The sequence below is a fragment of the Gossypium raimondii genome, chromosome 2 (genome assembly GCF_025698545.1).
Source record: "Gossypium raimondii isolate GPD5lz chromosome 2, ASM2569854v1, whole genome shotgun sequence".
NCBI classification, from domain to species: Eukaryota; Viridiplantae; Streptophyta; class Magnoliopsida; order Malvales; family Malvaceae; genus Gossypium; species Gossypium raimondii.
This window is the reverse complement of record NC_068566.1, coordinates 30,458,773-30,530,861: the sequence shown is the minus strand read 5'-3', so window position 1 is coordinate 30,530,861 and position 72,089 is coordinate 30,458,773. Positions and strand designations below refer to the sequence as shown.

At 33.4% G+C, this 72,089-nt stretch overlaps 3 protein-coding genes and 3 long non-coding RNA genes across 10 annotated transcripts in view; 4 read left to right on the top strand and 2 right to left on the bottom strand.

The window, feature by feature from the left end:
• LOC105788162 (uncharacterized) overlaps positions 1 to 945 on the bottom strand; it is a 1,244-nt gene extending 299 nt beyond the window's left edge. Inside the window, exons 1-2 of the long non-coding RNA XR_008190833.1 lie at positions 453 to 945; positions 134 to 209 (exon numbers count right to left, since the gene is read on the bottom strand). This is a non-coding gene — a long non-coding RNA (uncharacterized LOC105788162). The remainder of the gene's footprint in view (positions 1 to 133; positions 210 to 452) is intronic.
• A 15,117-nt stretch (positions 946 to 16,062) lies between these two features.
• LOC105788164 (uncharacterized) lies at positions 16,063 to 16,978 on the top strand. The gene is made up of 2 exons (XR_001131900.2): positions 16,063 to 16,505; positions 16,604 to 16,978. It is a non-coding gene; the product is annotated as an uncharacterized LOC105788164 (long non-coding RNA).
• Positions 16,979 to 20,524: 3,546 nt separating this feature from the next.
• On the top strand, positions 20,525 to 22,487 carry LOC128034689 (uncharacterized). Its single transcript, XR_008190830.1, has 2 exons — positions 20,525 to 21,426; positions 22,147 to 22,487. It is a non-coding gene; the product is annotated as an uncharacterized LOC128034689 (long non-coding RNA).
• A 5,990-nt stretch (positions 22,488 to 28,477) lies between these two features.
• On the top strand, positions 28,478 to 31,945 carry LOC105788165 (luminal-binding protein). Its single transcript, XM_012614917.2, has 8 exons — positions 28,478 to 28,680; positions 29,210 to 29,477; positions 29,571 to 29,785; positions 29,887 to 30,129; positions 30,213 to 30,692; positions 30,799 to 30,953; positions 31,072 to 31,154; positions 31,242 to 31,945. Exons 1-8 carry the CDS (start codon positions 28,623 to 28,625, stop codon positions 31,738 to 31,740), a joined length of 2,001 nt encoding a protein of 666 aa, XP_012470371.1. The 5' UTR covers positions 28,478 to 28,622; the 3' UTR covers positions 31,741 to 31,945.
• Positions 31,946 to 32,312: 367 nt separating this feature from the next.
• LOC105788166 (probable nucleoredoxin 3) lies at positions 32,313 to 34,051 on the top strand. 2 transcript variants are annotated; one of them, XM_012614919.2, is made up of 3 exons: positions 32,313 to 32,656; positions 32,801 to 33,286; positions 33,368 to 34,051. In XM_012614919.2, the coding sequence occupies exons 1-3, from the start codon at positions 32,552 to 32,554 to the stop codon at positions 33,947 to 33,949; spliced, it is 1,173 nt and encodes a 390-aa protein (XP_012470373.1). In that variant the 5' UTR covers positions 32,313 to 32,551; the 3' UTR covers positions 33,950 to 34,051. The 2 variants fall into 2 exon arrangements, with proteins under 2 accessions (XP_012470373.1, XP_012470374.1); XM_012614920.2 differs by having other exon boundaries at positions 32,779 to 33,286.
• Positions 34,052 to 34,104: 53 nt separating this feature from the next.
• LOC105788167 (hypothetical protein) lies at positions 34,105 to 37,643 on the bottom strand. Of its 4 annotated transcripts, none has more exons than XM_012614923.2 (11): positions 37,357 to 37,643; positions 37,112 to 37,264; positions 36,783 to 36,836; positions 36,585 to 36,611; positions 36,038 to 36,149; positions 35,905 to 35,961; positions 35,603 to 35,713; positions 34,962 to 35,042; positions 34,663 to 34,773; positions 34,460 to 34,511; positions 34,105 to 34,315 (listed from the first exon to the last, which is right to left on the bottom strand). In XM_012614923.2, exons 1-10 carry the CDS (start codon positions 37,489 to 37,491, stop codon positions 34,465 to 34,467), a joined length of 888 nt encoding a protein of 295 aa, XP_012470377.1. In that variant the 5' UTR covers positions 37,492 to 37,643; the 3' UTR covers positions 34,105 to 34,315; positions 34,460 to 34,464. The 4 variants fall into 4 exon arrangements, with proteins under 4 accessions (XP_012470377.1, XP_012470375.1, XP_012470378.1 ...); XM_012614921.2 differs by having other exon boundaries at positions 34,648 to 34,773; positions 37,357 to 37,641; XM_012614924.2 differs by having other exon boundaries at positions 34,971 to 35,042; positions 37,357 to 37,640.
• Between the last annotated feature and the right edge of the window lie 34,446 nt (positions 37,644 to 72,089).

The window sequence follows — 72,089 nt, the reverse complement described above, 5'->3', positions numbered from 1 at the left end:
ACAAACGAGACTCTATCACATACAGACAATTTTCTACTTTTCACACAATAGAACATAATAGAATAGAACATCTTTCTGCAAAACAATGACTCTCTAGCTGTAGACGCAGTTCTTTAACAGAATAGAAGAATACCTGTTCTCTTTCCTAAAGTCCGTAATGCTTGGGTTAACAGATGAATTTGGGAGGGGAATCATCTCACTTTTCGAAACTGCATATACATTGTGTTTGAAAAGTATTATTACAAATTTAATAAACCCTAAAACATTACCCAAGAAAAATTATTGGATAAGAATTTACATAACATTAACAGTCCCTAAAGTCATATTACAAATTTGCAAACAAACATAATTTATGGCAATACGCGTATTTACACAACAAAAAAGAAGAAGAAGAAGAAAAAAGATTTTTTTAAGCAAAGATAGAAAAAGAAACTGAAACAGAGATTCTTCACCTTCTTCAACCTTTTTTTTATCTCTTTATTTCAGCGAACAACCTTACTCCCCCTCTTCGTTTCCTTTATCTTTCAACTCCTCTTCCTCCGATTTCCTTTATCTCTTTATTTTTCTTAAGAAAATCTAAATCATAAAGAAAAGAAAGCAAAATTGGAAGCAAAACAGAGAGGAAGAATGAGAGAAGAATATGAAAAGCTTACAGTGACAGAACAACCCAAAAAACAGATGAAGGCAGCCAAGTCGAACACAAAGAATACAATAATAATGGAAGAAGGAGACGCAAATATATCTTCTGCTTCAAAACATGGAAAGGTTTTGTTCAAATCTCTTTTCATGCTTCTTCTTGGTGGGTTTAGACTTTAGAATTGATGTGCATCTCCATGACTTAAACTGCAGGTTGATGATGAGTGCGTAGAAAGTTTTATGGAGCAACTTAAAGCCAAAGTGAAGAGTAAAGTAGATTATTCAGACTTCCAAATCTTAGAAGAGGATTTAGGGAAGGATTTGAGAATGGTTGGGAGATTTAGTGTTCCGCTACGCCTGGCTCTTATTGTAAACAGAATCAAATATGGGTTTGGCTTCACTTGGGAAGAAACACAGAGTTGAATAACCTTCTGGGTTTCTTTCTTGGATGTGGGAAATTAGGGATTTTAGGGGGGAAAGTTGGGGATTTCGGGGGGAGGGGGTAGGGAATTAAAAAAAATGGCGCTATTTTTTTAAAAGTAAATTTTATTTTGTGGCGTTTTTTATAAAAACGCCGCTATTGCTTATCTATTGCGGCGTTTTAAAAATTATTTTATTTGGAATAAAACGACACTGTTTTGCTATATAAAATCTAAATTTTTAAAATAAAATTATTTTTGTGGCGTTTTTTACAAAAACGCCGCAAAAAATTATTTCATTTGGAATAAAACAACACTATTTTGCTATGCTAAAAATCTTTTATTTTGTCTCATTAAAATTATTAATTAAGTGATTTTATAAAACATTTATTATTTTTTATAAATTAAATTTTTATAAAAAAATCAAGTACTCTCAAAATAAATATCGTATATTTTAATAAGAAAAAATGATTAAATGGTGTAATTAATTATTAAGTTAGAATTATTCAATGTAAGCAATTAATCTCTCACATATCAAGTTTCTATTAAAGATTGAGACATTAATCATGATTTTATATTGTTCATTTCGATCTAATCTCCATTTTATTAGAGATATTTCTTCCTAACTAAAATATAATTATTTTACTAGATGTTCGATGTGGAATGATTTTAGTTTTTGTATTTTATTTTTATTTGCTATAATTTGGTCCTATATATCCAAAATAGATAGTTACATATCTGTATCAATTTGTTACATATTTTTATTAATTTTTTAAATCTAATATTTAAATATATCAAATGGTTTAGATTAAATATTTTTAGTCATAAACACCGCTAATGTTACCTTTTCCGCGTCTCGGAAGAAACGCCACTAATAAATTAAATTCTTGTAATGAAACGACACCGTTTTGAAAAATTCTAATACATATTAGCGTTTTTTTGCTATAACGCCGCTAAAGCTCAGATATTTTATAATTTTTAATATTCAAATTATTGTATATTGCATATCAATTTTAAACTAATAATCTTTACAATTTATTATTTCTCTTTTACAATTATATAAGAACTTATTTAATATATAAATTAAAAAATACTAATTAATCTAAACCTTAAACCCTAGCTCGACCCCAGATCTCTAAACCCTAAATCACTAACTCTTAACCCTAAATCCCAAACCACTAACCTCTAAACCTTATTTAATATAGAAATTAAAAAACACTAATTAATCTAAATCATAAACCCTAACATGACCCCAAATCCCTAACCCCTAAACATTATTTAATATATAAATTAAAACACGCTAATTAATCTAAACCCTAAACCCTAACCTAACACTAAATCTATAAACCCTAAATCCCTAACTCTTAATCTCTAACCCTTAACCCCTATCCCCTAACCCATAAACCTTAAATCACAACCCTTAAATCGAATCCCTAATCCATAATCCCTAATTCCATAATTTATAAACCTTAAAATTGCAACTCTTAAACCAAATTTCCTAAATCCTAAATTAACCATATATATACCTAAACCATATATATTAAACCCTAAATTATAATGATAATTAAATTAAATATTTTAAAATTAATACTATCGTATCTTTTACAATTATATTTGAAATTATTTAATATATAAATTAAAATCAATCAATGATGTACACAAAAAATTTAAAATTATTTTAAATAATAGTATTTTAATTTCTTCATTTTTAACAAATATTATTCTATGTTTTTTTATTTCAACTTATTTTTACGTGTCATTATTTCAAATTTATACATTTTTAACAAATATTCAATTAAAAATAAATTAAATAGTAAATAGCAGATAAAATGTTTTTGCGGCGCTTTTTCAAAAACGCCGCTAAAGCTCTGAGCATTAGCGGCGCTTTTTCAAAAACGCCGCTAAAGATCTGAGCATTAGCGGCGCTTTCTCAAAAACGCCGCTAAAGATCTGAGCATTAGCGACGCTTTTTTTAAAAACGCCGCTAAAGATCTGAAAGGTACAAGACGATGTCGTTGAGCTTAGACTTTTTGTGGCGTTTTTCCAAAAAAACGCCACTAATGCTAATTTTTAGCGGCGCTTTCCTAAAAACGCCTCTAATGCTCGATCTTTAGCGGCGTTTTACGTAAAGCGCCGCTAATGCTCGATTTTTAGTGGCGTTTTTTATCCAAACGCCGCTAAAAACGCCGCTAAAAGCCTGTTTTGGTGTAGTGCCTATTTTTCACTATTTTTATTACATAGAATTAAAGCAAAAAATTTAAAATTTTATTATATATTTTTTGGCTTATATACTTATTGATATAAGGAATCAATAAGGAAGAGGCAATGAGGAGTAGGTGATGATTGTATGGATACCGATTCACTTGTGATAAGCAAAGAATAAAAATCGAAAGCAAAGAAAAATAAAAGTTGAAGGAAGGAAAAAAGGATCAGAGAATATTAAGTTATCAGAATCAATGCTTAAAAGGAAATGAAAAGAAGATCTTTTGTTCCTCGTACATTGAAGTATATATAAGACACATCCCCAAGAGATTAGAATTATCTTTTGATTTTTTTTAAATAGTTTGGTTCCACTTAATGTATTGAAACTTTTAAATATGTCTTAATTGTTGAATCCTTTTTTTATTCCATTCAAATTTACTTTGGAGCATTATAAGGTCATCTATTCTAAATAATGCTTAGAAGAAATTGTTCTCTAAAGGATGGCTTACCCCCTTGTATCTCTCGCATCAGTTGTTCTTTCCTCTGTAGAGACCTATCTAAGGTATGGCCTTTGCTTCAAGAAATTATTTTTTGATCAATTGGAAATGGTAATAACATTAGATGCTAGAGGGATAGTTGGATTTTGAAGGTTGGTCTCCTGGTCAATCTAATCCCAGCTAGTGCAAACATTGTTGCTAATTGTCTTCTTAAGGAGATGGTTACAAAAGAAGGATCGTATAATTAAGAGTGTCTATCGTATAATTAAGAAGAGTTCATGGAATCCTAGAGAGGAAGCTTGGAATGTGCCATGGAAGGTTCATGGTCCTCAAAGGGTTCAGATTTTCCTTTGGTTGGTTCTCAAACAGTGACTGCTTACTCATGAGGAGCGGCTAAGGCATGGATTTGGTAGCGATGCAAGATGTTTGATTTGTGGACACGATGTGAAGGATGTAATTCATGTTAGAGATTGTGTTGTAGCGAAAGAGGTATGGTCTTAGATCATCCCATCTCAAAAGCAGGTTTGTTTCTTTTTAGGTAATTTGCAACATTGGCTTCTATCTAAATTGCAAAATCACCATAATTATGCTATGATGAATGTTGATTGGTCGTGTTTCTTTGGCATTGTTGATTGGCGTATTTGTAAGAATAGTAACCTATGTATCTTTTCAGGTACATTGTGGAGTGTAGAGGAAATTGTTAAAAATGCTTATAGTTGGGCTACGCATTACCTTGCTGGTTGTAATGGCGGTTCTATGAGGCAAACCTCGAGGGTGGACATAATTGAAGTAGGAAGACGGATTCAATTAAGGTCAGATGGAATTGTTAAGATTAACATAGGAAGCGCTGCTACATGAGGAGTTTTGAGAGACCATAATGGGAAATGGGTCATTGGCTTTAATCATCACTTGGGGAACTGTTCTGTATTTGAAGCTGAATTGTGGGGAATTCTTGACGACGTGATGTTGGTGCAAGAAAGACATTATGACAAAGTTTTAGTGCAGACAGATAACATGGAAGTTATTGGGGCTATCAAAGAATCCTTGTCGAAGTCCTCAAATTCTGCATTGATTAGACATATATCTCAACTCTTGCAGAATTGCAACGTTGGTCCCTAGAATATATTCCTAGAGAATAAAATACTGAAGTTAATCGCATTACCAAATTGGCATTTGATAGAGGGAAGGGCTTATAATTATTCGAAGATTCTCCTTTTGAATACTTTTAGTTTTGTATAAAGTTCCTTTTTTTCATTCACAAAAAAAATAATGAATAAATATTAAGCATTGTATAAAAAATAATAATAATCATGATACTATACTTATACGAAAGGAAATAAAAAAATGAACAAAGATAATGAAGCCAAAACAAATAAACCTTAATTAATCAACAATATAAAATCAAATATTAAAAATAAAATACAACAAATTCTCACTACAAATTATAATCATTCAATTTGAAGGTTTATGTTTGAGAAAAAATTATTGAATAAAATAATAGATTAAAAGAAGAAAAGGAAAATGTAAGTAATTTAAAGATAATATAGTCTTAAAAGAATGAAAATAAGATAAAAAATATCTCAATTAAATAATAAATAGATATCCATTTACTTATAAATTTTCACACTTTCTAATGGACAAAATTCTTTTCTTAGTGAATTATCAAACACATTTAAAGAAACTTTTGATGATATTAATTTTCAAAGAATTTTTCAACAGTTTATTAAATATGGACTTAGTTTTTTAACGTTTGATTTTTAATTTATCAAAAATGCTTAAAGATCAATTTGGACATAATAGAGTAATTGAATAAAAGTGTAATTACTCTTGTAATTAGAAGAAATTGTAATTCCCTAGGTATGTTTAGTTGACGATGTGTAATTACATTGTAATTTTCTATGTTTGGTAGTACAAATTGTAATTATACAGTTACATAATATATATTTTAAAAAGATTAATTATTATAAAAATTATTAATCTGATAAAAATTATTTCTAAACAAGTAACAATACTTAAAATCAAATCATCATATGTATTATGTTAGTTCTAGAAAGTAGTTAATAATACGATTACTAATAAAATAACAAGAAAAATAAACATCATATTCAATTTTATCTAATTGTTCTAGTGCATATTTTTAAGTTATTCCTTTCTAATATTTAACATATGCTTATTATCATCATCTGTTGGTCCTTAATCGAGTTTATGATCATCTGGATTTTAATCTACAACATTAATATTATCAAGATCTTATTCTTCAATGTACTCTTCAAAGTACGGATCATCTCAATTTCATCTATAATTAAAGTTATGATTTATGCAACATACTAGACAACCCAACATTGTTTTTTTACACTATATTAAAGTGGTGTTGTTTATATGAGATTTTTTTTAACAGAATATGTTTCTTAATCACATTTTGAAGCCTCAAATTAAATAGCTTGCAAGTTGTCTATGGTGTTTCTGTCTAGCACCATTCTCTCAAATGGTACCAAACCCCATGATATGGTGCATGAATTTTTTTTTTATTTGCATAATTAGCACCAACCTTATAATATTTGGGTAAGTTTAAATATTCGGTTGCTTTAATTATAAAAACTTATATAAACTTAATTTGAAAAAAGACTATGTTAGGTTATATATATTTTATAATATGTAAATTAAGTAAAAAAATATAAAATTTATAATATATAACCTTTATAAAGAACATTTTATAAATTATTTAGACATTTCAAAACACTTATTATAAATAATATAATTTTTTATAACTTTATAAAGTTATTTTTTACAAATAAGTTATGATAAAACGACTATAATATTTTTTATGAATAAGTATATTATTTTATAATATATAACACGGACACACAAATAAATTATGTCTATACTTCTTGGTCATATTTTTATAAATAAATATATTATAAAACTTTTATAACATGTAAACTATTTTTATAATAATTTTTGGCTAAAATTTATTTTTTAAGGATTTAAATAATATTTTTGTTATAACTTTATAAAATTACATAAATTGTTTTTATAATATATATTTTAGAATTTATAATATAAGAAATTTTTTCAGTAACTATCTCGAACATTCATATGTGTTTATATTTATAGTATAATTTTTATAACTTGCATAAAAATAAATTTTTTAAATGAGATTTGGGTTTAATTACTCTAATTATCACCCTCCCTTAAAAATTGAAAAGGATTGGGGCACTCTAATTACATATAATTCAGTAGGACCTACCAATTATAATGGTTACCAAACATGCCGCCCTTGTGTAAGTACAAGTAATTACATCCAAATTCAATTACTAGGTGACTTTCCAAACACTACTAAGTTTTTCAAAGTTTACTTTATTAATTTTTAAGGGCATAAATGAAAGTTCATATTCAAAACTTTAACCAAACAAAGTAAAATACATGTATTACATTGTGAAATATTGTACTAATTATTTATTGTGATTTTATAATCCATTTAACATTGGTCTAATCTATAGGTTTTTTTATTCCACAAGTAACTAAATGAGGTATAAGTAGGCAAAAGTACCATAGAGGCTTCTATAGTAGTAGAGGTGCTCATGGGCCGGGCCGGGCCGGGTTCATAAAAAAATTTGGCCCAGGTCCTAGGCAGGCCAGGCCCACCAAAATATGGGCCTAAGATTTTGCCCAGTCTGCCCGGAAAAAAGTCATAAGCCTGGCCCGACTGCCTACCCATTTTATTTTAAAAATTTTAAAAATTAAAAAGTATTTTTAAAATATTTTTAAAATATTTTAAAATTAAAAAAATTTTAAAAAATATTTTAAAAATATTTTAAAATTTAAAAAAAATTTAAAAAGTATGTAAAAAATATTTTAAAATTAAAAAAAATAAATATATTTATTAAATAGGGCCGGGCCGGGCCGGTCCCGGGCCGAAAAAGTGGTGCCCGAGGCCCGGCCCATTTTCTAAACGGGCCTCGTTTTTTGCCCAAGCCCATATTTCGGGCCTATATTTTTACCCAAACCCTCCCATATTTCGGGTGGGCCGCGCCCGGCCCATGAGCACCTCTATATAGTAGGAGTTAAATTGTACTTTGTCCCCTCTGCTTGGAAAATGGGCAAATAATCCCCTGTAAGTTAGATCAAATAGCAAATTGGTCTTTTCTATTAAAAATTCCATCCATTTGCACTATTAAAATTTGGCTTAGCTGACGAAATACCGAACAGTGGCACATGACATGTCATGTATATTTCATGCTTACATAGAAAGACCAATTATTAACGACAGAAATGAATGAAATTTTTAATAGAAGACTAATTTTTTCTTTAATCCAATGTGCAAGGACTAATTTGTTTAATCCAATGTGCAAGGACTAATTTGTCTAACTTTTTAGTAGAAGAGACAAAATGCAATTCAACTCCTCATCGAGAGGTTTCTATACTACTTTTACATGTATAAATTATTTTTTTCAAAATTTATTATAATTAGAATCTTAACATTATGTAACATCTTATATCCTGTCAAAAGAAAATATTGTACTTACTTCTCTTAATATTAAGAGGGCGTTTGGTTCAGTGTATTACCTAATACAATACAGGCCGAATACGCGCGTATTACATGACGCCTCTAATCCGGCGTTTGGTTCGCTGTAATAGGCATTACGGCGTAAACCAATCCCGACCTAATCCCTTTTTTGCTTTTGTAATCCCTTCCCAAATCCTGTAATACCTATTACGTCCGCCTTCCGTCCCCTCTCTGTTTTACCCTCCTCCTATCCGACCTCTCCTATTCATCCTCAAAATTTCTCCTTCCATCTCCCACCGTTTTGTTTATTATTCATCCTCATCGTTTCTTGATCTCTGTCTCCTCCCATTTCCTCCCAACCCTATCGCAACTCTCTCTTGTTCTTCAATATTTTCACAAAATTGGAAATACGATAATGAATCCATTGAAAAAAGAGTGAAGCGTTTTTGGTCATCACCTCTAATCCAAGATCGGGTGAGTTTTAATTCGACCCAAATTAATCGCCAATTCTTTTGTTCGACAATCTTTTATCAAATATTTTGCATGGTTATGAATCTTTAGTCTTGATGAGTTTCGTTGAAATTGCTATTTTATTTTATGAAATTGTTGCTGATTTCATTGGAATTATTGTATAATTGCACTTGTGGCTTTTTATTCTTCAGTAGTTTAATGCTGATTTCATGGTTATGAATCTTTTACTCTTCTGCAGTTTTAGTTAACGAAAGTTTTTCTGGGTTTAATATCCCTTGCTTTCTGATGGTGATTTCATATAAATTATGTGCGGTGTAATTTATAAATCCTGATTTATTCAAAGAGCAACATCAAAAAGTTTAAAGCATATACTTCTTTCAGTAAATCATATTTCCATTTTCGTATGACAAATTTTGCATTCATGAGTTGAGTTTCTATTTTCCTCATTGCGACCAAAGATGGCACATTATTCGTGCAATATTTTTATGTTTTGTTAAAGTTCCATAATTCAAGAATATGATTTAGAGAGTAGATATCTTGTTTATATTTGTCAAATTCACAAACACTCTGCAAGCGTATATGTGAAAACCGTGAAGTCCATGAAAATCAAAGAGAAGCTTTTGTTGTATTAGTGAAAATTCGTATGGTTTTCTTTGTTGTTTAATTGTTTATGGTGCGTTGTTTTTTTAATTTCTTGTATATCGTTTAATATTATGGTTAATAGTTTCGGTTGTGGTAAGGTTGTAAAACGTTATTAATTTACTCTGTAAGTGATTATACATTTTAGTGTCGCCCTTTGTCATTTACTTGGTTTTGAACCGCTCTTTTGATTTTGTTCTTAAATTTTTGGAAGCTTACTTTGTTCGATGCTAAGCTTTGTCTTAACTATGAACCTCTAGAATCTAGATAATTGCATGCTATTGCTCATGCTATGAACTAGAAATTTTTGGTCATGTTTGATGATTGCATATCTAAAGCAAATGATGTTTCTCCTACATTCTTCACCAAATCATTGGCTAAATTAGCTTATCAATTGTTGTTGTCTCCTTTTGAAATTAGGTTTGATGGATAAATTATGAGCATCAAATCACTTTTGAAGTTAGTTTGAATCTTTTGCTCGGTTGATGATACATATGCCTGCATTGTGTTGTTTGCTAATGGGGATGAATGTGGGGAATTAGAGGCCGATGGTTTGTTATGTATTAACCGAGTGCAACTTACTACATGTAGGATGTTAGGCACTGAATTTACTTAATATGGTTGGTTTTATGGTTGTGCCATGACTGCTTCCAACATTCTTGAAAAACAAAAGAAAAATTATTATCTAGTCTTCTCATATTGTAATGAAAAGAGGACACTTGTTGGTTCGGCCTTTTATTAGGAAGAAAAGGAGGTGAGAACTAATTACAAATAATGAGGGAAATGAGGAGGCGATTCAGTGTAGGTTATTGAACTTGGAATTGGGTTTAATGGTTTGTCGCTTTGGTATCATCTGAACAAAGAAAATCCAGTGAATCCTTTGAAAGCTATGCAATTGGATTTAATAGTTTCATAGTTCCTCTTTTGTGTTCACCTTATCAATTATCTGCTATAAGCCTATAACTAGTGGCTAAATGTTTTATTTTTCTTATGTTTTTGCAGAAGAGAGAGGTTAATAAGAAAGTTCTCAAAGTTCCGGAATAGAGCGGAAGGTAAGACTACTCTAGAAAGTTAACGGTCCATTTAAGTACTTAAAAGGTGATTGTTGCATAATTGTAAGTATTGATGATTGGTAGGCAAGGGATTTAATAAACTATCTAGATCTTGTTTTGATCGATATCATATTTAAAATATGGCTCATGGATGATGATTGGTGTATGGTTGTTCTGCTTTGATATACTATATTTAGCTATAGCATAAATATTTTCCCCAAAAAAAAGGTTGATCCGAGCACTTTTCTCATTACAGTAACATTTTTCCAACACTTCCACATCGCAATCGTCCTGATTTGAGCATTATAGGTTAGTATTGATGTAGCAGTTCATTGTTTCCCAAATGAATATGGTTTTGTTTGTATGTTTGTAATGCTCATTAAAGCTTTTGTTTGTATGGTTATGGTTATTGTTGCATGACCATTGTTCTTTTGAATTTATCACCAAGTTATATGTTTTACTATTAGGTAACATTTTTTTAAAGAGCATTATGCCTACAAATAATGGGCTTCAAATCACAATTATTTGTACATGTAAATACAATCTGTTAATAATAAATTTGTACATGTAAATGAGATAAAAGTTATATATTTTTATGAAATTATATTACCATTTAAAATGTTATTATCTAGTTTTAAAACTTCAATTTCATTATTAAACTAAATCTTCATTCTTCATTTTATTTATTTTGAAATTAGAAAACCTTAACTAAACTAATCATCAATAAAAAAATTTTCAATGATCAAACTTTGAACATGCTTTAAGTAACTAATCAATATATTTATACGATATCATTTTAGGTCAATTAATTTGGGTGATTTTAATTAACTAATCAATATATTTAAATGTCCAAATTATAATGAGTTTAGTTATAATCTAACAAATACCAACCTTCAAATTTTACCTCAATTAATTTTACCTCAATTATACATAATATATTAAAATTTAATATAAGTTTTTGAAGAAATTAAATGCTCATGGATTATAATTAACCTTTTATGCACGCAATACATGTTATTTAAAACAAATGTTAATTGATTCAAACATTATTTTTCCCTATAATGGAAATAATGTTATCTTAATTATAAAATGGATAAATGGACTGAAATTTATTATTGTCTAATTCTATCTTAGATTTTAAGTCAATTACATTATACATAAAATATTCCTCATTCATAATATGATTTCCTATAATACATAAATTATAATTGTGAAAGTGTAAGGAAGTTTTTAAAATTAACGTATATATAATATGATAAATAAAATTATACAAATTTTACTTAAAAGTCAAATTTGGTCATTAAATTAATAAATTCTATAGAATTCGAAATTTTAATAATAATAATTTTTGATGAAAAATGCTAAACATGTATTTTAAACTTGATACTAGATGATAAGTAACAATTCTTGTAAAAATAAGTCCTCTTCAAAGTTATATATATTTTACAAAATGAAATTACCATTTAAAATGTTATAAAAGTTATAAAACTTCAATTTCATTATTAAACCAAATCCTCATTCTTCATTTTACTTATTTTGAAATAAGAAAACCTTAATTAAACTAATCATCAAGAATTAAATATACTCTTTCATTATTATTTGGGTGATTGATAAAGAAATGAAATTAAAGTTGCAACGATATCATTTAGTAGATAATTTTTTGCTTCGTGTGTTCTAAATTTGTCTTTGTTTATTTTATTTGATAATGTGTAATTGCAACTTCAATTCTTTGATAGTGCGTTCTAATTTTAAAATGTTGCAGTAATGGCTCGTCTGCCTTTAATTGCACAAAGTGTGAGGCGTAAAAGAATTAGTATTGCTGTGACAATATGGTTGGAAATCTGTAGAATCGCGATTTGGTTCTTATTTAGAATGGGTGCCAGCCTTAGCCTACATAGACCAAGGATTAGGTCCTATACCGTAGATTTTTATGCAAAACGGGATTATGTGAATAGGCTTGTATATGCTAGTGACGAGACCATATTGAACAAGTTAGGATGAATAGAGTGCCTTTTTAAATTATGTGAGATGTTAGAATCGATAGGGGGATTGAAGTCGACAAGGTTCATGCTTGTTGACGAGCAAGTAGCAATGTTTTTACATATCATCTCCCATCACCTGAAAAATCGAGTTATCAAGCATCACTTTAGAAGGTCCGGAAAGCTGTTAGCGAGCATTTCATAGTGTTTTAAATCTCATCATCGCTTGCAAGATGTGTTATTTAAAACCCGGAGCCAATTACATGATTCTTCCGACACAAGGTGGAAATGGTTTAAGGTATAGGACTAAGTTTTATATATAGCTTCAACAACATTTACTTGATTTAGATTTAAATTAGTATTCTAACTCAAGGTTTTATATCATGTGATATAGAATTGCTTAGGTGCTCTTGATGGAACCCACATCAAGATTAGGGTTCCAACAGTTGATAAACCTAGATATCGGACGCGAAAAGGTGACATAGCAACAAATATGCTAGGTGTTTGTACACCGAGATGCAATTTGTTTATGTTCTTCCGGTTGGGAAGGTTCGATTCTTGATGGACGGGTTCTTGAGATGCCATTAGTAGAAGACATGGATTAAAAGTTCCTCATGGTAAAGTGTATAGTTAGAGGACTTTGATTTATTCATTAAGATCACACTTTGTGTCTGAATTAATCATTTTTAATATGAAACTTATTTTATAGGTTGTTATTATCTAGTTGATGCTGGATACACAAATTGTGAGGGATTTCTTGCACCATTTAGAGGACAACGATATCATTTGAACGAGTGGCGTCAGGGTTATCAGCCAAGTTCTCCGCAAGAGTTTTTTAATATGAAACATGCCTCAGCACGTAATGTCATTGAAAGATGCTTTGGCTTATTAAAACTTAGATGGGGAATACTTAGGAGTCCATCGTTCTATCCTGTAAGGGTGCATAATAGAATTATTATTGCATGTTGTTTGCTCTATAATTTTATTCGAACCCATATGAGTAGTGATCCCATTGAAGCGGAGGTGGGAGAAGGATTACCTACAATTAATGTGGTGGATGACGATGAACCGAATATCACAAATATTCATCCATCGGATGCTTGGGCTACTTGGAGGATGGAACTAGCCAACCAAATGTTCGATGAATGGCAAGCATCTAGAAATTAGTTTGTGAAACTTTTGTGAAACTTTTGTATTGATTTTTGTATTGTACTAAACTACGAAATTATAATATAATTTCTTCTAATTCACATGTGTTATAATTTTAAATTTTTGTGCTATGGAACTTTTGATTCATGATATTCAACTTAATTACTTAGATTTTATAAAGTGTTGACCTTTTGAATCATGATATTAAAATAGTAATTAATATAATTTGTTTTTTTTGTTCTTAAGATCATTATGTCGGTGTTCCGAATCAAATGCTCAAGCTTCTCGAGGAAGCAAAAGAAAATGGGTTCGAGGAAGATGCAGATTAGTTTCAAAGATGGTGGATCGCACAATGTTGGAACATTTAATCTTGATACGGGTTCAAAGCGGTTATTTGAACGAGTTGGAAAGAATGCTACAAACGGTTTTACCAAATGCAATGTTGAAGGCGAAACCTAATATTGAATCAAGGATTAGGTTACTTAAAAGGAGTGGTCAATCGTCTCGACATGCTTAATGGCCAAAACAATAGCGGTTTTGGTTGGGACGAGCATAAATGACTCGTTGTTCTTTGAAGATGCGGTTTGGGAGTCCTATTTAAAGGTAAGATTATTTCAAGTCTTTATTATATTATTTTTACCAAACTTACGACTAATATGATTTCCTCATTTTTTTAGAGTCACAAAGAAGCCGCCCAATTCAGATTTCGTACTTTCCCTTACTATGACCAGCTTACTACCATATACGCAAGAGATCGAGCAACTGGGAGAGATGCTCAAACAGCTGCTGATGTTCTTGAAGAAATACATGCTGATGATGAACGTACTACAGATATGAATGAAGAGAGAAACACATTCTATGACTGCGAAGCTGACGTCTCTTTAGATGACATGGATGTTTCTGGTACGGATCCGCGAGGAGATCGAGACCAAGGGGGTTCCTCATCTTCAAACAAGAGAAAGAAGAAATCTGATGCTCGTGATAATGTGTTTTCTTCATTTAATGAGGCTGCCACTTTGTTCGGGGAGAAAATCCAGCCGTTGGCGATCAAATCGATGGAGTTTTGCCTCCAGGTGGTAGTTCAGCATAGAAGTCAGAACAACATATGGAAGAGAGAGCTTCAAATTTATATTCAGCCTTATGGTCAATTGAAGGTTTAACCGACGATCAGCGGTATGATGCATTGAGTAAAATTCCCGACCATCCAACTCAAATGATCGTTTTCTTTAGTTTACCTTCAGTTGCCCGATTGGAATGGGTTAGGAGATTTCTTTCTTACCATTAAATATCAATGTTCAAACTTTTTGATGTTGTAAAACTATATAACATATGGATTTTAATGTACAATTTCATTTTCATCTAACCTTTTCTTAATATAAGTTAATTATGTTTATGCATAATATAATTCTCAAGTTATATATTGATTTTAGTAAATTCATATAAGAACATTTTATTATTAAGAATTTTATGAAATTATATATCACTATATAATTATATTTAATATTAATTATTTTAAATTGTATAAATTCATATAAGAAAATTTTTATTATCAAGAATTTTATGAAATTATATATTATTATTAAATTATATGTAATAATTATTATTTTAAATTATACAAATTCATAAACTATAATCATATTAGTTATAATAATTTTAAATTTTATTAAATCATATATTTAATTAAATCATATTTAATATTAATTATTTAAAATTTTCTTTTATAGTATCATATATTATGATTTGAGTAAATTCATAGAAGAATTTTATTTATTAAGAATTTTATTAAATTATATATTTTAATTATAATATATTTAATAATAATTATGTTAATTTATATTTTACAAGATCATATATTATGATTTGAGTAAATTCATATTAAATTATATATTTTAATTATAATATATTTAATAATAATTATGTTTAAATATGATTAAATTATTTATTATTGATATTAATCTTATTAAAATTTAAATAACAATAACAATAATAATTTACCAAAACAAATTTATGCTAATTATTAAGAATTTTATTAAATTATATATTTTAATTAAAATATATTTAATAATAATTATGTTTAAATATGATTAAATTATTTATTATTGATAATAATAATCTTATTAAAATTTAAATAATAATAACAATAATCATTTACCAAAACAAATTTCTGCTAAGGGTATTCTAGTCATTTTAGTTTTTTCATTATGCTATTACACCTCTATTACACTCAACCAAACATAGGATTACTATTACGCCTCTATTCCATTACATTCAACCAAACAGTTGATTTGCTATTACACAGCTTTTCCATTACACCTCTATTCCATTACACCTCTAATCTAATACACCTCTAATCCAATACAGCGAACCAAACGTGCTGTAAGTTATTTTTTAGAAAAATAGGGAGTGGATTCCAATAAATCAGAAATATAAATACATTGCCTGTGTGGGGGACACGTGTCCTTTTCAGCCTAATCCACCAAACGGTGGTAAAATTCCTAATTAATGAAAAAACCATACTTGTCAAATCATTTCCTAAGGGACTTTAATTGTCCAAAAACAAGAAACCCATACTTGAAACCCTAACAGAAAAATCAAAACAGTAAAATAAACATCGAGACTAAACCCAAATTACTCCAAAAATCTAAGAAAACCCAGCAGCTTCACTTGTCTTGCAATCAACACCTCTCGTCTACCACCATCATTCCATCTTTTGTCGGTCTATACCAAAATCGTCCGCGATAGGTCCTTGTAGAAGTAGAAACCGTCAGAGTTTTTAAATGATTTGTTCCTCCGACCCATACCATCCGTCGTTCAGTGGCCTTCTATCCTTTCTGAGTATCATTTCCACCCTGTGAGGGGCCTCCTCAATCCATACCCTTTGATCTGGCCATTTCTTGCCTTTTTCAACCATCTCATGCGTTGCCTGGTTCGCTGATCGTCCCACGAAAGAGCATGTAAAAGTTTCAAATCTACGCGTTCTTTCTTTTATTTTATGAACTATCACTACTATGTTCGATTTATCCAACTTTGATGCTCAATTTTTTTATTACAGTCAAAGAATCCCCTTCTACTGTCCGATTTCAAAAGCCCAACTCCTCAGCCACCGTCACTGCTTGGAGCCTCAGCCACCGTCACTGCTTGGAGGCACGCTTTCACTTTCGTCGTGGTAGCGTCTGTCAAAATAAGTCCTTCACTATCTCTGAACATGATTCCCATAACTAATTTAAGCAAATAATTGTTGTAAGCTGCGTCAAAATTGCATTTGACAGATGTTGCTATTTCTTTTACTATACTGGTACTTTCTGCCTTGTATGCTTTAATAAATGTTATTACCCTGTCTGTATTCATCTTTTCGCCCTGATGGTGGATTTTATTTCTTTTCTACCAAATCACCCATAAAGCAATAGCTAAATATTCTCTTTGTTCTTCTTCCATGTTGGTGAAAACATTTGCTAACCAGATTTTCCAGTTTTGGCCATGGGTGTTGGGAGAGGTATCTATCCCCACCTCTTTCAGAATGCTTTTGGAAATCAAACATTCCCAGAAAATATAATTCACTAATTCCTTCATTGATCAACAAAAAAGACAAATAGTCGTCACCATTAGCCTTCTGGCTTGTAAATTGTTGAAAGTAGGAATGTAATTGTTTATTACTTTCCATAATGTAAATTTAATCTTGCTTGTCAGTTGTAAATTCCATAGTCTGTTGTAAAAATTATATAGAGTTGTTTGTGATAGCGTTGCGTCCCTTGTTGTTGTATCTTCTGTAAGTAACCATTTGTACCTATTTTTTGCTGTGTACTCACTTGTATTGTCCCCCTTCCAAACTCTAACGTCCATGATATCGACACCTACAACTAGGATGGTCATTATCCTATTTTTCTGGTCTTCGTCGAATAGCTTCTCGTGGACTTCCAACCGCCAAGTAGAATGGTCTGAATTGATCAAATCTGTTATTGTTGTAAAGTTAACATTAATGTCTTGATCAGTAATTTTTCCTTGCCTAGGTCCCGGAAGCCATGCCTCATTCTAGATGAGGATGGACTTGCCATTACCTACCCTCCAACCCATACCTTCTTCTAAAAGGCCTCTCACACTCCAAATGCTTCTCCAGGTATATGATGGGTGAGATCCTAAAACTGCTTTTAAAAATTCACTATTTTGGTAACATTTAGCTTTCATGGCTCTAGCAAGTAAACAATCTAGGTACATGATTAATTTCCAACCCTATTTAGCAAGCAAAGTAATATTAAATTTAACTAAGTCTCTAAATCCTAAACCACCCTGCGCTTTAGGCCTGCATAGGCTCTTCCACTCGTACCAATGTATCCCTTTCCCTGTTTTGGAGTTTCTCCACCAAAACTTACTAAATTTTTTTCAAGCTCGCGACATAAAGTTAAGGGTAACAAAAAAAATTGCCTAGAATAAATTGGTATGGCTTGTAAAACTGACTTAATGAAAACTTCTTTACCGCCAAGCAATAGGTAATGGATACTCCAATTTTCTAATCTTTTTTGCGAACCTGTCTTTGAAATTAACGAAAGCTTTTTTTTTCCATCTTCCAATCATAGTTGGGAGACCTAAATATTTTTCCGAATTATTCAAACAACATACTCCAAGGGTCGCTCCAATCTAATATTTAATTTCATTCTTCACGTTGCTACTAAAATAAACAAGAGATTTGTCAAAATTAATTAGTTGGCTTGAAACCCCTTTGTATTCTTTTATAATCGTTTTAATAGCGTTGGCTACTTCCAAACTTGCTTCCTCGAATAGGATACTATCATCTACAAAAAATAGTTGAGTTAGGGCTAAACCACTTCTCCCCACCCTTACCCCTTTAATAATTCCCTCATTTTTTACTAGTTTCAGTAGTGAGGAGAACCCTTCTACACATAATAAGAAAAAATATGGACTGAGTGGATCCCCTGTCTTAATCCACTTGAAGGGCTGATTTTTTCTCCTCTTGTCCCATTAAGGATAACTGAATATTCCACTGTTCGAACACAATTCATTACTAGACTCAACCATTCTTCGTAGAAACCCATTCGTCTTATAACTTTTCTATAAAATTTCACTCCACTCTGTCATATGCTTTACTCATGTCCAACTTTAATGCAAAATGACCCCATAACCCTACTTTCTTATGCTTTAAAATCTAAAGTATCTCGTATGCAATAAGGACATTATCCGTGATTTGCCTTCCAAGAACAAAAGTTGCTTGTGCTTTGTCAATACAATTGTCCAACACCATTCTGAATCTATTCTCCACAGTTTTAGAAATAATTTTATACACCATATTGCACAAACTAGTTGGCCTGAATTGTGTCATGTTGGTTGGTTGGCTAACTTTTAGGATAAGTACAATATTGGTGTCATTGATTTTTCCGTTTTTCTTTCTCCTGTTTAAGATGTCCAAGAAAAATTTAGAGATTTCATCACCCACGATATGCCAATACTTCTGATAAAATAATGCGGGGGAAACCATCCATTACAGATGCTTTTAATGAGCCTATGTTTTTTACTGCCAAAATTACCTCTTCCATTTGAAAATCCTCCAACAATGTCCTGTTCATGTTTTCCTGAATGTACTTTGTAATACCTGAAAGCACCCTCTCATCATTCCATGTATTTGAAGCCGTAAACAATTCCTTAAAGTATTCTATCACAATCCTTAATTTCCCTTCCTCATCAGTGATTCATTCTACATTCAGTTCTCTCAATTTTTTCACTTTGTTTCTTCTCTTTTTTTGATTTGCGAAGTTGTAAAAAAATGTTCGTGTTTCGGTCACCAAATCTGAGCCAATTTTCCTTAGCTTGTTCCCACATTAATTCTTCTTTATCAGCTTCCAAATTTAAAGCCAATTTGACCTCTTCCATCTCTGCGAACGTCTCATCATCTGGGTCCATAATATTCAGCTCTTCTAATCTCTTATTCAAGAAAACAAATTCCCTTCTTTTATTTGTCGTAAATTGACTCATCTATTTGTTTAGTACCTTTCCTAGTTTACGCAGCTTCGTACAAACATCCTCCTCGTTCCCCTCCCAAAAATTTTTTATTCAACATTCACATTCTTCTTCTAGCACCCAACTTGCGTTAAATCTGAAGCTCCCATTCTCACTAAATCTATTGCATTCTACCCCTAAATTTACCAATATTGAGCAATGATTAGATATAGCATGTATTAGATGTCTTAAAGAATACTTTGGGAAGGCCTCCTACCATGCTTGATTAGCCACTCTTTTATCTAATATTTCACGAACATTATTTTCTAGCAATCTACCTCTTTACCATGTGAACCACCTCCCCCTAAACTCTAATTCATTAAGGTCACATTCTTCAAAAACCTCACGAAATCGGGCTATTTTTCTCTCACTCCTTAATCTACCACCCCTTTTTTCAAATGAATACATGATTTCATTAAAATCTCCCATGACCATCCATGGCATACCCCGACAATTCCCTAACCTCCCTAGGAGGTTTCAAGATTCCCTTCTATTATGTTCCTTTGAATAACCATAAAAACCTGTTAATCTCTATGTTGGTGCTCCGTCTTTTTCCATGACAACCACATCGATATGATTGGTTGAATAACTTTGCAACTGTACATCACATTCTTCTTTCCATCCAATTGACAATCCACCTTTGGAACCTTACACACCCACGTCTATTCCATTGGTAAATCCACATCTCACTCGAACTTGTTCCATGCTTTTGTCACTTAACTTTGTTTCTATTAGAAAAAAATTTTGGGGCTGTACATGTCTCACTTTGTTCCTGAGGCGATTAACCACTTGTGGATGCCCCAATCCACAAAGGTTCCAACTTAAGATTTTCATTGCGCCCAGTCGGCACGCTGATTAGCTGCCACTGATCTATCTTTAAATTGAATCAAAGCACTCGAGTCATTCCCCTCACACGAATGGTCATTCCTTATTCTTTATCTTTTTTTCATTCACCATATTTGATTGGTGTATCCTCCATTATGGCCTCCCTTTGTCCCATAGACCAATCTCCTTGAGAAAAATCCTCACCATCTATTCTTCTTCTTCATCTTTCATCTAATTCCATTCCAACGGAGCTATTACCCCTTTCGATTCCACTTGGCAATTCCTCCTTTAGCCATATACTTTCGGCAAGCAACTTGTTTCTAGATGGTGATCTTAGTGAGAGGTTCCATCCAAATATAACCTCTTGAATTCAAATTGTCTTTCGTACCAAGTAATAACCCTTCCCATGACCTAATTTTCCATAAAGAAAACAAAATAAGGGGAGTTTTTCATATTGGAAATACGCGTAGCCCTCTTGTTCTTGTGTTAGCGTCAGCTTTTTCTTTCTCTTCAAAGCTAGCCTTACATCAATTTTCACCCTAAATCTCATATATCTTTGTTCTCCTTGTGAAATCAAAGGAGCATCGTATTGTATAAATTGTCCAAAAAAATCCCCCAATTTTCTTGCTAAACCTTCTGATATTACTCCAAATTGTAGATTGTGAACTTGGATCCTAAAATAAGAATAAAACAATGGGATCTGCTTTGGATCTTCCCCGATATTCAATCGGTGGAAAATTAATAGATGCTTGTTAGAAGTCCACGACATTCCATCCAATACTATTTTAATATCCACTTCATAGAAGAATCGAAATAAGTATCTTTTTTTCCCTAAATCTGTGATTATAACTCCTCCTAACGGATGCCATAAGTCCGCGATAGTTCTCTTAAGAGACGGAAAGTGAATTACGCAATCTATAAGAGCTCTCCCCACTAAACAAAACCGACGATCTTCATCATCATTAATTGGCTCTCTTTCACAGGGAATCGACTCTTCTTCTTCATCCTCCAAACTCAGATTAGCGATGTTTGCCTCCATCTCTGGTAAGCTTTTTTGTAGGTAAACCCTAGCAGATGAAAGACTTTTTAAACTTCAAGAGTAATTGAGAGTTAAATTTCTTAATATTAAGTTAACATTTATATATTTTATAAATTTAAATAAAGATAATTTATTTATTATTATAATATTGATGGAGAGAGCTTGAATTTGAACGAATCTACCAAAACTAGATGGGCAGCTTAATTCTATTTAGATAGTATTGTGCATAAATCTGACAATTTATATATTTATATTATATTTAAATATTTAAATATAGTTAATATTTACATAGCTTGATAATATATAAAATTTGAAATATTTATGCATATTTAAAAAATATTTTAAGTAAATAAAATATCGTCGTATGATGTAATATGTATATATTGATTTGGTAATCATTAATTTTCATTATACAATTTAGCTTTTCGTCCTTAAATATATTTAGATCTATCCATAAAGTTGTTACCCTTTATGCTTTGCTTTTTCATACTTTATAATATAGTTGCTATTTTTAAAAAATTCAAATATTTTTACTGAAATAATATATTAGCTAAAATTTCTACTGATACTACACAACTTTTTATTATTATTATTTTTAATACTTATTTACTATTAAAATTATTAATCTTTTAAATAAAAGAAGGAAAAAGAAAACCCCATCAAAACTCAAAAGTTACTTTGTCCAAATTCTAGTGTAATAATGAATATGTTGGGAATTTTTATAGCTGAGCGGTATCCACCACTTGTTCCTTTAAAATGATGGCTGTCCATGTGGTGGGAAGAGCACCATCGTTCAACACTTTAGCCCCCAGTCTAGCTTAATGGGCTACTTCACTTTCTGGACTCTTAGCCTTGTCTCCTCCTCTGTTTAAGTTCTCACTGGTGGACTCCGGTCTCTTTTTTAGGCTTCATGTTGGCATCGCACATGCTGCTCGGTCCCGGCATTCTTTCTCTCCCTCTGAAGGGTTTTTGTAGGATTGGGTTTTCGGACTTAATTATTGTATTTTTCTGAGCTTTGGGCCCAGACTTATTTTTAGTGAAATCTTTCATTCACTGGAAACAACAACATTGCAGCCTCATATGTCTTAGAACAAATTGGACACAAGACAAGCCAAGCCAAGCCCAGTTGCTTCAACACAACCCCAAGTAGCCCAACTTCTTCTCCTCTAAAGAATGAGAAAAATCCGGTTAAAACTTGAAATCGACATAATTTAATTAATTTGGTTAGATTAATTTAATTATTCAACTTTATACAATTATATTAAATTTAAATGAGAGAAATCCATTTATATGTCTTTCATATCTTTTTCACAATTCAATTGTTGAATTTATCGATATAATTGTATTTGTTTTGCATGTAAATTTTCGAACCAATCCAATATATTTATAATATAAATATAAAAAAGCGCATATATTAATATTTTTGAACAGTTGAAAGATTTTATATAAAACAAATAGTTAGTTGTTTTAATTTACATCAAATTTGATATGTATGATCTATATGAATGGAATATGAAATATGACGATTGGATCGTGAAAATATTAGTTGTACAAAAAGATACGAAAGGGTGTAAAACTAAATACTTTAGTTTTACACTGGTATAAGTGGATCCCTCCCAATTTATATACCTGTAAAATATTAGTATGGTTCCCACACTTCGCATTCGGTTGATTATTTGTTTGTGTCAAATTATGAAGTAAAAATTTGAAGCTAAAAATATATTCTAAGTCCCTATACACTTTGAACATTTAAAATCTAATCCCCTATTTTTATTTTCGAACTTTAGCTTCTCTACTTTTTGGATTTAAAATTTTAGATCCAATTATTACCATTCTCAAAATTATTCTATTAAATTCACTAGTGTGACATTTTGAATTTAAAAAAATCATTTAGTAGTCATATAACAATAAAAATAACATTGTAAATGTTTATATGGATTTTTCTTAAAACATAAATTTGACTCGTCATGATAAAATCAAATTTTTTGTTAGATTTGTGTTCCTAAGAAAAATTGATGTCAGCATAATAGAGTACCAATTAAAGATATTATAAAATTAAAAAAGCTAAGTAATGTAAAAAGTTAAAGTATGTAGATTAAATATTAAGTTTAGGCATAATAGAGGTGCAAGTGTCACTGGCCACGGATCAAAGCCCGTGATGAATGCACACACAAAATGTGACACCCCACTCCTGACTCGGTTTTCAAGTCCAAGTGTGTAACATCATATTAAGTTGTCGTAGCAACTCAGACTAATTCAACATAATTTCAATAGTATAACCAATAAATTATTTAATAAAATCATTCACAAGCATTCATAGTATATAATAATCTATTTCATCTAATTACATGGTTATGATAAGTTATTTCCAGAGTTAAGATTCGAATCCAAACTCAAATGTCAAATTTCAAATTATGTTCGAGACTAAGGTCTCTATGTCTCGAGATAGGTCATAAATTATTTTGGAATTTTGAGCTTTGAAGTTAGCATGTCTCGAGACATTACATTTCGTGTCTCGAGATAAGGTCTTTTATGTCTTAAGACTAGGTATCGAGACCAACCTCCCCTATTTTTCCTAGTTTTGCTTCGATGTTTGAATGTCTTGAGACCTAAAGCAAGGCAAAATCTATTTAGCTTCGATGTACTTCTTTCTCGAGACCTCATGCTTTTGAATGCAAAAATTAAATGAAGCTTGTTCTAGCAGTCTCGAGACATGTTCTTTCTATCTTGAGACTCAATGACCAAATGGTCAAAATCTTGCACTTTTAAGTGTCCAAAGTCTTAACCAAATAAACCTAAACATACCTAAAACATACCACAAAACATATTCATCCAATTAACCTATCTAAACATGTTCAAACATTCCTAAATCATAACCTTCAATATATCATTACTAAACCAACCAATTTTCACATCAAAACTCACATAATCAAGCTTAATTAACTAGTAACCAAAATATAAAATTCAACAAATATAAAATTATAGGTCACTTACCAAAAGTGCCCCAACTAACTTAAGCAACAAGCCAATCAATCTAGGTACATGCCATAATACCTTAAACATATATATACATACAAAATATGATTGTAATGGCTTCCAAGCTAAGCTAGAGAGTTGGTTGTTTGACCATGAAATTTCTTTAGCTTTTATCCAAGACATGCACACAAAAATAAACAAATACGTACGTTGAGTAATGGTTACTCAGTGGTGTTAGATAACTCGAATTCAATTATAAACAAAACAAAATTCAAATAACATAAGTAACATAGTAACTCAAGTTAACCAATTAACCATTTCATGTTAATATCAAAGATACATATATATCGATCATTTATTTATCATTTTATCTTATTCTCAATAATGCTTTACTCTATTTCTCGATATAATTTTTGATGCACCTTCACGATATTTGCATCTAGTTTAACATATAAAATCATATCTCATGTTAACAACAATATCTCATTTTGATTCAAGAAATGTTCAATATATCATTTTTTACATTATAATCCCTATTAAACAAATTGGATATAAGAATGGATACTCGAATTAGTCCACCATCATACCAAATATGCACCAAAGCGATAATCAGGCACAACCGTATCGGTTCCACCAACCACACCAAAATACACTTGTACCCCCAGTGTATTTGAGCAGGTGATATGTTTTCGACCCTTAGGGTATTAAACTATTACAATATGTATGCACATATGTCACGACTTAAAAGTTTGTGACGATTGCACACAGAGCATCCCATGGAGGTCAACTGATTAAACGAGACTCATTTGACCTACTTGAACTGGCCCAATTCGTGGAACTCATGGAAAAACCCGTCTACTTGAAACCTTGGTGGGCCAGTGAAACACTCTAGTAAAACTAAAGTTACCATGGTTAATGTAAATCCTAAGGGATAATATTGTATAAAATTTAAATGCCTTAGGATTCTCATATTATAGATAGGCACTGATCTCAATTGTTGATGTAAGCTTCAGTTTCCATATGGGCTTACTAAGCATTCTATATGCTTACCCCATTTATTTTCCCTTTTCCTTATAGATTGTTACCTTGCGAAACATGTCAAGCTGGATCGTTTAAAAGCTCACACTATCCTCAATTTGGTAGCTTTTTAGTCATCTTGTGTCAAGGATTGTGATATGTATATAAGTGTTTTGGTATATATACTTTGATGTATAAGATGTCTTGATGAGTTTAGTAACTTGTGATGGCTTGATGTCTTGATTTATGTATGGAAATGAACAAATATGCATTTCATGCTTAATGATGTGTTGATTTATAGTTATATGAATGACATATGGGATGGTATGGTATGGTATGGTATGGTTAAGTTGAAGTATGCATTGGAATGGTGAACTTGAATGCTATGCTTGAGGTATATGTTGATTAATGATTAATTTGGTTCATGGTTAATGTCTTAAAGGTGTGGATGAATGAATTGTGTTTGTATTGAAAGTGAAATGACATGTTTTGATAGATTTTGTATAGGTAAGGTTAGGCATTTGAATGTTTTTGGTTGGTTTGTTTGGAATGGTATTTGATGGAATGTATGGAAATGGATAGTTTTGTAATAGGTTGAACTCATATTGAAATGGTTAATTGGAAATGGTTAAATGACTTGTTTTGGTATGAAATGTTATGTGTTTGGGTATGTTTTTGACTGGTTATGTTGAATGGTTGTAGTTGGAACTTTGAAATAGGTACCAAAAGGTTTATTTTTACCAAAAATAGGATATTGTCCCGATGATCATTTCTCCTCATCACCACGTCGGTCGATCATATGTGACGTCGCAGTGTTGAGTGGCTTGACGTCGTGATGTGATAAACTAGTTGGCAATGTCACGACGTCAGCCCTGAACTTTTAAAAATTTTACAATTTGGTCTTATTTCATGCTCGGGTTAATAAAAGAGCTTTCGTAAGCTCGATTAAGATTCGGAATTGATTGTTTAGCATAAAATGAGTGTGATTAACATTGAAATTGCATGTGTGGATGATTGTTATATTATGTATTTGATTATAGTTGCTATAGCAACGAATGTAGCATTCCATAGCTCGGATCTAGCGATCGGGTTGGGTGAGGAGTGTTACAAGTTGTCTTTCCGTATGATGATCCAACCATATAATTCCGCTTAGTATTAGATTAAACATTAGACAACCATTGAGCTAATATTTACTTTTATGTTGCTTTGCATGCAAAAACCATACGAGGAAATTATATAAAGAATATTAATGTAATCCATGAATCATTTTATTAACCAATTTGTTCAAAAAAAATTATAAGTGTAAATAGACGAAAATACTATACTTAGGGTAGCAGATCCAACATCTCGGTCGAGGCAAGTCATAATAGGGGCAAGTAATAGTGGTGGCCTTTTATGATCGAGATGTACAAGAGAGAAATACAATTAGAGTTAAGGGACAACAGAGACATAAACCGAGACAAATGTTCTAAGGGGATAAACTAACCAATAGAGAGACTAGTTAGGAATTGGCCGAGGCATTGAGATAGTTCCGAGATAATCAAACGCCTTATGTGCATTTCTTTCTTGTGGCTTTTTAGTTCTTTTGTTGCTTTTATCTTTGAGTTGCTTCCATTATATTTTGGTGCCTTAGAGAATTTTCATAAGAGTTCTCATCTTTCAAGAGTAAGGCTGACTTAGGTGGATCTGAAGCAAAAAAAAAAAAAATGCTTACAGTCGCATAGTTTGCCAAACTTAAGTTCTAGCCTCGTGACACATAGCGCTGAATCTCCCACCTATCAATATGGATCCTATGACATGCCAACTATACCAGTGACTTTATCCGACAATGTTAATAGGGCAAATGTCGTCATTATTAATAGTATAACATCTTCAAGCATATATATATGTATATTCATTCAACCAACTGATCACAAATCACCCAATCAAGTATATACATATGTGTTAAATACATTCTTATTGATAGTAAACCACTTCCAAACATATATTGGTTTAAACATATATATTCAATTATTTTATGAACTCCAGTTATGAGAGCACAAACCAAAATATATATTCGTCGGTGGCTTTGGGTTTCCCTTTGGTTCGAGATGGTCCTACATCGTCTTTAACTACAAAATTAAATTCGAATATGAAAAATTCATTGATTACATAATTCAAGCACAAATAAATACATTATATACATGAATGCATTCTATTAAATTTAGTCTCTATACACACGAATATTCGAAATGCTAATTTCTTACAACCTACCCAATCGAACTTTATAAATATAGTATAAGAACCTCTTTTTTTATTATTTGCTAACAAATCCCTAAAATTTTCACACTTTTCAATAAGGTCCTCAATAATACATAATTTATCAAATAATCAAAGCTTGATTTACTATCATCAATCACACTTTTAACATGCTTTTTCCGTGAACTAACTTTATTCATGAATGTGTTTAAACTTAAACAGTCAAATTTCCTGTAAGCATTCAACGATGGAGGTTCAACTCAAACTCCATTTCTCTAATCTAATACACATTAATCTCTTAAAATTAGCAACTCTCAGAAGAACTTTCTTGCATCTTCTTACAATCTAGATAGCTTTATACAATATTTTTAAATGATGGAAATTAATAAATATAAAAATTGAAATATTAATATTTAAAATTTCTTCATTTTAATTTCCAAATTATAATTTTTTATAAAATTAAAAGTAATCTTCCCCATATGGGAAAAAAGATGGTAATATATTTGTACAATGTTTTCGTAGTGATTAAAACCGTAAATGAGTATTAATTTTAGCATTTCAGGTTTTGAGACGGACAAAAACGACTTAGTGTTTGCGCGTTTTGAATATCCTACTTTTAATAATTTAGAAAAACGGAAAAGCGGACACGCAAACGTCAGAGAAAATAAACGGCCAGGATCTCCCCAACACAAGATCTAATTTCATTGGCTCAACAATTCCCTTCTTGAATCCTTATTGGTCCACGTCACCAGAGATGACATACACCCATCTGAAATAAGTTCGCGTTTGATGCGGGCACTCCACGTATAAAAACCTCGAACCGCGACTTCCTCTCACAGATCAAAAGAAAAAACAAAGCAAAAGTGTCATTTGAAAATCACTCGTTCTGGTATTAACGATACAGCGTTTTGATTTTCATAGAGAAACCTCGAAACTTCTACGTAGTGAGAGGAAAGTTTGAGTACGTGCGATGGCTCGCTCGTGGAGAGCAAGCGGCTCTTTGGTGGCTCTAGCTATAGTCTTGTCCGGTGAGTGCTATGCTGTTCCTGTTTTTTGCTAGATCTGTTTGCTTTCGCTTGATTTCGTGATCTCTGATTCTTGCTCTGTTTGAGTGAAAATGTAGTAGATCTAGTTCTGTTTGGTGATGTTCTTCCCGTGAATCGATGCATTTTTAGATCTGATTTATGTTTTTATGAGTTTTCGAGATGCATTAGATCTTCAAACGAGCGTTTCAGCGATCTCATATCATTTCATTACTCTCCGTTGAATCGAGAACTAGAACTCTCTGGATTTAGAGGATAACGACTCTCTAAATACTTTGCCGGGCTAGAACTATGATCTAATTATTTAAATTTGAATTAAACAGTGTAATTTTTCTCCTTTTCACTTTATTTTATATATTCATTTATGGTGCAATATCTTTATTAGATTATTAAAATTTTGCACTAGAATGTTCTAGAAAGTTCGTTAGGATTCTTGATCTGTGGTTCATGTGGCCCTTTCAGTAGGACCTCTATAACTATAATGGTTTTAACATCCTGTAAACTCTGCAAACAGGATGCTTCTTTGCAATCTCAATTGCCAAGGAGGAAGCCGCGAAATTGGGAACAGTCATCGGAATTGATCTTGGTACAACTTATTCTTGTGTTGGTGTGTACAAAAACGGTCATGTTGAAATTATAGCCAATGACCAAGGTAACCGTATTACTCCATCGTGGGTGGCTTTCACCGACAGCGAGAGGCTCATCGGTGAGGCTGCAAAGAATCAGGCAGCTGTTAACGCTGAAAGAACCATCTTTGACGTCAAGAGACTTATTGGAAGAAAGTAATTGACATTCTTCTCATGTTTCTTCTTTTTTTTTTTTATGGTTTATTGGTATATGTAATATGCTTATCAGGGCAATTTTGTTATTTGCAGGTTCGAAGATAAGGAGGTCCAGAGGGACATGAAACTTGTTCCGTATAAGATTGTGAACAAGGATGGCAAACCTTATATTCAAGTAAAGATTAAGGATGGAGAGACCAAGGTCTTCAGTCCTGAGGAGATCAGTGCTATGGTTCTGACTAAGATGAAGGAAACAGCTGAAGCTTTCCTTGGGAAGAAAATCAAGGATGCGGTGGTTACTGTTCCAGGTGAGTGCATAATAAGAAGCAATGCTCTCTGTTGGGGAAAAGTTGTTCGCCTGATCCTTGATTACTCCTTTATGCTCAATATATTTATGTTTTATTTGCAGCTTACTTCAATGATGCCCAGAGGCAGGCCACAAAGGATGCTGGCATTATTGCCGGGCTCAATGTTGCTAGAATTATCAATGAACCAACTGCAGCTGCCATTGCCTATGGTTTGGACAAGAAGGGCGGTGAGAAAAATATTCTTGTCTTTGACCTTGGTGGTGGGACGTTCGATGTCAGTATCTTGACAATTGACAATGGTGTTTTCGAGGTTCTTTCAACAAATGGAGACACTCACTTGGGAGGTAAGGATATTCATTGTTTGATTTAATGCTTTCAAAAATTGTTTTTACAATGTATTTTGCTTATGGTCATATTTTATATGCAGGTGAGGATTTTGACCAGAGGATTATGGAATACTTCATTAAATTGATCAAGAAAAAGCATGGAAAGGATATCAGCAAGGACAACAGAGCTCTTGGGAAGCTTAGGAGGGAAGCTGAGCGTGCCAAGAGAGCTCTCAGCAGCCAGCACCAGGTCCGTGTGGAGATTGAATCACTTTTTGACGGTGTTGATTTCTCCGAGCCACTGACCAGAGCTCGCTTTGAGGAGTTGAACAATGACCTGTTCAGAAAGACCATGGGACCTGTGAAGAAGGCGATGGAAGATGCTGGTTTGCAGAAGAGCCAAATTGATGAGATCGTTCTTGTTGGTGGAAGCACTAGAATTCCAAAGGTTCAACAACTCCTCAAGGACTACTTTGATGGAAAGGAGCCCAACAAGGGTGTTAACCCAGATGAAGCTGTTGCTTATGGTGCTGCAGTACAAGGAGGCATCCTGAGTGGAGAGGGTGGTGATGAAACGAAAGGTAAGTAGTTTTGTCTATAATGACGATACATGACTCTATAGGGGATGAAACCTTTCTATAACTGAATCGACTTGGCTGATATTTGTGTTTGATGCTTTCTGCACAGATATTCTTCTCCTTGACGTGGCTCCACTTACCCTTGGCATTGAGACTGTTGGTGGAGTAATGACCAAGTTGATTCCTAGAAACACTGTTATCCCAACCAAGAAGTCACAAGTTTTCACCACTTATCAGGACCAGCAGACTACCGTCTCCATTCAGGTACACTTGGATATGCTTGCCTACATGTAAAAACTCAAGAATTGGATTTTCCTTTCCTTTTAATGCTAATAACTGTAATACTTTGAACCTTATTTGAATTGCTGTGGTTTGATGTCAGGTCTTTGAAGGTGAAAGGAGTCTCACAAAAGATTGTAGGTTGTTGGGAAAATTCGATCTTACTGGAATTCCTCCAGCCCCAAGGTTTGCTCTCCCTACCAATTCTCATTTGTATTTTCTGCATTTCTTCACCTGAATTATTCATTTATGGTTTGATCCCTCAATTTACAGAGGAACCCCTCAAATTGAAGTCACATTTGAAGTCGATGCAAATGGCATCTTAAACGTCAAGGCAGAAGATAAGGGCACTGGAAAATCTGAGAAGATCACTATCACAAACGATAAGGGTCGTCTGAGCCAGGAGGAGATTGAGAGAATGGTTCGTGAGGCAGAAGAATTCGCAGAGGAGGACAAGAAGGTGAAGGAGAGGATTGATGCTCGCAACAGCCTGGAGACCTATATCTACAACATGAAAAACCAGATTAATGATAAGGATAAGCTCGCTGACAAGCTTGAATCCGATGAGAAGGAGAAAGTTGAAACCGCAGTGAAAGAGGCACTTGAGTGGCTTGATGACAACCAGAGTGCCGAGAAGGAAGACTACGAGGAGAAGCTCAAGGAGGTAGAGGCAGTATGCAACCCAATCATCACAGCAGTGTACCAAAGATCTGGTGGAGCCCCAGGTGGTGGATCAACTGAAGAAGAAGATGATTCTCATGATGAACTTTAAAAAACTGGTAATGCCATTTTGATTGCTGAAACAAGCAAAGAAAAGCAAAGGGTGAGAAGGATGAGAGCATAGGTAGGTGAGATGAGGATATACTGTAATTATTCTCCATGGTAGAAGTTAAAAAAGGGAGAAGTATATCCCCCTTTGTTCGGATGTTATTTTTGGGTGAATGAATACGTTTTAACGGATATTTTTTTTGTTTTCATGACTTTGTCCCCTGCAACTTGAAATCTCTTTTATCTATGATTGAATCTGGTACTCTTGATCCAAAAAAGGAAAATCCAGTAAATGTCCATGGTAGAAAATGTTAGTATTCCAATTTATTACGACTCCTACATTCAATTAACTCTTATGAAATTATCTTCTTTGTTCTTTTTCTCTTAAACAATAAACCCATAGAAGAGGGTGACAAGATGGAAGGCTTTTAACGTAGCTTTCCTGAAGGCCATCTTGTTTGTTACGCATAAAAATAATAATCAATAATTAAATGGTATATCATATAAGTGGGCTCCAAACTTCGAACCTATCCTTACAAAAAAGAAATAGGGCCGACGAAACATGAGTCAATGTCATGAATATATCCGGAGAAAATTGGATATGTTTCTCCCATTTATGGCTTAAATTCCCTGAAAATTGCTCATCGAATATTCCTGGTTGTTTGATGAGAATAAAACTTTTTCATCAAGTTAACACTAAGTTGCGTAGCAGAATATAATAAACCTTTTATACCAAGCGTTTGCAATTCAGGCCACCCTGCACAAAAATAACCTCCCAAACTTCATGTTTTAAGCCTTGTAACTACACAGTTGCCATGTCAAAGCCTGATTATCAGGCCACAAACTTGCCCCTTTGGGACTTCCTCACCATCTTGGCATCTGAAGGGGTTGACTTCCTGTTATCCGGTGAAGAAGATAAGGTACTCTTGACAAAATTCAAATACCCCTCTTTTGCTTTCTTTAGTTGTCGATAAATTTTGATTATCTTACTTGGACTATATGGATAAGATTAGTGATTTGATTATCCTAAGAAAACGGTTAGTTCCTTTGCTGTGTGTTTTTAGGTACCCTTATCTTCATTTGATTATGAGAAAACGACGATCTGCCTCTTCTTCTCTGCAAACTGGTGCAGGCCATGCCAAAGTTTTACCCCAAAGCTGGTGCAGCTATACAACATGTTAAGAACAATGGGGAAAGAGCTAGAGATTGTGTTTATTTCCTTGGACCACGATGAAGATGGATTCAATGCTCACTTCGAGACCATGCCTTGGCTTACCGTTCCTTTTGATGTGAATTTGCATAAGAAATTACGTGAAAGGTTTCATGTTGTTCGTATTCCCTCGCTCGTTCCTTTAAACTTGGATGTACAATCAGTTGAAGAAGACTTGATTGGATTGATTGAAGATTTTGGCGAGGATGCATTTCCTTTCACCAAGAAGAGACGAGAAGAATTGAAGGCTATCGATGATTCAATGCGTCAAGGAGGAAAAATCGATCAACTTTTAGCTCATCCAGGACGGGATTATGTTGTTGCTAGCGATGGTGGAAAGGTAACATTATCTGTGATTTTTTTATATTAATGTAGGGTTAAGGTATAATTTATGAGCCCGGTTATGTTTCGGTTTTTGTAGGTTTTAGTATCGAAACTTATTGGGAAGACAGTCGGCCTTTATTTCGGTGCACACTGGTGTCCTCCATGTCGTGCTTTCACTGCACAGCTTGTAGAAGCTTACAACCAGCTATTGAGCAGCAGGGGAGACTGTTTTGAGGTTGTTTTGGTTTCTTCAGACAGAGACCAGAAAGAATTTGATGTCAACATAAGCAGTATGCCATGGCTGGCACTTCCATTTGAAGACCGAACTCGACAAGATCTGTGCCGAATCTTCAACATCAAAGTCATTCCTGCACTAGTTCTTATTGGACCGGATGGGAAACCGATTAGCACAAATGGGAAGAAGATAATCACCCTGTATGGTGCAAAGGCTTTCCCATTCACTCAATCAAGCATTGAAGAAATTGAAGAAAGCTTGAGAAAAGAAGGGGATTCATTGCCAAGGCAAATCCAGGACATAAAGCATCAACATGTGCTTAAACTGGACATGGCTAAAGCATATGTCTGCAATTATTGCGAAAGACAAGGGAAGTTCTGGGCATTTTCTTGTGATGCCTGTGATTATGATCTTCATCCTACTTGTGTGGAAGAAGCAAGTTAAAAGTCTCAATGATGGGTAGCTCTATTTGTTTCTAAGGCAAATAAATGCTGTACCATATTCAAATTTGAAACCGTAGCATACAACATGATACATCATTATTCACATTAATCTACAAAAACTGATATTTAACTATAAAGGAAATTGGAAACCATGCGTGTCAAAGGTGACTCAGTCATCAAGAGAAAGATGTCTTAAAAGTACCAACTGAATAATCAAGCATCTCTATTAAACATATTCAAACTGATCAATCAAAACGCAGTTGCAAAACAATGGAGGAAAGACTATGGCGATAATAAGATATAAATAAAGGATCTGGGGGCCATTGCCAAAGTGGCTCCGAAGATGGATTTTCACAAAGCTGAAATCCTAAATTAACAAGAAAATTAAGCAAGGATGAGGGAACTTGGGAAGCCAAAAGAGAAGATATTGCACCATCAAAAACATGTAAAAGGAGAAATAAGAAATAAACAAGATGAGTAAATATGATAAATGCAAAACATGATTTGTTACCTGCATCAAGGAAACGGGGGGAAAGGACCACCATCATTCTCATGATCATTTCCTGCAGCAAATCAGTGACAACTCCTAAACTATTAACCCAAAAAAGAAAAAGAACATGTAATTTCTTCGCCAATTGTAGGGAAGAATTTAAAAAAAAGTATAAACCAATATGATGAATGAAGAAAAAAAAAAAAAACCTTTCAATTTGTTACCATCAAGGTCATCGATGGAAAGGCAAAAATCACTGAGAAGGAAATCTTCATTGTTGGGGACACCAAACTCACACGAGTCATGATTTACAGCATCAGAATTAATCCCGACTCCTAAACAAGAAAGTAAAATTTTGGAAGCCATGAGAAGACCTTATAATCAACAATAAAATTACCCAAAACAAAAGCAAAAACTTTAATACCCGAAAAACAGGTAAATCATTTACCAAAATTTGGGGAAAAAAAAGAAGAGTAAGATGTAAACAAGAAAAAGCAAAATATATGATGATGAATACAAAAACCTGCTTTACCATGACCATTTGGGGGAGCAGAGGAGGTGCCAGCAGCAGTACTAGAGGCAACAATGCTTGTGTAGTCCAGGCCTGAAAACATGTTAAAAGTCAATAAAATAACACTGTAAAGGATTCTTTTAGTAAGGTGAGAAAAGGTTACAATCTAACAAAACTAGATGTCCTGGAGAGATGGCTAAGAAATGGAACATTTTCAGGGTAATATGAGATACCAAAATAGGATTCTCATATCTGGATTTCAAATATTATCTTAGCCGATAATCTCAATTCACATTCCCAACAGTTAAACAACTGTCAAAAAATGGGATAAAAATGTCTTTCCCTTATTTATTTATTTATCATTTTGGTCAATTTACCTTTAAACCATAGTTAATACTATGTTTTAATAATAAAAAGTTGGTAATTTATGTCTTTCCATTCCATCAACCAAATAACAAAATCTTATCTTCCACTAACCAAATGCCCTCTAATTGATTAAATTCTGTAAAACAGCTCTAAAAGTGAAAATTTTTTAGCATGATAAAAAGTAAAAACATGTAATTAATTTCTTTGCCAATTGGAGGGCTGATTTAAAGAAAATACATTAAACAAGATAAACCAATGTGATAAATGCAAAAAACTAAATTTATTACCAGCAGCAAGGTCACTGCCGAAATGGTTACCAATATTGTTCGGATCACCATACTCAGACAAGATATCATTTGTGCCAAAGGGAGAGCGTGCAGCAGAATTAATCCAAACTCCTAAATTAACAAGGAAATTTAGAGAGACATAAGAAGAGCTTGTAATCAAAGAGTTAAATTAACTAATTTTCACATTAAAGAAAACAAAAACTTTAATACCACAAAACATGTAAATCCTATGCCAAAAATTGAGAAAAAAAGGAAAAAGATCAACAGGATGAACCAAAATATATGATGACAAATCCAAAAACCTGCAGAAGAGGATGAGCCAGCAGCAGTACAGGCAGCAATGCTGGTTTGGTACTGGCCTGAAAACATGTTAAAAGTCAATAATACAACACTAAGCAATTTAATCAAGGGGTGGCTTGTGGCTTATAAAATTACCAAGACCCATTGGCTGACAAAAATCAGCCATGGAAGTTTGAAAGTTGGCGGTCACAGTTGCTGAACCTTGATGATCTCCCACATACTTCTGCGCCAGAAACCATTCTTCCATCTGCAATGAAGAATAAAGTTCAACACTAGGGGTGTAAATGAGCCACTAGTGCTTGTAAGTTACTCAAGTTCAACTCGAAAAAAATTTGAATTCGATTTGGTAATTATTGAGTTGAGCTCAAGCAACTCGAGCTATCTATCGAGCCGAACACGAGTTTAGTAATACTTGACTCAAACGCCTCGCGAGCCTTATCAAACTTTTCATATTTTTATATTACTAAATTACATTGTTGCCCTTAATATATATTATTAACCCTAAGCTTAATTATTGAGCTGAGCTTGAATATAAAAATTGGTAAACGAGCTTAAAAATAGATGTTCAATTGAGCTCAAACTTGACAGTATTCAGGCTTGACTCGGCTCGATTACACCCCTATTCATCACTCAACTAATGTATCAGAAACTCAGAATTATTAAATACAAATAATTGGCATACCTCCTTAAAAGAAGTAAAGTTAAGCCCCTGCAATTGAAGAGACATGAATTACTCATCCGATTAGAAGATAACATGGATTTAACCAAGTGTTGGGTACTGAGTAAAAAGCATAATAAATATATTGTTATAAAAATATATAAGCAAGAGATCTTTAGTAAGAAAAGAGAGAAACGGTTAATACTATACAAATTTCCGTACCAAGTGTGCCATTATATGAACGACGGTTTGCTCCATCAATTCCATGCTTGCTTTCTGAGAAAACACAATTATCATATAAATGCTTAGGGAAGAAGCACAATTCTTTATTTCCACTTTAACCCTAGGTTTCCCGTGTTCCACTGAAACTATGTGATTTAAGAATCAAGACCAAACATGTTGCAAAATACTCTTAATTATAATCATCAAATATTAGTATATACAAAACCAAGCATGCGATTCAAACTAATTTATGATTGTTTAAGCTAATTAGTACTATTGACATGACACCATATTAGTGTAAAAGGAGAGAGAAATGGGCAGTGCAGAACCTGTGCCTCAAGAGTTGCCCTATGTTGTTGGATCTCATTTTCCTTATCTCCAAGTTCTGATCTGCATCGCTCCAGCTCATTCTTGTTCTCGGCCAACTCTTGAAGCTTTTCGTGATAATCTATTTCGACGAGTTGAAGCTCCTCAAACATCCACTTTAGTCATGAAAACACAAGGCAAGGATTGAATGAAGACATATATAAACAAAGGAAAAAAAATCGATGATGGTTTAAGGAATCACTCTTACGTTTTTTATCTCTCGATACAGTTTATGCCTTTCAGGATCGGTACGAGGTCGTTTGGAATGGCTTCCAGCTTCAGCACCGCCACCTGTACCCTGCATCTTTGCTCGATGCTGTTTTTTTCCCTTTTGCTCTTCCATTTTGAGGTTTTGAAGAAAAGAAACTGATTATCATCCTCAAGAAAGAAAAAGGAATTCGAAGAAGTAGTCTAGATCTCCATTTCGCGAGCGTTTCCATCGCGCGAGCGTTCAATTGGAATTCATATTCACATTGTCTAAAATACTCAGGTATCTCACTTTCTTTTTCAGATATTTACTGTTTAGGATAAAGAATATTCAGGACATAAAAATATTTTTACCCAAAATATTTAACATTTTTAAAAATAAAGCTAAATATAGTGCTTTCTTCTCACCAATAGCTTAATTCGCTTCTTTTCCAACTATCCTCTAAAATTATTTTCTTTTCAGCCAACTTATCAGTTTCTTTTTAATGATTTTATTTTTATTTTTCCTTCTTATTTTTAACTTTTTTCAGTTAATTTAGTTTTACTTTTTGAGTTAATTGCACTAACTATACTCAAATTATGATCCTCATTCTAAATTAATCCCTAAACTTCAAAATAATCTAATTATATCTCCAAACTATTGATGTTCGATCAATCAAGTCTTTTATTATTAAAATAATAATTTAATCGTTAAATAACACGCCAAATCTTATATGGAAAAATTTAACATAAAATTAAAAAAAGAGAGCAAAATGTTGTTACATAGCTTTTAAAAATAAAAACTAAAATAAAAATAAAACCAAAAGAAAAAAATAAACAATAAAGTTTTCGTAAAAGCTTTGAAAGCCTAAAACTAATATTTTTACAACATCCATTTTCACAATATTGGTTTTCTTTACAATTTTCATTTTAAATTATGTCACATGATATAGGAACTCTAATCTAACAATTAAATTAACATTTTAAATAACAGAAGAAGAACCTTATTGATATAACTTTGATAGTTTGGGGATGTTTGGTGTAATTAACTCTAACTTTTTTATAATAATTTTGTCATACTTCTATCCGATTGGGACACATGGCAATATGAGAATCAACTTGAGAGACACCCGTAAGTGACCTTCTGCCTTGTACCATTCGGATTGTCACTTAGTAATCGACTACCCGCGTGCCTCGTATCCCCCACGAGAGGGATGGTTTATCCTTGACTACCCGGTTGGACCCTCTGTTGGCTCTCGGCCCTGACAAGGGTGAATTTGCCTTCCTTCACACCATCCCCTCTCTACTTTCTTCACCCATGATATCAACAAATGCTGTGGTGAGCGTAGATTGAACGCACAACCTTTATATCTCATTCCACCATTGTCGTCACCACTGCCTAGGCCTCTCTAGTTACAAACAATCACAACAATAACAACAATAAGAAAAAAGCCACTCAATATTGTTTTTCACTCTCTTTTCGATGCTCTTTCTCTTTTTTGAGGTGAAACCAAGAGGGTGGCCGAGCTGTAAGTAGAGTGTATTGATGGAGCATAAGGGTAACAAAAATCACCTCTCTGCTCCACATGATCCCATGATGGGTGTCGAATCCACCAGAAGTAATATTTCTATGCCTAAACAGTAAATAAATAGTAGTATAGAGAGTAGGGTCAATCTCACAGAGACTGGATGTAACACCCCTTACCCGTATTCCTTACTGGAACAGAGTATGAGGTATTACTAAATTTTTAAAAAATTTCGACAGCATTCCTACTTATTTTTGCTTAAACCTCCTGCAAATTTAGAACACATTCCAATATACCAACCAATTTCATTTGTATATAGTTTAACTATTAATAAACACTACATTTAAAAGGGAACCATAACATATATTTACATGATGATCCCACATTACATAAAGTGTCTATACATGCCATAAAATTTCGGAACACTAGTAGTAAAATACCCCAAATGTGAAGGATAGTGTAGATGATTGTCTGACTTCGTTCCAATTTCCGAGTTGTTGGAAGTCACTATAACCAAGAGAAAAATAAAATCGAGTAAGCATATAGCTTAGTAAGTAAACACATGATAAATAAGTAATTACTCCCATAACTACACCAAAATATAAACTTATTCATGAATAACTTTATTGTTTAGGCAATTTCAGCAAGCTGTTTTTCTGCGTCATAGTCGCTAATTTATTTTTATCTGGAGCTACAGGGCTCCAAATTGAGTTCCGTAAATTTTCCCTGAAACTAGACTCATATACCATTTCACCATAAAAATTTCAGAATTTTTAACCCAGCCAATTAGTACAGTTTATTCATTAAACCTTCCCCTGTTTCACTGCCCAACGGTTCTGACCCTTCCTCACTAAAATTCACTTAACTCTCTGTAAAAATTTGAAAAATGGTTTCGCTTGTTTCTAATAAAATAGACTCAATAAGGATTCCAGGGATATAAATTTCATGCCATAATTATTGTTTTACAATTTTGGTAATTTTCAAAGTTAGAACAGGGATCTCGAAATCAATCCAGCCCTGTTTCAGTAAAATTCAGATATCTCCAAAATACAACTCCTTTGCTTATTCTATTTCTTTCATATGAGAATAGATACATTCAACTTCAATTTCATATATTATTCAGCTTGCCATTCATTTTCCACCATTTATGGTGATTTTTCAAAGTTACCCAATTGCTGTTGTTCAACACAGTTTATAATTAAATCGTTCCTTTTGCTTTTTGATATTTTCTCCCATCTCATACATGGGTCGATTTAGTATTCAACTCAATATTTACCCCATAAAATTTTCCACCATATGGCAATATTCATCTTCCACACTTTTCGTTGAACACTGAATGTTAGCCGTTATTGGTGGATCCCGCACTTAGCACCACCACCGAATCGGGAATCAACACTTAGCAACCCCTGGGAATCAAAGACATAGCAACCCCTTTTATTTCAAAGATATGGTGGATATCGCACTTAGCACCACCAATGAATCGGGAATCAGCACTTAGCAACCCCTCGGGGAATCAGCACATAGCAACCCCTTTTCATTTCAAAGATATGGTGGATATCGCACTTAGCACCACCAATGAAATCGGGAATCAAGACTTAGCAACCCCTGGGAATCAAAGACATAGCAACCCCTTTCACATTTCAAAGATATGGTGGATCACGCACATAGCACCATCCATAAATCGGGAATCAGCACACAAGAACCCCTTTTATATACAACATACTACGGCTTATTCCGAGTGTTCAACCCATAACCCATATATTGCAACCCTTTATCACCTTTCCGATTTAACAACATTTTAGGATATTGCCAAACATTTATTTTAATTCCAAATAAATCTCAACATATATCAAATAATATCAAAATAATACATTAAGTCACGTGTTTACTTACCTCGGTGCAAAATATCGTAATTTTGCACTTTACTCCACTATCTTTTCTTTTCCCGCTTGATATACTCTTCACGTCTTTCTTGATTATGGAGCTTGAAAGCTTAAAACCCTAAATATGGCTTCCCCTTGCTGATTTCGTTCACCATGAAGAAGATGAGCATATTTTGCCATCTTTTTCCCATTTAATTCTATTTAATAACCAAATGACTAAAATGCCCCATTTAAAAAAATCTATTTCACCCATTTCTTATGTCTATTTTTGTCCATCAACTAACTAATGGTCTAATTACCACATAAAGACCTCCAATTTAAAATTTCATAACAATTAGACACCTCTAAGATGTAGAACTCAACTTTTGCACTATTTACAATTTAGTCCTTTTGACTAAATTGAGTGCCCAAACGTCGAAATTTTCGAACGAAATTTTTACGAAAATTTTCCGTGAAATTGTAGACCATAAAAATATAATAATAACCATATTTTCCCTCGTCAAATTTGTGGTCCCGAAACCACTATTCCGACTAGGCCCAGAATCGGGCTGTTACACTGGACATCTAAAATTATTGTTCGATTCAATTAGGTTCTGGGTCTACGTAGTTGTCATGTGCATAACGTGCGACAGTTTGTGCAAAAATAAAAAAGGGAGGATTTAAATATGATAAAAGTAAAAATAATAAAAATAATTGAAATCAAAATAATAGTTAAATTAAGAAGAAAAGAAATTAAATTGAATAAACTGATATGATGAAATTTCAACTTCAAGCTTGATTTTGCTCTACTTTCGAACCGATCATTGATAACAAATTTTCTCTTTAACTAATAAGTTAGTAATTGTGACTAAGGACGCTTCATACCACCAACCCTCCTGTGTATAAATTAATTATAGGAATGCTTAACAATTAACCCTTATCGAATGAACAACCACGAAATATGCTCCCACGATTTAGCTTTCTGGTAGCGTTGCGAACTAAAAAAGCCTAACTCAAATGAACAACCTCAACCATGCAGGTAATTTAGATCTGATTGTTATTTCCCTTGACGAAATCCAACCAACTACTTAATTGAACACATCAATGTGTTCTTCAGTAGACCGAATACAATAGACGATCAATTCGGTACTTCCAACTGTATGCCTACCAACATCGAACCAACAAACTCTTTTTGACTTGGTGCCAATACAACTTTGTGAGGTAATGATGTCTATCTCCTAAACTGGAGAAAAAAAATACTAGAATAAAGACTTTTCAGTGCGAGTTCGGATTTCACTACTCTCTACCTGATTATTTATCGGCCTAAAACTAAATATAAAATTTAATTACTCGTGAAAATAAATACATTTAATGGAGGTTTTATGCAGGATTAATTAAAAAAAGTAAAGTAAAGAACAAAAAAACAATGTGTAATATTTCGCAGGCAAAGAAAGAAACAAAATTGAACAGCAAAGTAAAAATTGAATTGAAAACAAAACAAAAGCAAAGTGCATTTAAAATATGTATTTTAGAAAACCGGCGTGACATTAATTAAAAATTCAGTAGGTGAATTGGTTCCCACTCGGGTTCAAAATGGGTGCAGATTTTGCATAGACTACAAGAACTTGAATGCTTTAACTCGAAAAGACCACTTTTCACTTCCTTTCATTGACCGAATACTCAAATGCTTAGCCGGTAAATATCAGTATTGCTGTCTTGATGGCTATTCAAGTTTCTTCCAGATTCTAGTGGCACCGAAAGACTAAGAAAAAACAATGTTCACGTGTTCTTTTGGCACATTCGCCTATAGTCGGATGCCGTTTGGACTCTGCAATGCGCCAATCACATTCTAGAGGTGTATGATAAGTATATTTTTCGACTATGTCGAGAAAATAATTGAGGTACTTATGGATGACTTAACAGTGTATGGTAATTCTTTCAGTGAATGTGTGTCAAACCTCACTAAGATTTTGGAAAGATGCCTGAAATTTAATCTCATTCTAAACTATGAAAAATGCCATTTTATGGTTGATAAGGAATTAATTTTTGGTCATGTTGTCTCTGCTGAAGGGATTGTGGTCGATAAGGCAAAAATTGATATTATTAACTCACTTCTGTACCCAATGATTGTGAGGGAAATCCATTCTTTTCTTGGCATGCAGGTTTTTATAGGCGTTTTATTAAGGATTTTTCAAAGATTTCACAATCGCTTTGTAATCTCTTGTAAAAAGACAAAAGGTTTGAATTCGATAAAACATGTAAGGACACATTCAATACTCTCAAGAAGAAGTGTTTCAACTTCCACAGTGCAACCACCGAATTGGGATTATCCCTTCAAGATAATGTGTGATGCAAGTGACCATAGAGTAGAAGCTGTCCTTGGGCAGAGAAACGGGAAAGAACCCCACGTCATCTTTGATGCCTCTAAAACCTTAGATGCCGCCCAAAGAAACTATTCGATTGTTGAAAAAGAATTATTAGCTATTGTTTTTACTTTGGAAAAATTTAGATCAGATTTGTTAGGAACTAAAATAATTATTTTCTTTGACCATGCAGTTTCAAAATATTTGATCTAAAAAGAGACGAAATCAAGGTTGTTTAGATGGATTCTGCTTTTACAAGAGTTCGACCTCGAGATTAAAGATAAAAAAGAGTGCGAGAACTTAGTAGCGGACCACTTAATTCTGTTGCCGCTCTCAAAAGACGATACGCTACTAAAGGATAATTTCTCAAATGAGAATCTGCTTTCGGCACAAGCTGTTTACCAATGGCACTCGGATATGGTAAATTACCTCACTACAGATATTATCTCTTCTAACATACCACACTCTAGAAAGGACAAAATCAAATGAGATTCACGGTACTATATTTGGTACGACCCTTACCTATGGAAACACTATTCCGATCAAGTAATCTGATGACTTGTCGTAGAAACCAAGGTACAATCTATTCTAGCATTTTATCATTCTTATGCTTGTGGAGGGCATTTTGGCCCTAAACGTACTGCACATAAGGTACTTGAGTGTCGATTATTTTAACCATGCATTTTTCATGATGCTTACTTATTTTGTAAGACTTGTGTAAGGTATCAAAAGGTGGGTAACTTGAGCTGAAGGAATGAAATGCCCTTAACACCTATACTTTCATATGAAATTTTTGATGTGTGGGACATCGATTTCATGGGTCCATTTGTTTTTGTAACAACTCGCTTTTAGTGAAATCGGAACGGTTGTTTTGGGACCACAAATCTGAAGTCAAAAAATTTATTTTATTATTTTATTTCCTACAGCATGATAGTAGCACCGCATAAAAATTTTGTTAAGAAATTTTACCGTTTACATGCTCAATTTGATAAAAAGGACTAAATTACGTAAAGTGCAAAAGTTGAGTTCTAATAGCTAAAGGTATTAGATAGCTATAGAACTTTATAGTGGAAGTCCTTATATGGTAATTAGACCATAGTGGAATATGATGGCTTGGCATTTTGTGTAAATTTTAAAGTTTTTAAAGGTTAATTAAGTAAATTTGTAATTAAATGATAATTAAAAATAGTTAAAATGCTTTCATCTTCTTCATTTCATCAAAACACCACCGAAACTTCTTGTTCTTCTAAGATAGGGATTCAGCCACCTTCATCTTTGCTAAATTGGTATGATTTTTGTCCTGTTTTTATATATTTATATATTTTTGGGATCGTTGTAGCTTAATCTAGCTAGCCCGGGGACTAATTTGTGAAACTATTAAAATATTAGGGTTTTTCCATTGTTGAATATCCATGAGTTTTGAAGTTTGAAATTAGAAAATGGATGGTTAATGTTAGATAAACAACTTTTGTAAAGGAATTTTTGGTGAAATTGTCAAATAGGGACTAAATTGAAAAGTAAAAAATTATATAGGGTGAAATTATGAAATAAATAAAATATAGGGCATGCTAGGGACCTAGTTGATATTAGACCATAGTGGGTTGTAGTGAAATTTCATAAATTTCCATTTTTATGAGCTAAGGACTAAATTGTAAAGAATTAAAAGTGTAAGGGTAAAATGATAATTTTTGCAAAAATATGATTTTGCTTAAATTAAATGAAAAATATATTGAATTGAGTTAAATTTATCCGCATAGATCAAGACAGACTTTGTACGGCTTTAGATCGGGGCAAAGAAAAAGTCTCAGATTAATTGCCTCCGTATCTACGTAAACTCGTCGAGGTAAGTTCATGTGATTAAGTTGTGAATATATGTTTTATTTTGAAATATTCATGAATTGTAAATTTTCTATTTATATACGCGATTGCATATCAACCGATGTAAGGCTATTGAGCCGTGTTTGAACTTTAGGAATCTGTAAGATACAAATCACATGTCATTAGGGTTTACATGATTTAGGTATTGGTCCTGAATGTCCCATCGATGGCTGAGGTCTTACATGTGTTATAAATATTCCACAGCTTGTGTGAATAGCATCGTGTAGCTATGTTCCGACCCACAGCTCGTGTGAGCATACCGATTCATAGCTCGTGAGAGCATACCGATCTACAACTCGAGTGAGCATACCAATTCACAGCTCGTTTGAGCATACATGTACATGAATTGATAGATTACAGTTATATGAGCTAGCACACTATGTGTGAGCTATCCTGGGTATCCAACAATATTATAAACGGTTCAACGGGCAATGTTTTGATACGAAATGATAAGAGTTCAATACGAACTATTACAGGTATACACATGAATTACATGGAAATGTTGTCACATGGTATATAGGAACTTGAATTGGTTGATACATGTATATGGAACTTGATCAATTGTTGTGTTCATCCATGTTTATTGGCTTATATATGTGTTTACAGGGCTAGCATGACTGGTGTATATGTGCTTAGGCATTTGGCCAAATTGTGTTGGGATATGCTTTGTTTACTTACCTATTATATGACTAAATGGTAAGTTAAATTCTATGTTATACGAACTTACTAAGCTTAAATGCTTACTCTGTATTATTTTCCCTATTTTATAGTGGATCAAAAGCTCATTCGGGTTGTAAGGTTGTCGGAGCTATATCACACTATCCATCGACTCTTTTGGTACATTCGGTTGTTAAATTTTTGTTATAATGACATGTATAGGTATTTTGGCTAATGTTGGCCTGTATGTTTTGTTGTGAATATGGCTAATTGAATTGGCTTGTGTTTTGGCATATTTTGGTATGTATATAAGTAGCCTTGTCATGGTTGATATGTGGCTTGTTTTGTGTTTGAATAATGAAAGGTAAAAGGATGGTTAAATGTGTTTTGTAGATTGATGAATTTGTGGTGAATTGGTACTTTTGTATGTGTGACTTATATGGTGATTTAGAACTAGTTTAGAGTGGCATATTTGGTACCAATTGAAAAGTTTTGGTAAATAAACTAAATGGCATGAATTGATGCAAATATGCTTAGCAGTTAGTTGATTATTTTTCCAAATAGGGTACATGTTTATATATGTTTTAATGTTTTCATTTGAGGTGCCTATGGGCATATTGGTTGTATGATATTATACCATATGTATAAGATTTGTTTATGCTTGATTTGGATGCCTTGTTATGGCTTATAAGTATGTGCAATGTTCTGTGCAGGTACATGCCAAATTGGGTGAGAAAAATGGCTTGGAAAATGATCTTTTTTTGTCCACACGGTCAGAGACACGGGGGTGTGTCTTAGCCGTGTGTGAAACATGGGCAGGTGACATAGCCATGTGTCCCCTATAGCTTTCAAAGGGTTGCAAGTCAGGCTGTTACACGGCTTAGCACACGGGCGTCTGGGGTTACTATGAAGGTTACACGGCCTAACACACGGACGTGTGACTTGGCCGTGTGACCTAAGTTAGTGAGTTACATGGGCACGGACACGGGTTGGGACACGGTTATGTGTCCTTACTTCGAATGCCCACACGACCTGAGACATGGGTGTGTCTCTTGGCCGTGTGACCCCTGTAGTGTTGAAAATTTTCATTATTTTTTGAAAATTCTTTGAGTTTCTGATTTAGTCTCGAATTATTTCTAACATATATTTAGGGCTCGAGGGCTCGTTTAGGGGACTATATGTATGTTTTGACTTGGGTTTAATATGTTTATTATTATGATATAAAATGTTAGAAATTTTTGTCCATTTGAATTGTAAACTCCGATAATGCTCCAGTAATGCTCCATAACCCTTTTCTGGTGACGGATACGGGTTAGGGGTGTTACATTTATTGGTATCAGAGCTTAGGTTTAGTCGATTCTTGGATTGAACGTAGGGTGTATGAGTCTAGCTATACATGACATTATATAACCTGTGATAGTGTGATATCTCCTGACCGTTTTAAATCATGTTTTCATATAGCAATGACATCCAACCAAGATGACTCCAATGAAGTAGAGAGTAATGCTCAAGCCTCCATTCACGGAGTAGCATCGAGCGGCACAAGGCCCATATTTGAGAGCCGGGGAGAAGAGGGTAAAGAAGCCTTCTTCCAGATAATGAGTGAATGGTTCACCGTGTTCGTACGGATGAACCTGGCTGCTCAACAACCTCCACGCTCTCCTGCTCCTCAATTGGTTCTCGTTATTCCTCAAGGTTTGGAACCTATACGAATTAATAAGCCGCCAACTGATAAGATTTGTAAGTATGAGGATGAAGAATTCTGAGCTACTGCTGAAGATGATCCAGAGAGAGTAGAATCCTGGTTAGAGAATACAATCAGGGTTTTTAATGAACTGTCTTGTTCATCGGTTTAGTGTGTTAAGTGTGCGGTATCGTTATTGAAAGATTAAACTTATCAGTGGTGGAACACGTTAATTTCTGTTGTGTCGATAGAGCGGATCACCTGAGAATTTTTTTAAATTGAGTTTTGAAAGAAATATATTAGTCAGAGGTTTCTAGATCAGAAATGTAAAGAATTTCTCGAGATCAAACAGGGCCGTATGTCTGTATCAGAGTACGAACGAGAATTTATTAGATTGAACAAATATGCCCGAAAATGTATTTCGACCGAGACTTCTATGTGTAAGAAGTTTGAAGAAGGGCTGAATGAAGACATAAAGCTTCTAGTCAGAATTCTTGAGCTGAAAGAATTTGTGGACCTAGTTGACCGAGCACATAAAGCCAAAAAGCTGAGTAAAGAGAAAAGAGATTCTGATTTTGAAGTTAGAGACTCGAGGAAGAGATCGACTGGGAAGTCATATTAGTCAACATCAAAGAGATCAATGAACATCACAACCGTTCTACAGCTTCAGTGGAGTACTCTAGTAGAGACAGAGGCAACTAGCGTTCGAGTCCAAAACCTCAGGCTACATCTGTAGCAAGCGTGGGTAGTGTCAGAGATGTTTGGCCTGAGTGCAAGCACTATAAAAGACCACATTATGGTGAGTGTCGATTAAAGAACAAAGCGTGTTTCAGGGGTGGTTCCTTAGACCACTATCTTAGAGATTGCCTAGAGAAATCAGAGAAAGAGAAAGCTCAGACCGCGAGGCCAAGTAATACTGCTTTGAGAGGTAGGCCACCTTGTAATCTTAGAAATGTGAGTGGTAGCTGTGTTGTAACAAAAGATTCTGCTGTGAGATCCGAGGCACGGGCACCATCTAGGGCTTATGCTATTCGTGCACGAGAGGATGCTTTTGCGCCAGATGTTATTACCGATACTTTTTCTATTTTTGATACTGATATTACTGCTTTGATTGATCCGGGATCAACTCATTCATATATGTACACAAATTTAGTGTCTAGTAAGAATTTACCTGTTGAGTCCATTAAATTCGTGGTTAAAGTGTTGAACCCCTAGGTTAGTATGTGCTAGTTGATAAAGTCTACAAGAATTGTCCTTTGATGACTCGGGGTTACAATTTTTCGATTGATTTGATGCTATTATTGTTTGATGAATTTGATGTAATTTTGGGCATGGATTGACTAACTCTACACGACACTGTTGTGAATTGTAGACGAAAGCTTATTGTATTGAAATGTCAGAATGGTGAGACACTTTGTATTGATTCAGATAGTCCAAGTGAGTTGTCTATTGTTATATCAACTATGTCAGTGTAGAAATATGTGAGAAAAGGTTGCAATGCTTACCTTGCGTATGTGTTAGATGCTAAAGTATCTGAGTCGAAGCTTGAATCAGTGTCGATGGTTTGTGAGTATCCTGATGTATTTTCAGAGGAGTTACTAGGATTACCACCGATCAGAGAGGTTGAGTTTGCTATTGAACTAGTACTGGGGACATCACCGATATCGATAGCACCTTACAGAATGACTCATACTAAGTTGAAAGAGTTGAAAGCACAGTTGCACGAATTAACAGATAGGGGTTTTGCTTGACCCAGTTTTTCACCTTGAGGTGCATCGGTTCTATTTGTTAAGAAAAAGGACGGATTGATGAGATTGTGTATTGATTACCATTAGCTCAACAAGGTTACAATAAGAACAAGTATCCATTGCCTCGAATTGACGATTTGTTTGATCAGTTGAAAGGTGCCACAGTATTTTCAAAGATTGATATTCGTTTTGGCTACTATTAGTTAAGAGTGAAAGATTCGGATGTGCCGAAAATTACATTCAGAACCAGGTATGGACATTATGAATTTCTTGTGATGCCGTTTGGTTTAACTAATGCACCTATAGTATTTATGGATTTGATGAGCAGAATCTTCAGACTGTATTTAGATAGATTTGTTGTGGTATGTATTGGCGACATTCTGATATATTCATAAGACGAGTCCGAGCATGCTAAATATTTGAGGATTGTGTTGCAAACCCTGTGAGATAAATAACTTTTTGCTAAATTTAGCAAATGTGAGTTTTGGCTCCAAGAAGTCGATTTTCTGGGACATATAGTATCGGCTGAAGGCATCAGAGTTGATCCGAGTAAAATTTTAGCAGTTGTTGACTGGAAACCATAGAGAAACGTATCCAAAGTCAAAGGTTATTACTGAAGTTTTCTGGGATTAGCTAGTTATTACTGAAGGTTAGTCAAAGGGTTCTCAATGATAGCTACACCGATGACGCAACGCTTACAGAAAGATGTGAAATTTGAATGGTCCGATAAATGTCAACAAAGTTTTAATCAGTTGAAAGCACTATTGATCGAGGCACCAGTTTTGGTTCAGTCTGAATCGGGTAAAGAATTTGTGATTTTCAGTGATGCATCTTTAAATGGTTTAGGTTGTGTTTTGATGCAGGAAGGCAAAGTAATCGCTTATTCTTCCAGAAATTTAAAGCCGCACGAAAAGAATTATCCGACACATGATTTAGAGTTAGCAGCTATTGTGTTTGCGTTGAAAATTTGATGACACCATTTGTTCGGTGAAAAAATTCATAGATTTACTGATCATAAAATTTTGAAAGCGTAGATGACTCTAACTATTAAAAGATTATGAGTTGATCATTGTTTATCATCCGGGAAAAGCGAATGTAGTTGCTGACGCTCTGAGTAGAAAGTCTTTATTTGCTCTGCGAGTGATGAACACACGAATGACATTATCTGACGATGGTTCTATGTTAGCTGAGTTGAAAACTAGATCGATGTTTCTACAACAGATCTACGAAGCTTAGAAATGTGATGTTGGGTTGCTAGCTAAGCGGGCACAGTGTGAGTCAACTTCCGATTCACAATTTCAGATAGGATCTGATGGTTGTTTATTGTTCAGAGGTAGAATTTGTGTATTGAAGAATCGAAAGCTCATTCAGAGAATCTTGCACGAAGCTCATAATAGTAGCTTGTCTGCTCACTTAGAGAGTAATAAAATGTAGAGTGATTTAAAACAGATGTACTGGTGGCCGAGAATGAAACGTGAGATTTCTGACTTTGTATCTAGATGCTTAGTATGTTAGCAAGTTAAAGTTGAACATCAGGTGCCTTCTGGATTATTGCAGCCAGTCATGATATCAGAGTGGGAATGAGATCGAGTTACTATGGAATTTGTATAGGGTTTACCCCTATATCCGAGAAAAAAAGATGTCATTTGTGTTATTGTTGATCGTTTGACGAAGTCTACACATTTTATTTCAGTACGTATAGATTTCTCCCTTGATAGATTAGCTGAGTTATATGTTTCTGAGATTGTCTGATTACACGGAGTGCTAGTCTCTATTATTTCGGATAGAGATCCGCGGTTCACATCACAATTTTGGAGAAAGTTACAAGAAGCTCTTGGTACACGGTTGCATTTTAACACTGCATTTCAACCTCAAACCGATGGTTAGTCCGAGCGAGTAATTCAGATTCTTGAAGATATGTTTCGTTGCTATGTATTAGAATTTTAAGGCAACTAGGAGAAATATTTATCGATTGTTAAATTCCCGTTCAACAACTATTTTCAATCGAGTATAAAAATGGCACTGTATGAGGCTCTGTGTGGTCGTAAGTGCTGAACTCCATTACTACTGGACCAAACTCAGTGAGAAAAAGATACACGGGGTTGATCTGATTCGTAAGACCGAAGAAAAAGTAAAAGTGATCTGAGATAATTTGAAAACAGCTTTAGATCGTCAGAAATCATATGCAGATCTTAAACGTAAAGACATAGAGTTCCAAGTTGGTGACAGAGTATTCTTGAAAGTATTGTTTTGGAAGAAAGTTCTTCGATTTAGTTGCAAAGGAAAGCTAAGTCCGCAATTTATCGGGCCGTATGAGATTACTAAAAGAATTGGACTTGTTGCGTATCAGTTAGCTTTACCTTTAGAGTTAGAAAAGATTTGTAATGTCTTTCATGTGTCTATGTTGCCACGGTATCGACCTAAACCTTCACATGTTATCTCCCCGAAAGATGTCGAGATTCGGCCTGATATGTCGTACAGTGAGGAACCGATCAGAATTCTGGCACTAGAGGTGAAATAATTGAGAAACATGAACATAGCTTTAGTAAATGTTCTTTGGAAACGACATGAAATAGAAGAAGCCACCTTGGAACTCGAGGAAGCTATGAGAAAGCAATATCCAAACCTCTTTTCTGGTAAGATTTTCAGGGACGAAAATCCCTTTAGGGGGGAGAGTTGTAACATCTCGTTTTTAGTGAAATCAGAACATTGGTTTTGGGACCACAAATCCAAAGTCAAAAAATTTATTTTATTATTATTTTATTTCCTACAGCATGATAGTGGTACCGCATGAAAATTTTGTTAAGAAATTTTACCGTTTCCATGCTCAATTTGATAAAAAGGACTAAATCGCGTAAAGTGCAAAAGTTAAGTTCTAGTAGCTAAAGGTATTAAATAACTATAGAACTTTATAGTGGAAGTCCTTATATGGTAATTAGACCATTTAAGTTGAGAGTGGAATATGATGGCTTGGCATTTTGTGTAATTTTTAAACTTTTTAAAGGTTAATTAAGTAAATTTGTAATTAAATGATAATTAAAAATAGGTAAAATGCTTTCATCTTCTCCATTTTATCAAAACACCATCGAAACTTCTGGTTCTTCTAAGCTAGGGATTTGGCCACCTTCATTTTTGCTAAATTTGTATATTTTTGTCCTGTTTTTATATATTTCTATGTTTTTGGGATCGTTGTAGCTTAATCTAGCTAGCCCGGGGACTAATTTGAGAAATTGTTAAATTATTAGGGTTTTTCCATTGTTGAATATACATGAGTTTTGAAGTTTGATGTTAGAAAATGGATGGTTGATGTTAGATAAACAACTTTTGTAAAGGAATTTTTGGTGAAATTGTCAAATAGGGACTAATTGAAAAATAGAAAATTACACAGGATGAAATTGTGAAATAAATTAAATATAGGGCATGATAGGGACCTAGTTGATATTCGACCATAGTGGGTTATAGTGAAATTTCATAAATTTCCATTTTACTAAATTGTAAAGAATTAAAAGTATAGGGGCAAAATAGTAATTCAAAATATTATTTTGGGTTAAATTGAATGAAAAATATATTGAATTGAGTTAAACTTATCAGTATAGATCAAGATAGACCTCGTACGACTTTAGATCAGGCCAAAGAGAAAGTCTCGAATTAATCGCCTCCGTATCTACGTAAACTCGTCGACGTACGTTCGTGTGATTAAGTTGTGAATATGTGTATTATTTTGAAATATGCATGAATTGTAAATTTTCTCTATATATACACTGTTGCATATCCAATGATGTACGACTATCGAGCCCCATTTGAACCTTAAGAATTCGTAGGATACAAATGACATGTCATTCGGGTTTACATGATTTGGGTACTGGTCCTGAACGTCCTACCGATGGCTGAGGTCCTGCATGTGTTGCAGATACTTCACAGCTTGTGTGAGCAGCATCGTGTAGCTACGCTTTGATCCACAGCTCGTGTGAGCATACCGATCTACAGCTCGAGTGAGCAAACCGATTCACAGCTTGTATGAGCATACATGTACATGAGTTGACAGATTACAGTTATATGAGCTAGCACACTATGTGTGAGCTAACCTGGATATCCAACGATATTCTAAACGGTTCAATGGGCAATGTTCTGATACGAAATGATAAGAGTTCAATACGAACTATTACAGGTATACACATGAATTACATGGAAATGTTGTCACATGGTATATGGGAACTTGAATTGGTTGATACATGTATATGGAACTTGATCAATTGTTGTGTTCATCCATGTTTATTGGCTTATATATGTGTTTACAAGGCTAGCATGATTGGTGTATATGTGCTTAGGCATTTGGCCAAATTGTATTGGGATATGCTTTGTTTACTTACCTATTATATGACTAAATGGTAAGTTAAATTCTATGTTATACGAACTTACTAAGCTTAAATGCTTACTCTGTGTTATTTTCCCTATTTTATAGTGGATTAGAAGCTCATTTGGGTTGGAAGCTTTTTGGAGCTATATCACACTATCCATCGACTCTTTTGGTACATTCGATTGTTAAATTTTGGTTATAATAGCATGTATAGGTATTTTGGCTAATGTTGGACTGTATGTTTTGTTGTGAATATGACCAATTGAATTAGCTTGTGTCTTGACATATTTTGTTATGTATATACGTAGCCTTGTCATGGTTGATATGTGGCTTGTTTTGTGTTTGAATAATGAAAGGTAAAAGGATGGTTAAATGTGTTTTGTGGATTGATGAATTTGTGGTGAATTGGTACTTTTGCATGTATGACTTATATGGTGATTTGGTACTAGTTTAGATTGACATATTTGGTACCAAGTGAGCAGTTTTGGTAAGTAAACTAAATGGCATGAATTGATGTAAATATGGTTAGTAGTTAGTTGATTATTTTTCCAAATAGAGTACATGTTTATATATGTTTTAATGTTGTCATTTTAGGTGCCTAAGGGCATATTGGTTGCATGATATTGTACCTTATGTATAAGATTTGTTTATGCTTGATTTGGATGCCTTTTTCTGGCTTATAAGTATGTGCAATGTTGTGTGTAGGTACATGCCAAATTGGGTAGGAAAAATGGCTTGTAAAATGACCTATTTTCGTCCACACGGGTATAGAAACGGGGGTGTATCTTAGCAGTGTGTGATACAAGGCCAGGTGACACGGCCGTGTGTCCCCTGTAGCTTTCAAAGAGTTGCAAGTCAGGCTGTTACACGGACTAGCACAAGGCCTGACACACGGGCATGTGGGGTTATTGCGAACGTTACACAGCCTGACACGTGGTCGTGTGACTTGGCCATGTGACCCAAGTCAATGAGTTACACGGGCACAGGCACAGGTTGGGACACGGTCGTGTGTCGTTACTTTGAATTTCCACACGGCCTGAGACATGGGCGTGTCTCTTGGCCATGTGACCCCTGCAGTGTTGAAAATTTTTATTATTTTCTAAAAATTCTTTGAGTTTTTGATTTAGTCTCGAATTGTTTCTAATGTATATTCAGGGCCTTGAGGGCTCGTTGAAGGGAAAATATGTATGTTTTGACTTGGGTTTAATATGTTTATTATTATGATATGAAATGTTAGAAATTATTTTCTATTTGAATTGTAAACTTTGGTAATGCTCCGTAACCTTATTCAGGTGACGGATACGGGTTAGGGGTGTTATAGTTTCATCATTTGGTAATATTTATATTGTTCTCATTATTGATTACATATCTAAATGATTAGAAGCTAAAGCTACCCATCGAGATGATGCTAAAACTGTAGTGGGATTTTTGAAAAACTCTATTTTTTCCAGGTTTGGCACACCAAGAGCATTGATCAGTGATTGAGGAACATATTTCTATAATAAGATAATCGATGCACTTATGAAAAATTATGGGATAAAAAAATGAGTGGCCACAACTTATCGCTCAGAAACAAATGGTCAAGTAGAAGTTTTGAATCGATAAATTAAATCAAATTTGGAGAAGATTGTGAAATCGGATAGGAAGGATTAGAGCTTACGACTAAATGATGCATTGTGGGCATACCACACGGCTTACAAAGGACCTATAGACATGTCTCCTTACAAAGGAACTATGTCATCTTTCGGTAGAGCTGGAGCACAAGGCATATTGGGCTGTTAAAAAATGCCATATGGAGCTGTACGTCATAGGTGAATATCGATATTTACACATTCAAGAGCTCAAACAAATCCTGCATGATGCATATGAGAATGCTCGAATTTATAAAGATAAAACCAATGTGTTTCATGATCAAAGGATATCCCGTAAACAATTTTTAGTAGGACAAAAAGTGTTGCCTTATGATCCCACATCAAGGATTTTTACAGGAAAACTTTGAACCAAATGGCTAGATCCTTTCGTTATTACTCAATTGTTTCTTCATGGTGCCGTCGATATTAAGAGCGAGGAATCTGGAAAGTGCTTCAAGGTCAATAGGCAAAGGTTGGAACCTTTTTACAAGAATTTCCAAGTGCATGTGGTGGAAGAATTAATTCTTGAGAAGCCAAACAAATAAATTCTCAGGTCGTCGAGCTAACGATGTTAAACAAAAGCACTTTTTGGGAGGCAACCATAATTTTTTTAATTTATTTAATTTTGAATTTAATTTAATTTATGTTAAAAATAAAAACAAAAGCGCTTTTTGGGAGGCAACCATAATTTTTTTAATTTTGAATTTGATTTAATTTATGTTAAAAATAAAAGAATAATAATAAGATTATTATTTTATCTATTTTAATGCCTTGTTTTTTTAGGAATAATGGTGGAGACGACAAGCTAAAAATGGAAAAGAAAATGCTTTCATGATGTGCCCACATGATAAGTCAATTCCGTGGTTGAGGTTTGTGGAAGCTCATTAAAAAGTAGTGGATTTTGTTTATGGTGTGGGCACGTGATGTGAAATGTTCATGGCTGCCCTTTTACATCCAAGAAGAAGTTAGAAGAGAATTTCTTCTATGGGATGGGCATGCCTTGTCAAGTTTCAGTGCTGCCATTTGTTGAAACAAACACCCAAGACTACCAAATCAGATTGGATTGAACCGACCAGAACCAACCCAAACCAGTAGCCATAAAAAAACCCTTTCCTTTTCCTTTTCTTTATTTTCTTTTTTTTCCCAAACAAAACTCATCACCTTTCAAACTCTCCAACTTCACACACCACCGCCGTACCTTTAATCGAAAACCCAATTCTGTCGCACCTAAAATGCCGCTAACACCAAAACCTGAGCAATGGTTTGCACTGAAATCAAGCAACCGATGAATTTTTAGCTTCTTTAAATAGAGGCTGCAATCAATTTTCAGCATCGCTTGTCGTCCCCATTGATGAAGGTAACTCAGAACAATCTCAGCCATTACCAATGTAACCTGTTAGACCCAGCTGAAACCACTATTGAAGGAGCCCAGCACCAGTCAAGATAGAGCACCCACAAAGTAGTTCGGATGCTTCTAAAAGAATAGAATATGACGTCCTAGACTTTTAACCTATTTCTCCATTCTAACACATCAAACGAATGTTCAGACGAAACCAACACATCTGAGTAGCATGGCACAGAACCTTCAAATCGAAACGAGCAACCTTTTATGTGCCTAACAAGGTCAGGCATCGCATGGTCACGACAACCACCGCCACATTAGCCAAGTAAAGAGCAAGTAACAGCTTCGAACAACAGTACTGAAGCTGCTAATATGTCGAGTCTACCAAACAGTATGCCCGAAGAAGAGTTTTAACCACGTAGAGATAATGAACGCAACGAGCGAGGGTGTTCTTACACGATGCTGGCGAAGGCAAAACTTCGGGGATGTCTAAATTTTACAATCTTAGAGCACTGCACAAGATATGATGAAATTTGACATCACCCAATCCCGGTCTGTAAGAGCATCCCTCTTTTTACCCTCGATACTCTAATTTTACGTGATGCTGTATTTAATTATTTCAATACTATTGGTTGGAAATCGTATGCGAATATTAAATGTGTCATTCTTCAAACTCGTATATGAGATTTATTCAACATTTAGTTAAGGTGTAAATGCCATTAGGGCTGTTGAAACTCCGGACATCATCTACTTTCTATTGCTTGGTAATACTTTTAAAATGTCAATTTCGAATTTTAATATAGCCATGGGTTTCGCTGACCTTGATGATGTTCAAACTGACTCATACCATTCAACTTTACTTCATATACCTAGCGATTTTGATGTCGGTGCCACTTACTCGGCTCTGACTCACTCGATACACTGCTCTTACAATTCTAAGACCTCTAAAGTCTTACCAGTGCATGAACCGGCCTTAAGATACACTCATATATTTCTTTCTTTTAGCTATTTAGTTCGTAACAAACCTTCGTCTGTCCTAACAAAGACAAAATTATTTTTCTTACGGTGTATGCACTCTGATTGTAAGGTCAATTATTTCTGTACCATTTTACATGCTCACCGGCCACTCATACTTAGCCTATATGTCACACATTTAGCCACAAAAAATTTTCCATCCGGAATTGATTTATCATATCTTACATGTGCATATACTATGGATCATTTAGATGAATATTGTGTGGATTCTATGGCTTTGCTTCTCGGCACCCCTAATGCGTATTATTTTGTTCCCCCAGGTGCACGAACTGCTTGCAGCGGTAGAGTTTTTCACCGATGCCATATCTGGCTCCTAGGGAGCAAGAGGAGCAACCCCATTCTACTGCAGAAAAACAACTAAACTGCATCGAGGCTCGCCTTGACACAATAGAGGCTTAAATATCAAATATCCTTGCTATATTGCAAAGTGGTCACTTCCATCGCCTTTCGCCAAATTAAACATAGATGGTAAGTGCATTGACTCTTCTCTTTCTTATTTTTATTATTATTGCACATTGATGGAAATGTGGGAAAAGTAGGGGGTTTGTATGACATGCCATGATGCTATTTTCTCTTCATTGCATGTGTTAATTCTTATACTGAGGTTATTCCTTAATTTGTTTGAAATTGAGCCTTTAATTCCTATACTTAGTTAATTCAAATGGTTGGGTGATTCATGAATAATTGTTCATTACTTATTTTGATTGACAAGTCTTTTGTAGAATTGAAAATATTGTGAAAATTGCTAGTTCTTTAAACTTGTTTAATAAAAGTAGTCGTATATCGTTTTAGTCATTTTATTTTATGTTAATAAAAATTATATATGTATATATATACTACTCTGCTGATGGCTTAATTATGAGTGAAGATTTTAGAAATGTGACCAAATTGGGTAATTGGGATAAGCTGCTTGGGTTGTCATCTCACCTCGCGTCAAAAGATATAAGTGACGAACTGAAACTTGCAAACACTCCGCTAACTGAGCTTTTATAAGCAGGGAAAAATAATCCGTTTGGAGACATATCAAATTGAGTAATTTGGGTGAGGTGCTTGGGTTGTCATCTCATCTCACGCAAAAAGATTCGACTATGTCCCAAACTTGTTGAATAATTTGATCGGCAAGAATTGCCTTGCAAGTTTGATTGAGCTTCAAGTAAGTGAAATGGTTGATTTCGCATATTGTTAAAATTTTATAAACACTTGTTAGTTAAATTGAGTAAATTCTTATTCATGCTACACCTAAATTGTTTGCATTGCATATGGCTATTGAATGAGACTTGATTTCGGGAAAAAATTATTAAATGGTTTCAAGTATGGGAGTGCACAACATGCTTGAGGACAATCATCCACTACAACAAAATAGGTTTTTAGAGGCATTTTTGAGCCTATAGCGGCACTTATAAGCGCCATTAAAACTATTTGTGGCGCTTTCACAAGAACTGCAAAAAACGCCGCTATAGATAACGCCGTTAACTTTTACAGAATTTATGTGGAAAAATGCCGTTATAGAACATGACCTTTAGCGGCACCTTTCCCACAAACGCCACTAAAGAATTGACCTTTAGCGGCACTTTCCCCACAAACGCTGCTAAAGAACATGACCTTTGGCGGCGCTTTCCCACAAATGTTGCTATAGAACATGACCTTTAGCGGAGCTTTTTCCACAAACGCTGCTAAAGATCATGACCTTTAGCAGCGCTTTCCCCAGAAACGCCGCTAAAGGTCATGTTCTTTAGTGTCGTTTATGAAAAAAATGCCACTAACTTTAGTAGATTTCTAACATCCCATTTTCATTCATATACAACCCGAATTGTCAACATAATTTCCTATAACATCAAATCCAACCAAAAACTGCAAATCTATATGATACTTCAAATCCAACAAAAGATATATGATCTAAATTAATAAATGAAATAACAAAATATTCTTACAATAATGTTAAAGTTATAATGCTAAAATATTCTTACAATAAGAAAACAAATGTCTAAGATGGCGGATTCTGCGACTGCTGAAACATCTTCATCATATTCTGAAGTTGTAGCGGGAGTGCGTCATATTTTCTGCTTTGCTCTGCTTCTCTTGCTGCTGCCTTTGCTTCCCTCGCTGCTGCCTCCGCTTTAAGTTCTAGCTAGAGTTCTTCATATTTTCTTTGAGCTTCTGCTTCTCACGATGCTGCTTCTGTTTTAAGTTAAGCAATTTACTCAACTGTTCTCACTTGTATCTGAGCCATCTGGTCTATTAACCTCTAAACTTCAGCTTGAACCTGACTCCCCAAAGGCATGTATTGCTGCGAGCTGGATCCAAAATATTGGGTTGGGTTAACAAAAGATCATTGAAATTGAACCTGACCATACCTTTTAGGACCCAAAACTTCAATAATAATTCGATTATCAATGTCTTCAAGATTAACAAAACTATCACTCGAAGCAATCGCTTCATACTCCCTCTTTTTATCTTTTAGTTTCTCCTAATAAATCAATCAAAGAGTTAGAAATGAAGTATATAATAAAACAAATGCAACATAACTTAACATTATTTGCATTACAAACGAAGAATTAAACCATTATAATTAAACATGATAAATATTTAAAATAATTAAAATTTTATTAAGTAAATATACCATAATTTCTACAGCTTCAGTAGTCATAGGAGATTCATCTTTCTTTCTATGAGTAATGTCAAAAAGCTGAAGCGTCAAACTTTTTGACCAGACGATAATTCCTACAATATGGTAGTAAAATATTATTTAGTAGAAAGTAATTAATATTTGACACAATTACTAAATTCAAAATACCTCAGCCTCAACTACACAAGCAAAACTTTTCGACCCAGCTATGTGCGTGAATTTTTGTTTTTGCCTACTTGTAGTTCCAACTCTCTCACAATCCTACATTATGAAATTATTATTATGTATATAGTAAATACTATAAACCAAAATAATTATAAGAGTTTGGAAGTACGTAATACCTCTCCTTTCTTTGAATTCCAAAATCTAACTGCATCTTCCCATTGGTACCTCAGCATTCCCGGTGAGACATTTCACAATTTCTCTTCGAGGCTTATATTTTTCTTAAAATATTCCTTCTTTAAAACACTTTTATGGTCTCTTCTTCACATAATTATCTGAGACCTCTAAAGCAAATCTCTCCTGCAAAAAACACAAGTTTAGAGAGTAATTATAAATGAAACTTAAACTAAAGTATTATAAATTACATTCACGTTTTTACCTTAATATTATCGAGAGCTTGATTTTAGTTACTATCAGGCATATGATGCCATGAATTGTAGTTGATAGGCAATAGATTGGCATTTCGTGCTATAATGCCCAAGTATCCTGCTAAAAGTCGAGCTTCTGATCCAACAGGTTGACCAAGACTGTTTCTAGCTACTTTGACACGTTTGACATAATTTAACTCGTATAAATATTTTAGTAGCGTACGTCCTTGGTTTTGCTCGTCCCACCACTTTCAGCTGACAAATGATATATTATAATATAATAATTTGAAACAGAAATCAAAAATAAAAGTCAACACACATGTAAATTAAAATTAACATTACTTTGAATTTCTACAGGTTCGTTAGCTGTATTTGGAACATTTGAAGATCCAATAGCAGTCTGTTGTTCACTATTTGTTTCTTCCGAATTTGGAGGATTTTGAACAATACTTAGATCTCGCAATCTTCTTTTAGGCATTTTATCTGCAATACACATAAAATAGTTGAAATTTTAGTAACTAATTACAACAATAATAGTACATATAAAATATTTGAAATATTTAACAAGATCAAGATTTAAATTATAATATTACATATAATTAAAAAAAATCCTAAAATCTTACTACATCATAATTCGTAAATATCTTCATCTACATCCTGGCGAACCCATTGAAATTGTGTACTAGTACTAGGGATATTTTCATTTAAGTTTTGTTCTAGAAAAGAAAAAGTTTCTGATCTTTCGTCGATGTCATATTTACTTCCATTGCCCATGTCAAACAAGTCTCTAGGGATGTTACAAAGTACAACGTACCAACCCTCATCAGTTGGATCTTTCGAGTAAAAAACTTGTTTCACTTGAGAAGAAAATACATATGGCTCATCTATCAATTGTTGTCCAGTGTGAATTAATTGAGAAAAGTTCACCATTGTAAAACCAAATTGATCTTTTTTAATTCCGCGAACAGTATTAACATCAGCCCAATCACATCAAAATAAGACAACCTTTCATTTGCCATAGTAATCTAACTCAATAATGTTAGTAAGAAGTCCGTAATACTCCAGATTTCCCTTAACAGGATTACTATCCCTAGCACTAGCATAACTTGTAATTGAAGAATTAACAACTATTCCACAATTTTGAGTATTCAATCTTTTGTGAGATTTTGTATGAAACCTGAATCCATTGATGAGGAAGGCACTATATATTTTTACTACTCTATTTGGACCTTGAGAAAGCCATTTAACTTCGTCATTGACGTCTTTTCCACTCCAAACCTATTGAATTGAAAGTAAATTTATTAGTTATAAATTTTATGAGAAAACATTATTATTTGTCAATGAAAGCTTCAGTTGCATACCGTTTTCCCTAACCATTCATGAAAAGATTCTGTGAATAACTTATGAATCTCTCGATGTTGTAATCTTTGGGAGCGTGAACGAGATCTCAAGACTTGTTTGTACTCACTATGTTAAAAAGTAGATTACTTGGTTAGAAGATAAACAAATTAAAAAGATGAATATTTATCAAATTCTAAAACTTACTTGTGTAATGGTTTAATTGAATTGTGGTGAAAAAGAACTTATCGATGTGCTTGTACCCAAGATCTATCATCTAATTATGCAATTTCAACTTTACCGATTGGTTCTCCATAACTTCGAAATAAATAAGTTTCGGTTAAGTTATGATTAGTGAGTCCAGCATTTCTACTTGTTCTATTTAGTCTTGTTTCAACATCTTCTAAATATCTAGAACAAAAAGTCATACACTCCTCTATCAAGTAACCTTCAGCAATTGATCCTTTTGGATAATGCTTATTACGACAATAAGACTTCAATTTGCGTAGGAACCTAAACACGATATACAACATTAGCAAAAGTTTTAACTAAAGGTATATTCATGAATGAATGAAAACTTTACAAATAAATTAGCACCTCTCTATAGGATACATCCACCGATAGAAAACCGGTCGACCAAGTTTTACTTCATGAGGGAGATGGATTAGCAAGTGCACCATATTAGTGAAGAAGGAAGGTCAAAAGATCTTCTCCAAATTGCATAAAGTTAAGGCGGCTCAATCTTGTACTTTATCAAGTTCTTCAACATTCAAAACTTTGCCACAAATAGCTTTCATTATATTGGATAGTTCAATTATACAAGACGTCACCTTTTTTGGCATACAACACCGTAAAGCAACTGGTAGTAAATCTAGCATCAAGATGTGATAATCATGTGATTTTAGGGAATATAGTCTTCGATCTTTAAGACTCACACATCGAGATATATTTTATGCATACACATCTGTGACCTTTATATCCTTCAATACCGTGCAAAACACTTCTTTTTCTTTCTTTGACATTGCAAAAATAGAAGGCAACAACCTATATTTCCCATTCGGAAGTACTTAGGGATGAAGATTACGCCAAATTCCTATGTCAACTAGATCAAGTCGACTCTGAAGATTATCTTTCGATTTTCTATGGACATTCAGAATTGTCCCAATGATGTTCTAACAAGCATTTTTTTCAATATGCACGACATTAAGATTGTGTCGCAAAATGTGATGCTTCCAATAATGCAACTAAAAAAAATACTTCTTTTTTTCCACAAGTCTGCCTCATTAGGATCATCCTCTTCATCAGATTCATCATCAATCTGTTGGTCAACATCGCCAACATACGCCTCCCTCGATCTTCTCTTTGTTTGCTGTTGGGTGGTTGATTCATCTTTCCATAACTAAAATTGATATCTTTTAACATGAGCAAGATTTCAGATCTAATGGTCTGCTCAAGAGCTTCTCTGAACTCTTCAGTACCATCAAATAGAGTCCTCTGAAGTCTAAATCTATGATTTCCATCTAACCATCGACGATGCCCCATATAAGAGAACTTCTTCCCATTAAATAATCACTTTGAACATGTTTGCGCCGTACAATAAGGATAAACATAATGTCCTTTGGTACTCCAACTAGATAAATTGGCATAAGCCGGGAAATCATTAATAGTCCACAACAAAGCTGCACATAAATAAAAGTTCTCCTCAAGACATCATATGTTTCAACACCCGCTTATAATTGTTTTAACTCTTCAATAAGTGGCTGCATATAAATGTCAATATCATTTCCGGGACCTTTCTCTCCAGGGATAATCATAGATAGGATAAAAGAAGATTGCTTCATGCAAATCCACAGAGGCGAATAGTAAGGAACAAGCACTACAGGCCAAGTACTGTACGAAGTACTCATGATATTATAATGATTAGATCCATCAGATGCTAGCCCAAGCCTCACATTCTGAGGATCGCTTGCAAAGCTTAGAAATTTACTGTCAAATGATTCCAAGCTAAAGAATTCGCAGGATGCCTTAATAATCCATCATCGGTGCATTGATCATGATGCCACCTCATAGACTCGGTTGTCTTTGATGACATGAAAAGCCTTTGAGGCCTTGGTATTAGTGGAAAATATTGTAAAATCTTTATTGGCTTCTTTCTTGATTGTGCCTCACCTTCATCCTCATTCACATCTTCTGTATTCCTATTCATCCAACGAGATTTACCACAAACATGACAAGATTGTTGGTTTCTTCGATCACCCCAATACAACATGCAGTCATTTGGACAACTATGAATTTTTTCATACCCAAGGCCTAAATTTTTTATCAATTTCTTCATATCTTTGCATGAATGAAGAATTTTGGCAAACGGAAGCATATCTCTCAAAAACTCTAACAGCATTGTAAAAGAGTTTCTGGTCCACCCTCCCAAACATTTTAAGTGAAAAAGATGAAATCAGAAGGACACTTTTTAAAATTTTGATCCCTCATAAATTTTGTCATTCATTTCATTAAGTAACTTGTAGAACTTAGTCGTTTCTCCATTTGGCTCTTCATCAGGTACACTTCTTCCCGTTTCGGTAAAAGCATTTCCACCAATATTACAATCATCAGATGCAATAAAGTCAGGTAGAAACGATTGCAAACCATGACTGCGCATATTAAAGGCATCCTGCAACATACCTTCCATGTCATCTTCTCTAACAGACTGATGGTAAGCACTATGAGGATAAGTCGGATTAATCGTTGAAGAGGTTCTATGAGGTGTACACTCTCCATGGAAAATCCATTTTTATACCCCTGAATAAAGCCATCAACAATTAGATGTTCGTAGACAACTTCACGAAAATGCCAATTGATGTTGCCACACTTCTTATACGGGCAAAGAATCATATTCTCTTGGCTTGCATTTTGAAATGCAAAATTTAGAAAAGTTTGTACTCCATTTCGATAGTCGTTACTTACCCTTGACAAATTCATCCAACTCTTTAATTATTCTTTAAATGTTTATATAAGTTATGATAATCATAAACTTTAAATGTTTATGTAAGTTATGATTATTATCTTTAAATTTTAACCCTTTAATTATACTTTTTTAATTTATAAATTTATGTTTTTTAATAAATAATTTAAATAATTATTATTCAAAGATATACAATTAGAATAATAATTATTATTTATATTATTAAGTAAACCATTAATATACAAGTATTTATATTATTCAAAGATATACCATTAATATAAAAGCTATCCGAAACCCTAATAGGAGATTCAAGGTGATTGTATAGTTGACAACCAAGCAATGCAATTTCATTAAGTATACAACCAAGTATTCAAGAGTATCATATGAATTGAGACAATATAATACCAACATACAAATTAAATCGAGTGGTTACAGCACCGAAAAAATATATAAAAATGTCATGCATTAAAAAGCGTGTCAAATTTTATATATTTTAAATAAAAATAAAATTTTAGATCAATATAATAGAAAATTTAAACAATAAAATTTAATTACACTTTTTTAATAATTGAATCTATTAAAATTTATACGTAAACAAATATCATATTATAAAATACCTTAATTGTTTTATATTACATGAAATAGAAATATATTATTAAATAAATTAAAATAATTAATTATATATCTTTGAATATCCATGTAAAATATAAGATTTGAATATCCATTATTTAAATTGATCAATTTAGGCTGCTAATGAATATTCTCTTTTCATTCCAATTGTGTTATTAAACAATTTAAAAAAATTTAACTTTTTAAATAGTTATATTAAATATATTAGTAACTAAAAATAGATTTAAGTGGGCTAATTTATTATTATTGTTTGAAATGCATAATTTTTACATATATAATAGGCAAATCTAAAATATATAAATAAGCTATTTGAATTTAGTCTTTCTTTTTCTACACATCTAACATTACCATCAACAGATTATTTGAGATCTAATAAAGAATAAAACAATGCAGAAATGTAATGTAAAAATAATTACTATTAATAGTATAATTAAAGAGAAAATAATTAGTTATGTGAAGCATAAGAATATATATATATATATATATATATATATATATATATATATATATAACACTGTTCACAAAAGCCTTAGAGAAAAGAACAATTAATCTTCGACCAAATAAACTTATGGAAGCACAAAAAATATTTCCCTTACAATAAGAGACAAATATTGATTTTATAATATAAACATTGGATAAACAATTTTGTTTAAAAAAAACATTGGATAAACAGTATTTTATAATATAATATTAATTTTAGATACAAATATAATATTAATTTTAGTTACAAATATTATACAAATAGTATTTTATAAGGTAAATAAGCATTTTGCATGCAACTTGACTAAGAAATTAGTAGCAAATAGGGAATTGAGTTTGTATAAAAAACGTGGACCGTCTCTCTATTAGGTAGCTGTCAATGGCATTTTAACTCGAACCATCTCACATTCTTACCGAATTGAATGTGTGTTTTAAATTCTCAACCCGTCAAAATAAAAAATTAAAGAGAAAATTTGAATTGAACTTTATATACAAAATGCTATATCAGCTAACAAAGTGATGAATTCAACTACAGTAAATTTGGTTAACATCAGTTTTGGATTTCATTTATGGACTCATTAAATTAATAATAATCATAATAATTAAACTTAGAAAGTGATGAACATTTGCTTTAACTAATAAATTTAACAAATTAAATATACATACCTCTTAAAGTTCACAAGGAAGTAAAGGCTGCAAGGAAGTAGAGGTCGCAAGTTCTGGGGCCGCTTCGAGATTGAATTTCCAGCGGTTTATCAATTGATCAAAAGTCTACTTTCAATTGCAGTTGACTAAAAAACATTATACAGGTCATCTATACGAGATGAGCCAAGCAACAATAAGGAAATAACATATATAAAGCGAAAGCAATGAGTTTAAAATATACAATATGCATATAATTTTTATGACAAAACATGCAGACATAAATTTAAAATTTCAAAATATACATGTATTCATACCTAACACTAATCTCATTTAACTCGAATTCATACCCAACACTTATCTCATTTAACTCGAATAACATAGATGGCAAATACGTCACTAAGACTAACCAAAACCAAAACATGTAAAGGGATAGTGAAAGTGAATCTATTGAGCTCTCCCCTAAGCCAATGTTACAAAAATGAATTGCCATTGATCCAAACCCAAAATGCACAAAAAAATACGGGAAAGGGGAAGTCCATTGATACCAGAAAATAATGTTGTTTAGCTATCGAAGTACGAGAGATTTCATCTTCTCTAGCAACTTAATGTTGTCAAGCAATTCTTGTATGGTATTAGATGCTTCCTACAATGCCAACCATTATCAATCATTGATGGGTTGTTCCAAAGAAGAGAAATGAAAATGTAATCAGGTGACAGAAAATAAAGATTTGGTAAATGTAAGAACACAATAGCTGACAGTGTCAATGCTAGAAAAGAAAAATCAGCAACATTAAATACCTATAAGACCCAAATTTCCAACGGCGACAGCAGAGAAAAGAGGTGGCGGTGGAGAGAAGAGGTGAAGATTTTCCTTTTGAAGAGGCGGCAGAGGGAAGAGGCAAAGAATTTCTAGCCAAAAATTAGGCTCAAACAAGAAATAAAAGGATTTGGGAAATTGGGGATTTCGATCAGAAAGGGATTGAGCAATTGGGAAATTGGGGAAAATAATTTGGGGAAGAATAACTTGGGGGAAATTGGGGGAAAAGAAGTTGGGAAATTGGGGAAATGAAATCGTGGAAATTTGACTTGGGGGAACACTAAAGGAAATTCGGGGCTAATAAAACGACGTCGTTCAAGTTAGTTTAATTAAAATTTGCGGCATTTATCAAAAGCGCCACTAATGCAACTAAAAATGCAGCTTAAAACGACAACATTTTGCAAACTCTTAAAACATATTTGCAGTGTTTTTTTGTGAAAACCACTAACTTATATCCTTTTACAGCATTTTAGTAAAAACGCCAGTAAAAACGCAGATAAAAACGTCAAATTTTTGCAAACTCTTAAACCAAATTCGCGGCATTTTTTGTGAAAAGGCCACTAACGCATATCCTTTTGTGGTTTTTTAGTAAAAGTGCCACCAAAAGTGCAGCTGAAAACGACACTGTTTTGCAAACTCTTAATACATATTTGCAGCGTTTTTGGTGAAAACGCCACTAACGCATAACCTTTTGCGGCGTTTTAGTCAAAACGCCACTAAAAACATAGCTACAAATGACAACGTTTTGCATTCTTTTAATACATATTCGCCGCGTTTGGACCAAAAATGCCACAATTGTTTAATTTTTTGCGGCGTTTGGAGCTGAAAATGCCACTGTTGCTCAACCTAATTAAAATTTGATTCACGTTATACCCTAATCTAGATATGACCCAACTTTTAATGCCTAAGCTAACAAGTAAAATGATAGAATAATATGATTGATAAGACACTGATTATTTGATGACTCAAATAAAACGTTTTAAAAGAACTAAATTAGAATGCTAACCATAATTTAAGAGAGATAATTATGAATTCGAAAATAATTTTCATAAACCTAAAATAAACTTGAAATATATGTTGAATTGAAAAGGAAAATTAATAATTTGATATATTAGTCTTCCATTTGCCAAATGCATCATTTTGCCGTTTCACTTTTTTTTCCTCTTTTATTGTTTGTGTTTTGCTTTTGGACTTTTTAATCAATATTAAGTATTGTTTCCACAATTTATTATAAACATAAGATTTTACATTAATATCTATATATATACACATCAATGTCCATATGAAATTTATTTTTAGGGTTTATGGTATATGGTTTTAGGGTTTAGGGTTTAAGGTCTAAAGGTTTAGGGTTTAGAGAAAGCCATATAGCATCGATTTTAAATAGCTTGGTAACTTAAATGAAAACTTCTAAATAGTTTAGTTATCAAATTGTAACTTTTCATAATTAACTAAAATGAATCTTTCCCATAGCTAAGTGAATGGTGTAGTTTATATTTTTTATAAAATCAGTTTTAAATATCAAAATAAAATCGAATCAAATCGAAATGAGTGTTAGTTACCCTACACGAAAGAAATATTCAATCTCGACATTCTCGTCTTATAAGTCATTGTGATCTCTAACCTGTTGGCTAATAGCAATTGCATTACACCAATAATATTTTTTCTACTTGTTTATTAAAACCATATATATATTTGTCTTACAAAATGAATCCAAATCCAAAGCTTATGAATCTGCCATTAGAATCATATTCGCGGCGTTTGGACCCAAAACGCTATTATTGCTCAACGTTTTGCAGCGTTTGGACCAAAAACACCACTATTGCTCAAATTTTTGCGGCGTTTGGACAAAAAATGCCACTATTGCTCAACTTTTTGCTGCGTTTGGACCAAAAATGCCACTATTGCTCACCTTTTACAGTGTTTTTCTCATAAATGCCGCTATTGCTTGATTTATTGCGGCGTTGTTCTTCTAGCGCCACTAATGTATAACCTTTGCGGTGTTTTTTGTCCAAACGCCACTAAAAACGCCGTAAAGTCCTATTTTCTTATAGTGATCGGCTAAGTAGGGGGAATTTAATAACAAGTTAATTTCATATGTTAAATGTACCTAATTTTGGTCAATTTCTGAATAGAATGCTACTAAGCTCGTGATTTCTTACTTAAATTTTATTAGGGACACAACTGGAGTGTTGATGTTCAAAAACAAGAAAAAATCAAGCTAAATTGGAACAAAAAGCAAGTTGGGGTTGTATTGAAAATTGCAAAATTATTTTTGGGCGGATAAAAATATCAAACTTTTAGCTTTGACAAATCTATATTTAGAAAAATCTGATTTAGTGTTTGGTTGTTAAGCATGATTTTTAGGTGTAAATCATGTGAAATTGGTTCTTTGAGAGATGTATATAAAGGCTTGCAATTGTGGCATTAGAACACACTTGAATTTAAATGGAAATTAGCACATTCTTGCGTCAGTAGCATTTGTGCATTTTGCCATTTCTTTTCTCTTTTTATATTTTGATGCAATTGCCCTTTTAGTCTCCTTGCTTCTTCACCTATTATCTTTCATTAAAATCTACTCTTATAATTCAAAAAAGTATGATTAGTTTCATGATAAACTAATCTCTGTTTAGCTTTAGGTCGATTATCATTTTGATTGAGAATTGTTTGAAATGAACCCGCGCTAAAACCTTACAACATGATATTCATTATCTCTCCAGAATATGGGATAGTTACAATCGTCCATTAAAGTTAATTCAATTTCAACTCAAAAATCGCGCATTGGGTTGTAGTTGTTTGGCGTATAGTTGGGAAAACGAGTCAGTCATTTGTCAAATTCGGGTTCCCACGAACAAATTGTTGTGTCTAGGTAGGAAAATGTCAATTGGATTTTGTCACGGGAGATAGTGATTGGATTTAAATGACCCATGTGGTTAAGGTCGTTAACTCGAGTTGGGCTCTTCTAGGTCGCAAGGACTGCCGAGATCTTAAATTGCGAATGCGTGTTATGCCTTAGATAGTCGATAAGGGTTGGTTTGTAAGACGCCCTGAAATAAACTACAGAAGGAAGAATTGGCAGTTAAGGCGTCCTTGATCGCTATTAACAGCTTACCGTTTGGAAGGAAAAATTCACTTTCAATGATTCATTCGAATCTGGAATATACCGAGTCTAAGGAAAAAAATCGCATATTTGATTATCTAATTTAATTTCAGTTATTTAATTTTATTTTGCATTTATAATTCAACTATTATTTTATTCTATTTATTTCTATAGTTTTAACCCTAATCAAATAAAATCCCCTTCATTTTATTTTCAGGGCATCACGTTACAAGTCGTGTGCACGACAGCTTCCATGACTTTAGAATCTGGTCACACAAAAATGGTATTAGGATTCCCATGTTGGAAAAACGAGTTTGGAAAATGCTGCGGAAAATAAATTTAGGGAAAAACCAGAGTTTTATTTTTTTCCAAAATAAGATCTTGGTTGTGATATCAGAAGTAATAAACACTTAATCAAAATTTTACCTTTTCAACTCGTCTAGGATGAGCATTTCGACCGAGTCGTCTCCTCCATCATCCTTAAGCTCACGTCTGTCGAGTGTGGGCTCGCTTCGAATCAGAAAAATTTTCACAAAAATTACCAGTGGGGTAATTTTATAATTTCTCTAAACTTTTAGTTCAAGTTGTAAATAAGAAAAATATCTTTAGAAATTTTCTAGAATAATCTCTTTAGAGAATTTTCTCTCTACAACTTCCTTTTGAATTTAAGTGTTTGTAAATAATGACCCAAGACTCTATTTATATAGAGAGAGTTTAGAGAGTTCAATTATGATTAAACTTAATCACTTTAATATTATATTAATATAATATTTATTAAGATAAATATTAGATTAAATTTAATATAATATTTATTAAGATAAATATTAGATTAAATTTAATATTAAATCTTATTAAAATAATAGAATGTTTATCTACAAGATTAATATTAAATTAAATTTAATATTAAGATAATCACTTTAATATTAAATTAATAAACTACTATTAAGATAAATATTAAATTAAATCAAATATTAAACTATTAAAATAATATTATTTTTGGAATAATTAATCTGAAATCAAATTCTTTGGTAGAGTTTCAGTAGGAATGTAACTCTTCCACTGCTCAACCACCGATTACCAATTACCGTTGGCCACCTGGATGCCGCCGTCGTAACCATTGGCATCGCCGTGTCTAGTGATGCAGGTGCGACACCCTTATGGCACTCTGAGCCGATTCGGTTGCTGTCGGTTCGGTCCGGGTCAACAAAAACCAGCCTGGTTCGGTCTAGCCAACGGTTGGACCATCGACTTGGTTTCATATACTAGACCCAGTTCGACTAGTTTTTGGGTCTTGGTCTTGAGTTTGGGCTCTCGGGCCCATTTTACGATCTTAGGTCCAATTTTCAAATTCAATTTCCCATTAGGCCAATTGTCTAACTTGAAAATTAGTTTCCAAAAATATCATATTAAATTTAATTAATTTGATTAATTTAATTTTACTTGATCAAAATTAATTTTTCCAAAAATCACTTAAGATTTTCCAAATT

Excerpts from the sequence above, each read along its gene's own strand:
- LOC105788165 (XM_012614917.2), top strand. The coding sequence starts at position 28,623 with ATGGCTCGCTCGTGGAGAGCAAGCGGCTCTTTGGTGGCTCTAGCTATA. Across the intron at positions 29,786-29,886 it reads TGCGGTGGTTACTGTTCCAG|CTTACTTCAATGATGCCCAG; the intron begins GTGAGTGCATAA and ends TTTTATTTGCAG. Across the intron at positions 31,155-31,241 it reads GGAATTCCTCCAGCCCCAAG|AGGAACCCCTCAAATTGAAG; the intron begins GTTTGCTCTCCC and ends CTCAATTTACAG.
- LOC105788166 (XM_012614919.2), top strand. The coding sequence starts at position 32,552 with ATGTCAAAGCCTGATTATCAGGCCACAAACTTGCCCCTTTGGGACTTC. Across the intron at positions 32,657-32,800 it reads TATCCGGTGAAGAAGATAAG|GTACCCTTATCTTCATTTGA; the intron begins GTACTCTTGACA and ends GTGTGTTTTTAG. Across the intron at positions 33,287-33,367 it reads TTGCTAGCGATGGTGGAAAG|GTTTTAGTATCGAAACTTAT; the intron begins GTAACATTATCT and ends CGGTTTTTGTAG.
- LOC105788167 (XM_012614921.2), bottom strand. The coding sequence starts at position 37,491 with ATGGAAGAGCAAAAGGGAAAAAAACAGCATCGAGCAAAGATGCAGGGT. Across the intron at positions 37,265-37,356 it reads TGTATCGAGAGATAAAAAAC|TGGATGTTTGAGGAGCTTCA; the intron begins GTAAGAGTGATT and ends TCATGACTAAAG. Across the intron at positions 35,714-35,904 it reads TGGCTCATCCTCTTCTGCAG|GAGTTTGGATTAATTCTGCT; the intron begins GTTTTTGGATTT and ends TTGTTAATTTAG.